Source organism: Hydractinia symbiolongicarpus, chromosome 1 (assembly GCF_029227915.1).
Source record: "Hydractinia symbiolongicarpus strain clone_291-10 chromosome 1, HSymV2.1, whole genome shotgun sequence".
NCBI lineage: Eukaryota > Metazoa > Cnidaria > Hydrozoa > Anthoathecata > Hydractiniidae > Hydractinia > Hydractinia symbiolongicarpus.
In genome coordinates this window covers 26,983,138-27,055,226 of record NC_079875.1, presented here as the reverse complement: position 1 = coordinate 27,055,226, position 72,089 = coordinate 26,983,138, and the positions used below count along the sequence as shown (strand labels likewise).

Genomic DNA, 72,089 nt, shown 5'->3' with positions numbered 1-72,089 from the left:
AGTTTATTAGCTGATAAGAGCGTTTTGAAAAATGACTTGAAAAGGTTAGGTACATTGTGGACGGAAACGCAAATTAATTAATGATAAAAAATGGGATCAGCTTTGTGATGAATATGTAAATCGTTATTTTGAAAAGCCATACAAGCAGCATATCGAACTACCAGTTGATTGTGTTAAGGATACCGAAATTGGTTGCTTTGGAGAAGTACTTACCAATTGGTGTTCTGGTAAAGACAAGTTCGGTTGGGAGCATGGTATTGACAGATTATGATACTTACAAGCATGGCGAATTTTTAGAACACGATTTATCTGACGTTAAAAAGAAACTTTGCTTAAGTGCGGAACGACGGGAATGCGACAGTAGAATTTTGGTTTATGAGCCTTCGCAACATGCATTTTTTAATATCTGTGTTTTGCTACATACAGATACTGCAGGTATTGACGAGGCTTTGCTGGCCTGTACTGATGATATAAAGATGCAAGTTATGAGAAATAGGGTCAATATAGTTGACAGTAACGTTGTTTTTATTGTAATAATTGTAATACCAGATTCAATTTATACGGAATATTCGAGAGGGAAAAATAACATTCTGTACAACTCTTGCTCGGAACTAATACTATCTACAAGCGTTCTAAAAGACTTGGCTTTGTTTAAAGAATGGGAAAAGATGAAACTGCAAGAGATAGTAGGAAACCTAAAGAAGAACAAGCTCTGAAAGAAAAGCCAGAGAATTACGAAGACACAATGAAGTCGTATTTCAGACAAACAATTGGATTCATGGCTACTGCTAAAGTATACGTTCCTTCTTTAAGAACAATGAAAATGCTTTCTCTATTCAGTATTGTTGATGCTCAAGTTAAGTCAGTATTCTTAACACCTGATCAGCTAAAAATAATGGGGTCATTGGCAAACAACTTAATATTGACTGGATCGTCTGGTTCTGGTAAGAGTATAATTGGCCAGTTGAAATTGAAACAGCTGTATGAAAGAGCAGAAGGTGAAGTGAGGATCTGTTATGTATGTTGTCAATCTCAGTGCTTCTTTCAGTCAACCATTAAAGGAATAGCAAACCAATCTGTCAATGATACAAAAAAGAACACTAACATTATAGCAACAGATCTTCTGCAACTAAAGCATGATGTGGATCTTGATGCCAATGTCAATTTGTCCAGTGTTTAGGAAGGTATTGATAAAAACGAACTATGATGCACTTTATATTGGATGAGTACGATGCTGAAAAGTTGGATCGACAGAAAGCAGCTAGTATGAAGCGTTTAATTGAAGATGAAACAATTGCAGGAATCAAAGATTTAACAATTATGATAAGTACACAGAGTATGGAATAACATGAAAAGTATCAGTTTCATTTAACTGGATTAAAAAGAACTATGAGGACAACGAAGGCTATAAACGAATTGATAAAAATATGCATCAGAAAAATAGTAGCTCAGGCAAATATATTTAAGCATCCAAACTTTACACCAAATACAGTTAGTGAAGGTAACAAAAGAAAAGAAGAGTCACTTGCAACATTAAACAAACAATTGCAAGCTCCTCAATCTACAAAAGAAGTAATCACGGAAACCAATAACACTACAGCTAAACCCCTTAATGAGAACAAAGAATTATGTTCAACTGATGTAGAAGTGAAATCTAACTTTACTGTTGATAATGAAGATCATTTAGATTACCTTTTTAAGAGGCTGGGGTTAGAAAATGTCAGCGAGGGAGGAAATACTAGAACAGAATTCAAGTTCAATGGTACTACTAGGATCGGCCACAACATTACTGGAAAATGTCCTGTCTTAGTACAGTTCAGTAGATACAGAGAAAAAACAGTGAAAACTGCACTATATGCTTGTTGGCTGTGCTACAGAAGTTGTGTGGAGGCAGTGACAATATTGTGGCCTTATGCTTCGATCATTATATTGCCAAGGTTCTAAAGAATCTTTGCAAGCTATCAGAAAAAGCTTGCATAGAGTTCACACCAGCTCTTACCAACAGTCACCACAAGATGATAAAAGACGATGTTTTGAAGTTATCTAGATTAGGAAATTCCATTCTTGTGATTGATTCTGTCGGCTTCACGGGGAAGAAAGCTGAAAGAGTGTGGGTTTTTGTTGACAAGTCAGAATACTACTTAAAGACTACTTAAAGCAACATTTAGTAGAATGTTTAGGAAGATGCACAGATCAATTGGTCATTGTTGAATATAAAAATCTGTCTGTTAAAAGTAAACCCGATGATACCTTAAAAACCATTATTCAAGAATGAAAAGATGAGAGGCTGACTAATAACATAACGTTCGTGTAACGGATGGAGATTATCAGGATGATTTATTGGTAGAATTGGAGTGAACAGACGCGCCTAAACTTCGTGCTTTTAATCTTAATTCCCAAAAAATGTTTTAAAATAGCCAAAGTGCTCACCGTAATAGAAGATTCTAATGTTTTAATTGATTTCAATAAAGACATGATGGAATCTATTAAAAGGTATCTTACGTTGTTTGAAAGTTTCTAATTTTCGAGGAGTTGTTTTAAGGTTAAAAAAATTCATCTTAGTAGGTGCAAAATAGTTGGAAATCTTTTATCCAATGCCATACGTGTGTTTAAAGAACTGAGTCTTGAAGCAATGAATTTTTACAATTTCGTTTATCAAAGGTGTGAAAATAATGTACCGCGAATTGATATGAAGATACAAGCTCAGATGTCTGGAATGGAATTACGCTATGTTTTGTTTACCAACCAAGAATTTTCGTCTTTCTTAACTTGTGAAGATATTGTTCAAGATCGCCAATTTTATCAGAAAAAAGTTGGCGCAATATGTAAATAAAATATCGATGTTGTTGATGCACTGAGAAAAGCATACGAACTTAAATAAATGCATATAAAACCACACCAGCATCTCTTCAGCACCTAAATGCCATATTGTATCCTTGACGAACTTTTTGGAAAATTTACCTATCGGTGTGGAGTATTCCGAAATCCCAGAAGGATATATTAGATCTATTATTTGCGTAGGAATGAAAGAAGTTCTTATAAGTTGTCAAAATTAGCTCTCCTGCACACAACCGAAGAATTGATAACAGTTAGAAATGGGCTTAGTATAAAGGAAAGGAAATCAGATTTGTTCTTGTCTTCAGAAAACTGATTGGGATATTTCGACAGCGAAGTCTGGTTTGCAAAAGATGTTCTTGTGTAGCGAACATTTTCTAATATATTAACTAACCCTTCGTCAGTTGGGTTTAGTTAACTTTTCAGAAAAAATCAATTTATAATGATATTCAATACTGGATTCTGAACAGGCAATGTATCAAAAACACTTTATGCTTTTGGCGTTTGTTTTGTCACATAACAGTTTTAAATGGGATATTTCTTAGCTCTGATTATGTTGTTTCATACATTCCATTAAATTTACCAACTGATAGCCTTGGGGTAGCGCGTTCGCTTCCAGTGCGGGAGGTCTTGGGTTCAAACTCCAGCTGAGTCATGCCAGAGACTATAAAAGTGTGAATCTATTCTTTCTGCTTAGCGCTCAGCATGAGAATAGGATTGATATCTTAGGTGGTTGTCTAGTTGAGCGAATGCTGTGCTTACACGACTTTCGTAGCTCAAATGAGCTCAGCCTACAGTTTTGGCCACGTGAATCATGGGTTACTCTGTCTAATATAACGTGACCTTTTCTCGGACATATGGCACCTCAAACAAGGGTCTTTGATCGGAAGGTCATTTTCAAGAAACAAAGCTCATTAGTATAGCCTTACTTACACCTAAAGGTAGCTAGCATAAAACTGCCTACTTAGCTGAAATAATAATGTAACTTAGATAACATATAGCAAGCTAGCTAGCTAGCATAAAAAAACAGTGCCATAATGTCAATGTCCATAGCGGTAGAAGCACAACTATTTGCTAGACAAATGTTCAACTTTATTGACAAAATAAAATGTTGGTATAAACAAGAAATTATTTCACTTGAAACTGTTCTTCTGTCCGACAGGATTATAGCAAAAAGAGGTAGTGGTTATGGCGGCTACATAGCGGATAGTATTAGGAAACATTCAAAATGCACTTTCTGTAAAACGATGATAAAGTTTAATTTTGTTCGGTTTGGTTTTAAGTGACGAAACTTGGCACAAAGAAGCATCAATATGTCGTGACTTAATTAGTGACAAAATATTTAGGTTGACATGTCATCACAGGAAGTGATGACGTCATAATAAGACAACGGTTGACGAAAGTATGTTTTTCTTGGAAATTCTCTTTTTTTATCTTTTTTAAAACTGTTTACAGTACTAGTCATTAAAAAAGTAATATAAGAATGTAAGATATTATTAGAAACATTAACAGGTGGTATAAAGACAAAAGATTTCTCTAAGGAGAAAATGGAAATCGATCAAAACTTTAAGAATTTTTTTTGAAAAACCTATATTTGAGAACCTTACTGTTAGGACCTGTCATGGAATAAAACTTTGTATATCTATTAGCACTTACGTCAGTAGCTACTCAGTAAAGACAATTTGGATTGACTTGGGACAAAATGACCTATGACGTTTTCATATGACAATAGAAATAGAGAAATCGGAAATTACAAACATTCTGGTCTGTAAAGTACCAATATTTCGGTCTGCAAATTACACAGTATGCATGTCAATATTGTATGATGACTTTTTGTCACTATCACATATATAATCCCATATTCATACAACTGGTTAGTTTCATTTATTATTAGCACTACAATAAAAAGTTGATATGGCCACCTGTCAAAAAAGACAAAGTGACATTGACAAGACAATTTTTGGAAATATTTTTTTTATTTTCCGAAAGTCCAATAAAATTCAGGAAAAGTCACAAAATTTCAGGTAATCTCATCCAGTATTTAAAAAGTTATTAGACATTGAAAATGCCGCGGGCACTTTATGCCCCCCCCCCCATACAAAATAGGGTTAATACGCATATGCTTGGGTTTCAGGACTCGGGGGCCGTGCGGAACATTTACTGTGACGTATGTTATATGCCTTCACCGTCGAGATAAAAACTTCAATTTTATGTTTCAGTTCTCCACCATACAGTTAAAAAAAAAAATATCCTCTATATGTTTATATCTCCAGGGATTTCAGTAAAGTATAAAAGCAGCGTGTAATATTCAAGTCAGTAGCCACTTGGTTGATATTGGTCGTCGTAAACATTTAAAGGTAATGCGTTTTTTACAAATTAGTTATATGAAAAGGTTGCCATTAATTATAACATTTACTGCAACATTTACATTCTTTTTACATATTTATAGATGTCACGTCGTACCAAAAGGGCTGTGTCATTTTTTGATCATTTCCCTACATTTACATGAATTGGCAGCAACGCTCGCCCTAAATTGGGAAGTCGCAACATCAAAATTACCATCGTTTATAAAAAACCGATTTCGAAATTTACCTTTGACATGGTCACCAACATTAATGACGCCATTTTACCACTTTATAATAAATTTGATGGTCACAAAGCCACCAGTATGCAATACAAAAAGGCTGCAATTGCGATAACTGGTGTACAAGAGGATGAAAACGACGAAGAGAGATTTGACAAATACATAAATGATATGATGAGTAGAGGTGCGAGCATGTATCTGGCTGCATTGCATTTAAAGGTAGCGAAGTATGTTCATTTTCATCTCGACGATACTGGAAAAGCTGGAGGGGCAGATAAACCCGAGTGGAAAGATTTTAAATCTACTCTATCCTTGAATAATTATATAACAATACTAGCGGTACACCTGATTCCAAGAACACAAGCACAACCGATAAAAGAAGAAGACAGTCATTTTTGTCTATGCTTGATGTAAGTTAAATGTTACATGATATAAAGTGTGTAAAAGGATAGTACTACTTTTACAGTACAGAAAGTTGTAATTTCATCAAACTGAAAAACCATTTTAGCAATTTGAAAAGCAACAACGAACGCGTGAAGTGCAAGTATCTTCCACTTGTGTAAGTGTAATTTTGTAAGAAGTATTGATCGAACAAAAATTATGTGCAGCTGTTATATAATATTTCAATTTAGATTGGACAAACACCAACAGCTCGTAGGACGACCAGGTAGGTTATACTTTGTATATTATACCTAACTAACTTTAGCACTAATAAATATGAACATGTGGTTATTTAGAATGATGACCATGATTACTCATTTACTAGAGACGAAGAAGAAAAAGAAAAAGAAAACAACAGAAATACGTAGTATTTTTATCCAAGACTTGCAAGTGAAGAAAAAATGAACTAATAAATACGGATATACTCTTTTCATAAAATGTTCCGCTTTACTTTTAATAAAATATTTTTTTCTTATTAAGAAAGAATAAGTACTTTTTATTTTGTAATTAATTCTTTATTTCACCCTCAATTTTACTTAAGAGTAAATTTAAGGGCGTGATTACATTTTCCCTAAATAATCATTTTTTATTTTCAAACATACTCAAGAGTAAATTTTAGCGTGCATATTAGTTAAAAAAACTGTATAAAAAAGTTGAAAATTAAGATTATGCGGTATAGTTACGTGGGCTGTGCTACAAGCGTCGTTGTTGGCAAAAAAACATTTGTTTTAATTTTCTTCAAACATGTCTTCAAAAAAGAGCAGAGCGTCAGGGTAAGTGTTTTTATGTACATGATATAATGAATCTATGTAATGGAATCATTGACATTTTAAAACATTATTTTATATTTATTTAGATGATACGCGCCGTCCTTCAAAAACGGTCCAACAAAAAATAAAGAAAATCTCGCCGTGGGGTAAGTTGTGATTGTAATAACGTTATATGTTGCTTTTTATGCATTGGAATGATGTTTAAAATATGATTTTAAAATAAATTTTACTATTATATTTTTTGGATATCATAAACAGTTCCTTAAAGACTTTATTTGTCCGTACGGAAAAGCATATGACGACAATTTCTTATCAGATGACGTTTTCAAAGCTCGTTTGAAAACTCAGTCTTGTGAGTTCTTATGTAGACCAAGCGTCGCATTATCAGAAACAGCGTCATCTCTCCACAACAATATAATTGCTTTTGCCGATCTGCGGGAAAAATTGAAGACGAAATACTTAACAGGTGCGAAAATAGATGTACGTGATGCGATAAAGCAGTTGGGAGAATTTTTCACCACGAAAGATGCCTATGTAGTGGAATATGCAAAGGTGTTGGGGAAGCTGGGTGCTTGTCTTTATAGTCTAAGCAACCATTACAGTGTAGCAAGGTTTGCGTTTACCCACCCTCAATGGGTAAATGCAAACATGCTACAATGTATTCCCGAATTCGGAAGCTTTTATGGGAATCCGACCACAGATAATTACCTTGAGGGACTGTGTTTGCAGTTTGCTTCCTGTTCTTTGAGGGATGTAGCACAGGATACTAATTCTATAGATTTAGATACGTTGTTGGAAAAATCCTTTTACAATGATTCTTCACACTCTAGCGAACGGGAGCTTTCCCCAACTCCTCCAAGTAAAAAATTAAAGAAAAAGAAAACGAAAAAGTAGAATAATATGGTGTAGTTCATTACAATAAACGTTTTTGAACATTGTACTTTGTATTTTTTTTGAACAATGTACTTTGTATTTTTTATTCCCGTACTAATGTTTTCCTAATGATCAAGGTTAATGCTCTGCGCCAATATTATTTTGAATATACATTATTGAAATGCCTTTATTTATTTTCGATATTGCAAATTAAAAGTCTACTTTAAAATTATCAGCAAAATCGTTCATCAACATAACACAGAAACGGAGAAAAACACACGTACATGCTTCTACAGTTACAAGTTGACCTGCAGTCACAGCTGACGCTCAGTGCTTTGCCTATAGTAACACAATACCGTACTGTCACAAACAACAAGACTCAAAATAATGTTACAGCTGACGCACCGTGCGTAGACGCCAGTTGCAAGGTAACCGTCGGTGTCCATGCGTTGTATTTATTTATGTATTTAGCACTGTGCTTTAGAAGCACATTCACACTTTCTCTGAGCTGGATAAGGTATTTGGTCCTAAACCTGGGACACATTTTATCTGTTTGAATTATTTTTAATCCTGAGAATCACTTAGAATGTATTCTGTACACATGCTTGTCAACATTGATATGCTGTCATAAAAAGTTTATCTGCGTCTCCAAAAATGGTCAAAATTAAGAACTCAGAAACTAGGATAGTAGTAAAAAATTTTTTTTGGGTTCATTCCATTAAACTGGTCTAAAAACATGTAATACTAAGTTTCAAGTCATTGTTTCAATTTTTCATACCATTGACACTAAAATGACTGCGGGGACTAATCGGTTTGAAATTAATCTATATAATAATACGCCAGTTCTGTCTGTCTGTGACTTTTGCTAAGTGGGTAAAATTTCTTTGATAAAGACTATACAACATCGCCTATAAATTTTTTTCTGTAAATTAGCAAACTTCAACGTTAAAGCAATATTGACGTCAAAGGAAAGTATATAAAGATTAGTGAAGCCATTGGATTGCACTTTTAAATTTAAGGCTAAATAACTTGGAAACGGATGGAATTAATTGACGTCATGGGTAACTAGGGACTACCTGAGACCAATTTGGGTTTTCAGGCCATAGTCATGTTAAGAAAATATTGAGAAAAATGAGGATAGCATTTATCAAAGAAGTTCAGAACATCAAGGCTGAAACTAAACACACCATTTTTATAAAAACAGCGTGTATATCCTAGAGAAGAATTTACATAAACTGTAAAAAGTAATATTTTCGTTGTTACTGTTTTTAACACTACAGACTGTGTGATTCAGTATTGATGTCCTTATCAAAAACCAAAAACCTTGATTATAAGTTTGGGTCTGTTCTTTTAATATTTTGGATTGAAATATTTCGGTAGATATATAATATACCAAATGATTCAAATGTTTATATTTCTCTTCTATGTGTTTCAGCTACTAATTATAATTTGTTATATTTTAATTATAACTTTGGAGTTGCAGCCGTATGCAATAGATTGAATAGCTGGTTGTGTATGAATTAACGAAAAATGTTTGCTGTTTTCCTTTTTTCCCTGGCGTACTTCTGGAATGATTAACCAATTATATAGTTTTAGCGTATTCAGCTTTATACGTAACGGTTGTTTTACGTCTTTGATTTTTTTGGACATTTTACATTTTTATTTCATAATTTTTTTATTATTTTGTTTCTTGCACATACTTATATTTTTAGATTTTTTGTTTCAGCGTTTATAAACATAGAATAATGCAGATTGTGAGCAACCTCGATCCCAGGGCTTTTTTTCTTTATCCCATCCCGTTATAAAGGAGACAAAAAGCCCTGGGTCGAGGTTGAAATGTGAGTTTTAAAAATTCAAATAACTGTGTTGTATGTTTTTGTTTGGTATCCCTTACATCGGTTTAATGAGAGATTCAATGGATTCTTCCACGGGAATTCAGATAACTGTTAATTTATTATATTTTGTGTAAAACTTTGAAAGAGTTGCTGTATGCAATAGACTGATTATCTGATTTTGTTATGACGTCTTACAAACTGTACAGTGTGGAAATTTTGTAATAACTTTATTTGTATAATTGTTTTTTATAATTACTTTTTTCCCTGTTGTACTTCTGGCATGGCAAAGCAAGTATAAATTTTAGCAGATTTCGCTTTTTAAGTAACGGTTGTTAGACGCCTTTTGATTTTGTTGGCCATATTGCATTTTGCTTTTTTGGTTGTTGTTGTTGTTGCACCTGGTTATATTTCAACGTTTTGGTTTCAACGGGTATAAATATAAAGTTACCAAATTACTATGCTGTATATATGTCTTTGTTTGGTACATTCAGTGGATTCTTCCACGGGAATTCGGCTAGTTGGATAATAATTTGGGTAGAGTAGAGTGACGTGTGGTGAGATATTACAGTTTCAAATACAAAGTTAGAATAGTAACCAATTACGCTCTCAAAGTTTTTATAGACAGTTTAACGTTCTAAATTTATGAACTATGAGGCTTTAAGCAACTTTAATAACAGTCGACGGTCAAAATCGCGTTGACACTACGCTTAAAACTAGCATTTAAAAAACTATTAGTTTTAAAGTACGTGTTACACACTAAATCTCCAAAAATGTCGAACGAGATAAAACTGTGAGAAAATATTAATGTTAAAATTTCGCTAACGTTTTCTTATGCTGGGCTACAAAAATTCAATTGATGAGAATTTGACCGTAAGATTTTCTCGGAAACAAGGCCATCCAGGAACTAAGTTCTCTGGTAGCAATGTGATTTTTTAAATGTAACAGATGATGTGACATGTCATTGCATGCTACAAGAAACTGGTAGTGACAAGTAATAGGTGACTCGTGACGCAGAGGTCCAGCAATTATTATTAACACGTTTATAATGAATTTATTTAATATCACCGACATGTTCAAATAATTGTGTTTTTCCGACACTTAACAAGTCGTTAATGTTTAAATATGAATTTCGCCGAAAAATACATGTCTCAAATGCAATGAAAATTAAACGTCCCGCCGTCAATTACATTAATGTAATGTTAAAGGGGCTAAGCCAATATGCACTTATCAGAGGTCTGATCGGGGTGAAGCATTCTCTGTTGAGAATGAAATACGTATGTGCTATGATAAATATTCACCTATATATGCACTTATCACTTTAAGGCCAAATGACATGGAAATAATTATTTAATCTACAGGGCTTACAAACATCTACGTGCTCTACAGAATGATTTAGACGAGAACGTGCTGTTTGAATGTTGTTGTTTGATTGACGTAAATGAGTTTATGATGGGTGTACATGAGGTTCTGATGAATGTTTTTGAAAGCTGTGTAGGCTGTGCAGTGATTTCCCTGAAAAATCTAGTAATATGGTTATTTTCTTTTTATAATCTTTCTATGTTGTGTTTTAATTTTGTGGTTGGTGTAAATTGGTCAATATTTTGGTACTATGTAAAGCCAACTTGAAGCAAATAATAAATAAATAAATAATTTTTTCTACGTCAGAAGAAGTTTAAACCCGTATATCTCCTTAACCGTTCGTCAGAGCTACATGTTTCTATACATCATTTTGATCAGCGTTCTAGCCATACAACAACAGGCGCAGCGGGTAGACAAACATCTGAAAACATGTGTTAATTCTATTTATCATTGAGTTAGAAAGGTCAGACGGTCCAAAGCGATGTCCTATTTGCAGCTCCTAAAGAATTGTCAATGCATTATTTTGTAGAAGTAGTTTTTCTTTAATTCGCTATTTTATGACAGTGGCGTAATATTTTTACACTGTAAACGGCTGCCTAGAATCAAGACCCTGTTATATTCGACGGTGAATGGAGAAAATAATTATAATGCGATTAAAGGGAGGCTGTTTACAGTGGTCACATTTTTAAACAATAATCAACACGCAAAATAGAAAAATATAATTAAAATTTGCTTATTTTTTGCTTGCTACATTGCATGTTTGTGAATTGCAGTCTGCGCGTCAAGCGTTGTTTATTTTATGTTCGCTGCAATTTTTAGTGCAAAATGACGCTCTTATCAGATTGTCAATTATTCCAGTTCACGGATGCTGTTCTCGAAATTTAAGCATATCTATGAAATACATTTCCTAATATGTAATAAATTACTAGTTGTATGTCACGTGGACAAATTTGCTTATGACTTATAACATATAATAATTAGTTAGTTAATGCTCAAACAAGATTTACTAATTGTGTAAACAAAGAAGTCTTTTAAAAAATCCTTTTGCAAAATAAGTTTGAAGAGCATAGTAAAAAAACACGAAGTGCTCTCCTAATAAAGAATTATTATACTAATTTTAAGTCGGTTTGGGACAAAAACTTCGTTTCGAAAAAATAAACACATTCACTTTTTTGTCCCAGACAGACACTTATTTTTAACTTGTGGAGAACAATTGCGTTACTTGCTGATGTTTATTACAAAGCATGACCAAACCATTTGTCATAGTAAAATGTTTCAGTGTCATCAGAATAACCGAGAACTGTTTATCTAACACCAAAACACTACTTAAATATCGTCGTGACAGATATGGTGTAAGCGAAGCAATAATGACTTGAATCTGAATTATTTCGCACAATTATCATTTGGCAAGCAGGACTTGAAATCGCTTTGCTTTTAATAAACGTGTGTGCATCAAGCAACACAGAGCACTTCCATAAAATCAGGTTATAATCGTAACGTAAAGACTCTGAAACAGCTTAACAAATTGGTCGCCTTTTAATGTGCCATTAATTGATCTTGCATTCAAAAACTGCGTCGTAATGTAACGCTTGCACAAATTTCCTTACTGGTTGACATCTAGTTTCTTGTACCCATAATTCTTGATATAAAATTGCAATCGTAACATGTTATACTTGCAGATACACGTATTGACCACATGATCGGATCTTTGATGTCACAATATTTCGTTTGTTTCATATTTTTATCTAAATAAATACAAGATAAATACAGTTTAAAGATTAAGAATTGCACAAATGTTACACAGAAAAAAATATTTTTGTTCAGACGAAATAACACATTTTCACATTTTAAAAACAAACATTAATTTCTTCTCACCTTAAAATGCTTTAAAAAAGTAAAGCATCCATGAACTGAAAACCAATCCGTTTAATGTTGAGAAAATTTGTGTGTTTAGAACAAACACCAGACGCACGGACTGCGTTTCAAAAACTTTCTTCGTATATGTGGTAAACTAGTTTTCTTTTGTAAAAACAAAACTACGGCTCGGTTACACAAGCAAAGGCCTGGATTCAATACTATAGGTTTTCTAGTAACTAAAAAAATTAATTTATCAGCCATTTGTTATGTTTAATTTTTCAAAAAATTACCCGATTCCATTTTTGAAACGCTAATCAAAATATGTATAGGATCACACGTTTTAAACATGCGGTTGCAGAGAAAGTTCAATAGTATCTTTGATAACAGAACACATGTCTTTTTAAAACGAATGTATTAACCCGGTTAACCCGGTTTTAAAATATTAATTTAAGTCGTTGTTATTTTCATTCGTTCCTTGATATTTAGTCTGAAATGTAAATGTGCAATGTAATGATTTTATTTTTAGCAATAGGCGTCAACAATTATGTGCTCGCCTAAATTTTTAGACCCTACTAAATTGGCGTCAAACCAAGCTGGAAAATTCTTTTTAACGGGAAAATTTTTTTAGAATTACAAACCAACAACAAATTGCACCCGTCTCTTAGTAGAACATAAAATTATCATTTCTTTCGCGTAGATTAATCAATCGAAATGCGAGAAGAACTCAACCATAAGATGAGTACATGATATTATACGTAGCTAAGATTTTATCTGTATAAATATTTTGTTTTAAATAAATCGTTTTGAACAATTGGGTGCCATAGAATCTGATAGACCAGACGCTATCTATTATTTCTTCAACGGAATGACAAAAAAAACAAATGTAAGTGATTATGTTCTTATGTAACGTTTGATATCATGTTATAGCATTAGAAATGCTTTTTATAGAATTGCCCAGTACGTCAGTTTGTATAAAGTCAAGTCACGTTGTAAGAAAACATTGTCCATGTCCTCTCGCAAGTCGCTACAGGAATATTGTCTGGAATCAATGATTAAGTGACGAAAGTAAGTTTGTGGTCTTTTTCATGCAGGCCGAACAAATGTTAGTTTGATAATTTACTGATTCGAGCTCCAGAAACAGGCGACTTCACATATTCACATGTTGATTTGGGTAAAAGATTTTGAAATGTTAACATCAAACGTTTTCACGTCAGATCAATTCCGCTGCAAAACGGATGTGCAATTATGCAATGACGGAAATATGTTGCTGCCATATCTCACCAGTTACGTTACGAAAACGAAAGAGCATATTCTCTCAAAGGATAAGCATATATTAAGTTGCGTATCTTTCTGCGTTTTATGAAACCTTACGAAAAATGACTTGGACATGAAGACATAACCTTACTTTATTTGTGTTCCAGATTTCTACTAACTGCAAGCTTTAATAGTGCACTCAGTGACAAAACGGGTTCCATAAAAAAGCACTAACAATATACAAAAACAGTAAACTGGTTCAAAATCAAACTGACTTTTTTAAAATAATTACTGCTTCGTTTGAGTTCGGGCATTTCTTTATTTTCTTAGCGCATTTCCTTACCAAACAATAAAATGTTTTTAATAAATCCTAAATCCTAAAAACAGATTTAGTACAAATTAGCCGAGAATTAAAATCGAACTGGCTTGTTTTAAAAAAAGTAAAGGTTGATGTACGAGTAGTAGCAATTATTATACCTGCTAACAAAATATTTCATGAAACGGCACTGAAAGATAGAAATTCGTTTTATGTGTCTGTTTTAAGATAAATACAGCTTGGTTTGTGACTAGCTGCTACATTTCCTATTGTACGGTTTATCAAGCATTGTTTGTCGTAACAAGATCTCTGCCCCCGCAAGGTTGAAAATAGTAAAAAATTCATTAGAGGAGTTCTACCAGTGTGTCGATATTGTTAAGAAAAGCATCCCTTTCGTTAATTAAAATTTTTGTGCGCGGAATATTATTTTTCATAAATAAATCAGCAAATATACAAAGTGACTTTTTTATTTTTGTAGGACCAACTATATGCACAATTGCTCTGGAGTTGAAATGCAGGTTGGCATTTAATAAAGGGGGTTAAGTATTTGACAGCCATACAAAACGGTACATAATGATTCTATTCTACATAAACTGCAAGGACCGCGCAATACTTAAATATGTCCTAAAGGCTTGTTACAAGAAAATAAATACGCGAGTAATTATATGTTTGAGTGTATTGCAGTTTGCTGTTTAGCGGGTAGCGGGCGTGCACGGTTTTATAGCACACGATATGTATTATATTAAAAAGTAAAAAAAATCACATACAGCAATCCAGGTCGTCGATTCCAAGCTCTTCTGGGCTCCCACAATTGCTTTTTCCACCTTTCCATAAAATGCTGGTAAACCAAACTAAAAAAGTGATATAGCAAGTTATAACTTACAAAGATTGTAAAATTGTTCGAATTGTAAAAATTCGACTTACCATCCTTCAGTGTGACATAATTTCTTTTCTTGCTTCTGAAGTTTCTTTTGTCATTCTATAAATAAATTAAAAACAGATGCACCGTTCTTTTGATGAGGTAAACGAAAAAATAGATAACGAATCAGTAAAAACGCAACTTACCATCGGCTACTATAAACTTTTACTCAGTCATGTTACTTTTTCTTATCGTCAGAAATTCTTTCCTCTCGCTCGACATGGCTTATCTCGACTAGGCGTGGAATAAAATCATTCTGGTTAATTAATTTCTTTTCTTAAAAAGTCATGGGACATCAGTAACTGTGGTATGAATTCCCTACATGAGCAAGATACAATGTCATTATTAATTCCTTAATGGGTAGTTATAATAAACGCAAACAATCATTAATGGGTAGTTATAATTGAAGTGAAAAACCACTAAACTTACGCTTGGGAAATATGTTTTTATAAGATATAGAAACATGAATTTTATAATTACGGAAAGCATGCAATGTTAATATTGTAATACTGTTCATCATCATCAAAGTCCCAAAAATTTTTAATGTCAAAAGCTGTCATCACACTTCGTTATAAAGTAATGAAAAATTCTACAAACATTCCAATCGTGTTTGATATTAAATATTGCTAGATTTTGTCTATGTGCATCTCCTATACATAGCTATGATGTGCCGACGATAAGATGAATGTTGTTCGCAAAAAACGTCTATCAAAGCATGTGCAAAACTTAGGTAATCGTTAATTTAAGAATAACATCACTGCTCCGAATGTAATGTGATATAGCGACAAGTTGGGTCAATGTTTTTTATGAGAACGACTGGATGTGCTCATTGTTTTAATATTTTTTAGCTTTACATATATTCGTATTTGTGTTCTTCCTAAAAAAGAGAAGTATATTATCAAACTTACGGCAGAAACAGTTTGATTTTGTAGAAAATCCAGTCTTTTTTCAGAAAAACGATCTATAGTGGGCAGTAGTCACAAGATTTTGATTTATTTTCTTGAATTGCCGTGGGACATCCGTGTAACCGTATTGTGAATTCTATACATGAAAAGATACAATGGAATTATCAATTCATTACTGGGTAGTTATAACAGAAGCGAAAAGTCATTATACTAAAAACGTACGCTTGGGATGAAAGCATGTGAGGTAATATAATGTTTGAAAAGCACGCTTGAGAATAATCCTTTTATTATCATAGCACTTTGTCAAGAAAATAATGTGAAAATTCTACTTACAGTGCAGAGAATTATTCTTGTCTTTCTATGCGTATGATGTTCAACAAAATAATGCGACAAAAACTTATTGTACGTCTTAGTTTCAATGTCAATTTTTTTCTCGCAAGAACATATTTAGATGGTCACTCATTGTTGAGGCGGAAAAAATAGTTGTTTTACGTAACATCAGTAACGGTAGCAAAATCATACAAGGAAAGTCAACACTGTTGTAAATCCAGGGGACTTAACGTATGCAGCACTGTAACACTCTTTATTCCGAGCTTGTTCGCCTATATATAAAAGCTTGTTCGCCTATATATAAACGTGGTTGATAAAGAAAGAAGTAACAGAAAATTCAAACTCTGATAGAAGACAAAAAATAAAAAACCCACATCTATTCAACAATTGACTCACCTTAGATTCTTCAATTTTGAATACTCAGTCCTTTGAAAATAAATTTTAGAATTGAGTACGGTTTTTTTTAAATTCGTTTTTTTTTTTTTTTAATTGTGGTTTAAATTTTATCTTTTAATTCTGAATTTGATAACAAAATTTCTTTCTTGTGTTCTTTCTTGTATTCTTTCTGGTGTTCTTTAGTTCAAATTTTCTCTCATCCATTTTTCCTGTGTCTGCAATTTTCACCAAACACTGTCCAAACGTATTTTATTAAACAACTGACCATAGTACAGCAAACAATGCTCCTCCAGTGTCATTGTTTTCAGAAATCCACTTGAAATTCCCCATTAAAAGGCTCATGGCACATTTCAACACAAAAAGTCGTTGTGGAGATTACATTTATTAATTTATTTGACGAATGATTTACAAGTTAATCAAGACGAAAAACAAAAAACAAACAAAAAGCCATAAAAAAGACAAAATGCGCAGATAATATCCTCTTAGTTGCGACTTAAAAATATTGTATGATTCACATTTTCTAATGTCCAACGGGATTGTATTGTAATATATGCTCCAATGTAACATAAAGCTCCACGAGCATATTCCAAACGAAGAATAGGTAATTTTAAGCTATTTCTGTTGTTACGTGTGTTTCTTGTGTGGTTTGTTTTCGTGAAGTAATTTTTAAAATTTTCACACACATCGTTGTCCAAGCAACAGGGAATGAAATTTCAAGCTCGCATTTGTATCGTATTGACAGTATCAGGTGGTGTCAAGAATTAATTTCCAATAATTGAAGTTGCTCGTCTATGTAAAGATTGTAGTTTGAGTAGTTGTGTCCGAGAATTCTTAAGGTGAACAAATCTGCAATATGTTAATACTGGTTGAATCATTGTTTGAAAAATTGCCAATGCAGCTTTTTGTGTAATCAGCGGTCGAATGCGATATAGTAAACGTAATCTACCGGAAGCCTTTTTGATACGTTAAATCAAAGTTGCTGCTTAAAATCAATGAAGGTTTGATAAGTGCACTAAGATATTTATACGTGGATGTTACCCTCACAGTTTGGTAGCCGTAATTTACGTTTAATGAGCGGTTTTGTTTAGAGAGGCTATTTTTCGAACCGAATAACATTGTTTCAGTTTTTCCTGCTCCAAGATTTAAAATTAATTCATTTTCCAAACACCATGTAAGTACACAATTCCTGTCGGATGAAAGACGGGTTTCTATGATCTCAAAGTCCTTACCAGCAACAAATAAAACAGTATCGTCTGCATATTTGACTACTTCAGAGTGTTTCACTACGGTACAAAGATCATTGACAAGCATAATAAATAGTAGTGGGCCCGAAATTGACCCTTGTGGTACTCCAATATTGACTGGATGTTCATCAGACAAAGAATTTTTGTGTTGAACTTGCTGAAATCTACAAAACGAATAATCTGTAAATAACTCGTGTTCGTCTCCAACAATTTCAAAACTGGTTAATTTTGACAGTAGTTCTCAATGACTTAACATGTTGAATGCTTTTGTGAGGTCTACGAATACGGCACCGATCCTTTTGCCATCGTTAACCTTCAATTTGACAGTGTCAATAAAGATTGTTGCAGCCAGTTCAGCTGAACGACGAGGCCTGAAACCGAAATGGTTGTTGTTTATTATATTGCTACAAGCAACAGAAAGACGGCAAGATGTATTAAATTCGAATTTACTCGTAAAACACAAAATAGAAGGAGAAAATACTTAAAACAATCAACAAACATCGCACATAGATGATCCGTCACCGCATTTAGGGATCTTTAGAACTTAAGGGAGAAGAAGCACACCTGGGTAAATTTATTATCCTATAATAAAAACTGTAATACTTCTTCTACTATGACAACTTCGACAATAAGAAAATGAAGTAGCACTTTAATGGAACACAAAGACAAAAAATCAGTTTAATGCAAACAGTAGTAAAAAAGTATATTGCTTTAAGATGAGAATGATCATGTGAGAATGGTGTGTGCTCCAACCAACAAAGACAACGCCAGTGTCTAAAGCATTACTTGCGCCGCAAATAACATGTGACAATCAAATCTAATGTATGAAGATTCACCCGTCACAAGAGGTATAATATTTTGTTTATTGATTTGTGTTGCTTCTTATTTTAACGTATATATCGTTTTGGACTCTTTCGCAGCGGCTCAAAAAATAATTTCGAAAATCCAACGCCAAATTAAGGCAAAAGGTTATGAGGAACACCTTTGGGACTTTTATTACCTCTGACATATTGGAATTATAATGTTGTGTTGTAAGGTTCTTATCGAAGCAAGTCATATCATCTTCGTAGTGTTAACAAGGATTACCTCCGGTACTTTTACTTTTGCTTTTTTGACTGAGAAAACATATAAAGCCAAGGTGGTTTTGTCAAAAAAACAATACACAACTCATTACAGAAACTGCTTTTTATAGTGCAGAAAGAAGATCTTTGTTTTTACTTTTGTTGTTGTCATGTGGAGATATCGAGTTGAAGCCTGGACCTAATGAAGCAATTACAGGTATGAGAATTCATCAACAGAAAGTATGCAGATTACTGCAACACTTTGTGAGTTTAGAAAACGTTTTGCACGGAAACACCAACATTGATGTTAACAACGCACAACGACATTATTCAATTTCTGGTTTTAAGATTTTAGGTATGACCAAAGTGGTGGAGTTGAATATATATCGAGAATAAAATTTCGTTGTCGAGACTAATAAAGAATAAGTCAAAATAGTCTCGAACTTTAATAATTTCCAGGCTGAAATTATTCTTTCAAGCACCTGCTTATACATGTGGTACCATGCTCTTTTTTCTTGCACCTTCTTGTGGTGTAAAAACAATAGCCCATTGCATTCAACAGTTTTAAAAAAGTTGAATATGTTATGGGATTTGTCATATTTTTCATACATTTCAGATTTTAAAGCCAAACACGTGGCTAAGAAAAGATACACAATTACAATACACTTTTTTCCCTAAAAATATTTTGTGTTTTGAGATAAAGGAAACATAAAACTCAGTCCCAGTTATTTTTTTATTGTCTAACTTGTACAGCCTAAACGTATATCACTAAGTTAATAATAACTTATCACTGTGGGAAACCACTTTGTGAATCAGTTTATGACTATCTCGCCTGCGAGGATAAAAGCGCTGCCTTTATTTATTTTGGTTATAAACTTTTACACATTTTAAAGATTTTTATTTGTTTGCTGGTATTTCAAGTTAAAAGAAATAGGCCAAAAAACATATTTTTAAAAAGTTATTTATTTTTTTAGCTGCCTTAAATTTACGCAAACTTAGTGGCTACATCTAGCCTGCTTAACGCGTCCTAAAAGTTCTTTTAACAACTAACGGGAGTCATTCCATAAGGTTTAAAACCTCGTGGTCAGTACGCCAAGTAGCATACACTACTTTGGATTGTAAATGAACTTTTCCAAATTCTGACTTAAAGAAACGATTCCGCATTAAGCAGACATTCTTTGGTTTGATAGACATTCTGGTTCAATTTCTTTTATATTAACGATAATGGCCCCTGACCAGTGTTGCGTTTGTTGTGTATGCTAGACACAGTCCCTTCAGATTCTCCGTGGTTGGATTGTCATAAAACTTCTCATATTTAGGAATACACTGGAGCATGTTTAACTTTATCCATTGAGGACGAGTAGAAGAAAATCTACTCACAGTGTAATGACTGGTCAAACTATACAAACAAGCACCTAGCTTTCCCAATACGCATACTCTACAACATATTGATCTTTACGCTCTTTTGTGTTTGGAATTTAAATGGAGTTTTGAGTGCTTCTTCCACGCTCCATATATATCTGACGAAAGGACAAAGATATTTCAATTTTAGCTTTTATTTTAACACAACGAACTCTGTCATATCATTGTGTAAGGAGGATGCTGGTTCGCTCAGTGCAACATTGGGTCTTCAAGCATACTTGCAAGACCGTGTCTTCATTCTCGTATTTATCACGTCAATCGATAAAAAATCTTCATCATCAAGTCCTATAAGAATTGTTTGAGATACCTAAATAAATAATTACGTTTTAATTATTTTTTCTCAAATCATAGTTACGAATAAGAACAGTAACACACAACCTTGTCATCATTAAAACTTACCCTCGGCTATCGTTCTTCGACATCGCCTTGTCATTCGAAAGCAACATCTTTAAACACGATGCGTGCATACACAGAGCGGTTGATTTCTCTCCTAGTCGAGTTAAACGACTTAGTTGAGATGATTCCATAGGCGCTTTTCACCAAACTCCTTGGCAGTCGGCGGCAGTTCATTCTTACCATGCTGAACAAATTATTTTCAGTAACATACGACCATGCCAGGGCCTGTCCAATGTACTATGAAAACGCCCTATTTCATCTGGTTTCGACCAGAAAATATGTGCTCTTTGTCGGGAAAAATGGACGAATGTGTGTTTTCTTTATTACATTCTGTTTTGTTCTGTTTTTGCAGTTCCTACGTTTTAGTAGGAGCACATTCAATCGGCTATCATCTTGAGTACAAAAACGAGGTCAACAACAAATCTCGTTTTGATTTTTTTGCTTTAACAGCAAAAGAGGCGCAGGGAACAAGATTAAACCAGTCAAATTTTTCAAATTTCGCAACACGAACAGTTACAAGATGCAAGTAAAGTAAGCTGGTCTTGAGTTATTAAATAACCGCAAGAAGAAAATAAAAAAATAACATTGGGAACTGTTCACACATGTAGTCAATTCTATGAACGTCTTGTTCGTTCCGTAAAAACATCTCTTAAGAAAATACTAAAAAAATAGTTTCTAACGTTTAAAGAGTTACAAACTGTTTTATGTGAAGTCGAGAGTGTAATCAATTCAAGACCGCTCTGTTATACGAGTGATGAAGACATTGGACATAACCTCTTATCATCTTATCTTTGGGAGATCATTGAACCATGCCGCAACTACTAATCAACCGATTACTGTATTAGATGCGACTGAATGCACTCGAAGAGTCCTTCGTTTAAGAACAGTCTTAGGACATATTTGGAAACACTTTAGTATAACTTATTTGAACGAACTCAGGCAACGACACCCATACGAAAGGAAGAAGACAGCAGACGAAGAGTTGAGGCTGAATGATATTGTACTCATCAAGGACGACACACCCACATCATGCTCGCAATGGAAAATCGGAAAGATAGAAAAATTAATTGTTGGAAAGGACGGTCGAACTCGAAGTCCAGAATTGAAATGCTGTTACTTCAGGGTCAACAACCTCGTTTCAGGTTCTTATATTTTAGCCGTAAAATTGATAAACGAGGCATTTAAAAGAAACAAGTCTCTCATGTATTTGCGGTTGTTTGTATTAATGCAGGATAATTGTACTTTACGGTAAACAACGTCCCAGGTTCTATATATTTTAGCCGTAAAATTGATAAACGAGGCATTAAAAAGAGACAAATGTCTCATATATTTGCGATTTTTCGTATTGATGCAAGATTATTGTCATTTAGAGACGACAATCTCGTCTCAGGCTCTATATATTTTAGTCGTAAAATTGATAAATGAAGCATTTAAAAGAGACAAATGTCTCATATATTGGCGACTTTTCGTATTGATACAGGATAATTGTCATTTAGGGTCAACAACCTCGTCTCAAGTTCTATATATTATAACCGTAAAATTGATAAACGAGGCATTTAAAAGAGACAAATATCTCATATATTTGCGATTTTTCGTAATGATGCAAGATTATTGTCATTTAGGGACGACAATCTCGTCTCAGGTTCTATATATTTTAGTCGTAAAATTGATAAATGAAGCATTTAAAAGAGACAAATGTCTCATATATTTGCGACTTTTCGTATTGACACACGATAATTGTCATTTAGGGTCGACAACCCCCTCTCAGGTTCTATATAATTTAATCGTAAAATTGATAAACGAGGCATTTAAAAGAGACAAGTGTCATGTATTTGAGAGTTGTCGAGTTGATACAAGATGATTGTCATTCAGGGACGACGACCTCGTCTCAGTCTCCATATATTTAAGCCGTAAAATTGATAAACGAGGCATTTAAAAGTGACGAGTATCATATATTTGCGATTTTTCGTATTGATACAAGATAATTGTCATTTAGGGACGACAACTTCCTCTCAGGTTCGATATATTTTAACCGTAAAATTGATAAACGAGTCATTTAAAAGTGACGAGTGTCTCATACATTTGCGATTTTTCGTATTGATGCAGGATAATTGTCATTTAGGGTCAACAACCTCCTTTCAGGTTCGATATATTATAACCGTAAAATTGTTAAACAAGGCATTTAAAAGAGACAAATGTCTCATGTACTTGCAATTTTTCGTATTGATACAGGATAATTGTCCTTTAGGGTCAACAATCTCGTCGCAGGTTCTATATATTTTAACTGTAAAATTGATAAACGAGGCATTTAAAAGTGACGAGTGTCATGTATTTGCGATTTTTCGAATTGATACAAGAAAATTGTCATTTAGGTTCGACAACGTCGTCTCTGGTTCTATATATTTGAGCCGTGGTTTTGATAAACGAGGCATTTAAAAGAGACGAGTATCATATGTTTAAGATTTTTCGAGTTGATACAAGATAATTGTCATTTAGAGACGACAACCTCGTCTCAGTTTCCATATATTTTAGCCGTAAAATTGATAAACGAGGCATTTCATAGTCACGAGTGTCATGTACTTGCGATTTTTCGCATTGATACTAGATAATTGTCATTTAGGGTCGACAACCTCGTCTCAGGTTCGATATATTTTAACCGTAAAATTGATAAACAAGACATTTCAAAGTGACGAGTGTCATGTATTTGCGATTTTTCGCATTGATACAAGATAATTGTCATTTAGGGTCGACAACCTCGTCTCAGGTTCTATATATTTTTGCTGTGGAATTGGTAAACGAGGTACTTCAAAGTGACTAGTCTCATATAGCTATTTGCGATATTTTGTATTGATAAAGGATAATTGTACTTTAGGGTCGACAGCATCTCAGTTTCCATATATTTTAGCCGTGAAATTGTTAAACAAGGCATTTGAAAGAGCCAAATGTCTCATGTATTTGCGATTTTTCGTATTGATACAGGATAATTGTCCTTTAGGGTCAACAACCTCGTCTCAAGTTCTATATGTTTTAACCGTAAAATTGACAAAAGAGGCATTTAGAAGTGACAAATGTCTCATATATTTGCGATTTTTCGTATTGATAAAGGATAATTGTACTTTAGGGTCGAAAACATCTCAGTTTCCAGATTTTTAAGCCGTAAAATTGATAAAAGAGGCATTTAAAAGTGACGAGTGTCTCATATGTTTTCGATTTTTCGTATTGATGCACGATAATTGTCATTTAAGGTCAACAACTTCTTCTCAGGTTCTACATATTTTAGCCATATAATTGATAAACGAGGCATTTAAAAGAGACAAATGTCTCATATATTTGCGATTATTTGTATTGATTCAGGATAATTGTCATTTATTTATTTATTTATTTATTTAAAAATATTTATACAGGATGAGGACTTCAGTAATTTGCAAATATATACATAAATACAAAAAAACTGCTATCAATGTCCGTCCTGTCTGAGAATAAAAATGGAAAAAAGCAGTAAAAACAGTAAAAACAGTAAAAACGATAAAAACAAACAAAAAATTGATCAACTAGAAATGCAACAGTATGCATACAAGGTGTGAAGTGACTTCATGTGGGAGCTAAATAAGACATAGGCATAGTTCAAAACATTAATCCCACTTAGCTAAACTTGAAGCAGACTGGACGGCACAGTGACTAAGATAGCCGCTGAGAGTGCACATCGCCCAATAGCTGGTATCGTCTATTAAGAGAAGTAAACTCTGACCGCCTTCATAAAAAGAGACATTTTATCGATTTTTCGAATTTCAAGTGGCAGTGAATTATACAGTTTACCCCCTGCAAAATAGAAACTCTGCCGGGCGATTTCTAGTTTGACCCGAGGTAACCTGACAATTCAGCCGTTATTTCGTGTGTTATTGTCATGTTGTTGGCTGACAAAATAATTGTCAAAATGTTCAGATGCTAGATCATTTAGTAGACACTTTTTAACGAGTACACATATATTACGGTTGACGAGTCCTGTGATGGATGGAATATTATCACTCCGGACAATCGATCTAGCACGGTTCTCAAGCGATTTTAATTTGTTGAGCTGTGTATTTGTGATAGGTATTCTCAATGCACTAGTATAAGTAATTAAAGGTACAATCATCATCGAGAAAACATTGTGTGCGGCTTCAGCGGTAAGGCACGGTCGTAATCTTTGTAGTAGGCGTAAACGGCTGCTGGCGCTTTTATATGATCGGTCGAAGTTGTCATTAAGCATTAACTTGCTGTCGATTACTGTTCCCAGATACTTATACTGAGAAACGAAATTTATTGGATTTTCTTGATATACAACTTGTAAGTTGTTCAATTCTAGTAACATCTTTATGAGCAACGTATATGACGGTGTCATCTGCGTACATTATAACTTTAGAATTTGAGATATGGTCTACAAAGTCATCATAAAAAATTATAAAAAGCAGTGGTCCCAAAATGGAAAACCGCAGTAAATTGGCTTGTAGCTAGATCGAATATTGTTAATGTCTACTAACTGACTTCGATTAAATAAGTAGTCGGTAAACCATGCTAGCTCCTTGCCTTTAATTTCGTACGCGCGTAGCTTGTTTAATAATAATGTAGTTTCCATATATTTAAGCCGTAAAATTGATAAAAGAGGCATTTAAAAGTGAAGAGTGTCTCATATATTTTCGATTTTTCGTATTGATACACGATAATTGTCATTTAGGGTCAACAAACTCGTCTCAAATTCTATATATTTTAACCGTAAAATTGATAAAAGAGGCATTTAAAGAGACGAGTGTCTCATATATTTGCGATTTTTCTTATTGATACAAGGTAATTGTCATTTAGGGACGACAATCTCGTCTCAGGTTCTATATATTTTAGCCGTAAAATGGATAAACGAGGCATTTAAAAGTGACGAGTGTCTCATATATTTGCGATTTTTCGTATTGATACAAGAATATAGTCATTTAGGGACGACAACCTTGTCTCGGGTTCTATATATTTTAGCCGTGGAATTGATAAACGAGGCATTTCAAAGTGACTAGTCTCATATAGCTATTTGCGATTTTTTGTATTGATACAAGATAAGTGTCATTTAGGGACGACAATCTCATCTCACGTTCTATACATTATAGCCGTGGAATTGGTAAGCGAGGCATTTAAATGAGACAAATGTATCCTATATTTGCGATTTTTTGTATTGATACAGGATAATTGTCATTTAGGGTCAACAACCGTGACAGACAGACGGACCGACGGACGTATACTGGTATTATAGTATAGGTAAATGTTATTTTGGGTCGACAATCTCGTCTCAGGTTCTATATATTTTAGCCGTGGATTTGATAAACGAGGCATTTAAAAGAAACGAGTGTTATATATTTGCGATTTTTGATAATGATACAAGATAATTGTCACTTAGGGACGAAAACCTCGCCTCACGTTCTATATATTTTGGTCTTAGAATTGATAAACGAGTTATTTCAAAGTGACGAGTATCATATATTTGTGATTTTTCGTATTGGTAAAGGATAATTGTAATTTAGGGTCAACAATCTCGTCTCAGTTTCCATATATTTTAACCGTAAAATTGTTAAAGAGGCATTTAAATGAGACAAATGTCTCCTATATTTGCGATTTTTCGTATTGATGCAGGATAATTGTCATTTAGGGTCGACAACATCGTTTCAGGTTCTATATATTTCAGCCGTAAAATGGATAAACGAGGCATTCAAAGGAGACGAGTGCGATATATTTGCGATTTTTCGCATTTATGCAAGATAATTGTCATTTAGGAGCGACAACCTCGTTTCAGGTTCTATATATTTTAGTCGTCAAATTGATAAACGAGGCATTTAATAGAGACTAGTGTTTCACATATTTGCAATTTTTGTATTGATACAGGATAATTGTAATTTAGGGTCACCAATCTCGTCTCAGGTTGTATATATTTCGGCCGTAGAATTGATAAACGAGGCATTTCAAAGTGACAAGTGTCATGTATTTGCGATTTTTCGCATTGATACAAGATAATTGTCATTTAGGGTCGACAACCTCGTCTCAGGTTCTATATATTTTCGCTGTGGATTTGGTAAACGAGGTATTTCAAAGTGACTAGTCTCATATAGCTATTTGCAATATTTCGTATTGATAAAGGATAATTGTACTTTAGGGTCGACAACATCCCAGTTTCCATATATTTTAGATGTAAAATTGTTAAACAAGGCATTTAAAAGAGACAAATGTCTCATGTATTTGCGATTTTTCGTATTGATACAGGATAATTGTCCTTTAGGGTCAAGAACCTCGTCTGAATTCTATATATTATAACCGTAAAATTGATAAACGAGTCATTTAAAATTGACGAGTGTCTCATATATTTGCGATTTTTCGTATCGATATAAGATTATTGTCATTTAGGGACGACAATCTCGTCTCAGGTTCTATATATTTTAGTCGTAATATTCATAAACGAGGCATTCAAAAGAGTCGAGTATCATATATTTGAGATTTTTCGAGTTGATACAAGATAATTGTCATTTAGGTTCGACAACCTCGTCTCAGGTTCTATATATTGTAGCCGTGGAATTGGTAAACGAGGTATTTCAAAGTGACTAGTCTCATATAGCTATTTTCGTATTGATAAAGGATAATTGTACTTTAGGGTCGACAACGTCTCAGTTTCCATATATTTTAGCCGTAAAATTGATAAACGAGGCATTTTATAGTCACGAGTGTCATGTACTTGCGATTTTTCGCATTGATACAAGATAATTGTCATTTAGGTTCGACAACCTCGTCTCAGGTTCTCTATATTCGAGCCGTAAATTTGATAAACGAGGCATTTAAAAGAGACGAGTGTCATATATTTGAGAGTTGTGGAGTTGATACAAGATGATTGTTATTTAGGGACGACAGCCTCGTCGTAGTTTCCATATATTTAAGCCGTAAAATTGATAAAAGAGGCATTTAAAAGTGAAGAGTGTCTCATATATTTTCGATTTTTCGTATTGATACACGATAATTGTCATTTAGGGTCAACAACCTTTTCTCAGGTTCTATATATTTTAACCGTAAAATTGATAAACAAGACATTTCAAAGTGACGAGTGTCATGTATTTGCGATTTTTCGCATTGATACAAGATAATTGTCATTTAGGGTCGACAACCTCGTCTCAGGTTCTATATATTTTTGCTGTGGAATTGGTAAACGAGGTACTTCAAAGTGACTAGTCTCATATAGCTATTTGCGATATTTTGTATTGATAAAGGATAATTGTACTTTAGGGTCGACAGCATCTCAGTTTCCATATATTTTAGCCGTGAAATTGTTAAACAAGGCATTTGAAAGAGCCAAATGTCTCATGTATTTGCGATTTTTCGTATTGATACAGGATAATTGTCCTTTAGGGTCAACAACCTCGTCTCAAGTTCTATATGTTTTAACCGTAAAATTGACAAAAGAGGCATTTAGAAGTGACAAATGTCTCATATATTTGCGATTTTTCGTATTGATAAAGGATAATTGTACTTTAGGGTCGAAAACATCTCAGTTTCCAGATTTTTAAGCCGTAAAATTGATAAAAGAGGCATTTAAAAGTGACGAGTGTCTCATATGTTTTCGATTTTTCGTATTGATGCACGATAATTGTCATTTAAGGTCAACAACTTCTTCTCAGGTTCTACATATTTTAGCCATATAATTGATAAACGAGGCATTTAAAAGAGACAAATGTCTCATATATTTGCGATTATTTGTATTGATTCAGGATAATTGTCATTTATTTATTTATTTATTTATTTAAAAATATTTATACAGGATGAGGACTTCAGTAATTTGCAAATATATACATAAATACAAAAAAACTGCTATCAATGTCCGTCCTGTCTGAGAATAAAAATGGAAAAAAGCAGTAAAAACAGTAAAAACAGTAAAAACGATAAAAACAAACAAAAAATTGATCAACTAGAAATGCAACAGTATGCATACAAGGTGTGAAGTGACTTCATGTGGGAGCTAAATAAGACATAGGCATAGTTCAAAACATTAATCCCACTTAGCTAAACTTGAAGCAGACTGGACGGCACAGTGACTAAGATAGCCGCTGAGAGTGCACATCGCCCAATAGCTGGTATCGTCTATTAAGAGAAGTAAACTCTGACCGCCTTCATAAAAAGAGACATTTTATCGATTTTTCGAATTTCAAGTGGCAGTGAATTATACAGTTTACCCCCTGCAAAATAGAAACTCTGCCGGGCGATTTCTAGTTTGACCCGAGGTAACCTGACAATTCAGCCGTTATTTCGTGTGTTATTGTCATGTTGTTGGCTGACAAAATAATTGTCAAAATGTTCAGATGCTAGATCATTTAGTAGACACTTTTTAACGAGTACACATATATTACGGTTGACGAGTCCTGTGATGGATGGAATATTATCACTCCGGACAATCGATCTAGCACGGTTCTCAAGCGATTTTAATTTGTTGAGCTGTGTATTTGTGATAGGTATTCTCAATGCACTACTATAAGTAATTAAAGGTACAATCATCATCGAGAAAACATTGTGTGCGGCTTCAGCGGTAAGGCACGGTCGTAATCTTTGTAGTAGGCGTAAACGGCTGCTGGCGCTTTTATATGATCGGTCGAAGTTGTCATTAAGCATTAACTTGCTGTCGATTACTGTTCCCAGATACTTATACTGAGAAACGAAATTTATTGGATTTTCTTGATATACAACTTGTAAGTTGTTCAATTCTAGTAACATCTTTATGAGCAACGTATATGACGGTGTCATCTGCGTACATTATAACTTTAGAATTTGAGATATGGTCTACAAAGTCATCATAAAAAATTATAAAAAGCAGTGGTCCCAAAATGGAAAACCGCAGTAAATTGGCTTGTAGCTAGATCGAATATTGTTAATGTCTACTAACTGACTTCGATTAAATAAGTAGTCGGTAAACCATGCTAGCTCCTTGCCTTTAATTTCGTACGCGCGTAGCTTGTTTAATAATAATGTAGTTTCCATATATTTAAGCCGTAAAATTGATAAAAGAGGCATTTAAAAGTGAAGAGTGTCTCATATATTTTCGATTTTTCGTATTGATACACGATAATTGTCATTTAGGGTCAACAAACTCGTCTCAAATTCTATATATTTTAACCGTAAAATTGATAAAAGAGGCATTTAAAGAGACGAGTGTCTCATATATTTGCAATTTTTCTTATTGATACAAGGTAATTGTCATTTAGGGACGACAATCTCGTCTCAGGTTCTATATATTTTAGCCGTAAAATGGATAAACGAGGCATTTAAAAGTGACGAGTGTCTCATATATTTGCGATTTTTCGTATTGATACAAGATTATAGTCATTTAGGGACGACAACCTTGTCTCGGGTTCTATATATTTTAGCCGTGGAATTGATAAACGAGGCATTTCAAAGTGACTAGTCTCATATAGCTATTTGCGATTTTTTGTATTGATACAAGATAAGTGTCATTTAGGGACGACAATCTCATCTCACGTTCTATACATTATAGCCGTGGAATTGGTAAGCGACGCATTTAAATGAGACAAATGTATCCTATATTTGCGATTTTTTGTATTGATACAGGATAATTGTCATTTAGGGTCAACAACCGTGACAGACAGACGGACCGACGGACGTATACTGGTATTATAGTATAGGTAAATGTTATTTTGGGTCGACAATCTCGTCTCAGGTTCTATATATTTTAGCCGTGGATTTGATAAACGAGGCATTTAAAAGAAACGAGTGTTATATATTTGCGATTTTTGATAATGATACAAGATAATTGTCACTTAGGGACGAAAACCTCGCCTCACGTTCTATATATTTTGGTCTTAGAATTGATAAACGAGTTATTTCAAAGTGACGAGTATCATATATTTGTGATTTTTCGTATTGGTAAAGGATAATTGTAATTTAGGGTCAACAATCTCGTCTCAGTTTCCATATATTTTAACCGTAAAATTGTTAAAGAGGCATTTAAATGAGACAAATGTCTCCTATATTTGCGATTTTTCGTATTGATGCAGGATAATTGTCATTTAGGGTCGACAACATCGTTTCAGGTTCTATATATTTCAGCCGTAAAATGGATAAACGAGGCATTCAAAGGAGACGAGTGCGATATATTTGCGATTTTTCGCATTTATGCAAGATAATTGTCATTTAGGAGCGACAACCTCGTTTCAGGTTCTATATATTTTAGTCGTCAAATTGATAAACGAGGCATTTAATAGAGACTAGTGTTTCGCATATTTGCAATTTTTGTATTGATACAGGATAATTGTAATTTAGGGTCACCAATCTCGTCTCAGGTTGTATATATTTCGGCCGTAGAATTGATAAACGAGGCATTTCAAAGTGACAAGTGTCATGTATTTGCGATTTTTCGCATTGATACAAGATAATTGTCATTTAGGGTCGACAACCTCGTCTCAGGTTCTATATATTTTCGCTGTGGATTTGGTAAACGAGGTATTTCAAAGTGACTAGTCTCATATAGCTATTTGCAATATTTCGTATTGATAAAGGATAATTGTACTTTAGGGTCGACAACATCCCAGTTTCCATATATTTTAGATGTAAAATTGTTAAACAAGGCATTTAAAAGAGACAAATGTCTCATGTATTTGCGATTTTTCGTATTGATACAGGATAATTGTCCTTTAGGGTCAAGAACCTCGTCTGAATTCTATATATTATAACCGTAAAATTGATAAACGAGTCATTTAAAATTGACGAGTGTCTCATATATTTGCGATTTTTCGTATCGATATAAGATTATTGTCATTTAGGGACGACAATCTCGTCTCAGGTTCTATATATTTTAGTCGTAATATTCATAAACGAGGCATTCAAAAGAGTCGAGTATCATATATTTGAGATTTTTCGAGTTGATACAAGATAATTGTCATTTAGGTTCGACAACCTCGTCTCAGGTTCTATATATTGTAGCCGTGGAATTGCTAAACGAGGTATTTCAAAGTGACTAGTCTCATATAGCTATTTTCGTATTGATAAAGGATAATTGTACTTTAGGGTCGACAACGTCTCAGTTTCCATATATTTTAGCCGTAAAATTGATAAACGAGGCATTTTATAGTCACGAGTGTCATGTACTTGCGATTTTTCGCATTGATACAAGATAATTGTCATTTAGGTTCGACAACCTCGTCTCAGGTTCTCTATATTCGAGCCGTAAATTTGATAAACGAGGCATTTAAAAGAGACGAGTGTCATATATTTGAGAGTTGTGGAGTTGATACAAGATGATTGTTATTTAGGGACGACAGCCTCGTCGTAGTTTCCATATATTTAAGCCGTAAAATTGATAAAAGAGGCATTTAAAAGTGAAGAGTGTCTCATATATTTTCGATTTTTCGTATTGATACACGATAATTGTCATTTAGGGTCAACAACCTTTTCTCAGGTTCTATATATTTTAGCCGTAAAATTGATAAAGGAGGCATTTAAAAGAGACAAATGTCTCATATATTTGCGATTATTCGTATTGATACAGGATAATTGTCATTTATTTATTTATTTATTTAAAAATATTTATTTTGCAAATATATACATAAATACAAAAAAACTGCTATCAATGTCCGTCCTGTCTGAGAATAAAAATGGAAAAAAGCAATAAAAAGCAGTGAAAACAGTAAAAACGATAAAAACAAACAAAAAATTGATCAACTAGAAATACAACAGTAAGCAGACAAGGTGTGAAGTGACTTCATGTGGGAGCTAAATAAGACATACGCATAGTTCAAAACATTAATCCCACTTAGCTAAACTTGAAGCAGACTGCACGGCACAGTGACTAAGATAGCCGCTGAGAGTGCACATCGCCCAACAGCTGGTATCGTCTATTTAGAGAAGTAAACTCTGAGCGCCTTCATAAAAAGAGACATTTTATCGTTTTTTCGAATTTCAAGTGGCAGTGAATTATACAGTTTACCCCCTGCAAAATAGAAACTCTGCCGGGCGATTTCTAGTTTGACCCGAGGTAACCTGACAATTCAGCCGTTATTTCGTGTGTTATTGTCATGTTGTTGGCTGACAAAATAATTGTCAAAATGTTCAGATGTTAGATCATTTAGTAGACACTTTTTAACAAGTACACAAATATTACGGTTGACGAGTCCTGTGATGGATTGAATATTATCACTCCGGACAATCGATCTAGCACGGTTCTCAAGCGATTTTAATTTGTTGAGCTGTGTATTTGTGATAGGTATTCTCAATGCACTACCAAAAGTAAATAAAGGTACAATCATCATCGAGAAAACATTGTGTGCGGCTTCAGCGGTAAAGCACGGTCGTAATCTTTGTAGTAGGCGTAAACGGCTGCTGGCGCTTTTATATGATCGGTCGAAGTTGTCATTTAGCATTAACTTGCTGTCGATTACTGTTCCCAGATACTTATACTGAGAAACGAAATTTATTGGATTTTCTTGATATACAACTTGTAAGTTGTTCAATTCTAGTAACATCTTTATGAGCAACGTATATGACGGTGTCATCTGCGTACATTATAACTTTAGAATTTGAGATATGGTCTACAAAGTCATCATAAAAAATTATAAAAAGCAGTGGTCCCAAAATGGAAAACCGCAGTAAATTGGCTCGTAGCTAGATCGAATATTGTTAATGTCTACTAACTGACTTCGATTAAATAAGTAGTCGGTAAACCATGCTAGCTCCTTGCCTTTAATTTCGTACGCGCGTAGCTTGTTTAATAATAATGTAGTTTCCATATATTTAAGCCGTAAAATTGATAAAAAAGGCATTTAAAAGTGAAGAGTGTCTCATATATTTTCGATTTTTCGTATTGATACACGATAATTGTCATTTAGGGTCAACAAACTCGTCTCAAATTCTATATATTTTAACCGTAAAATTGATAAAAGAGGCATTTAAAGAGACGAGTGTCTCATATATTTGCGATTTTTCTTATTGATACAAGGTAATTGTCATTTAGGGACGACAATCTCGTCTCAGGTTCTATATATTTTAGCCGTGGATTTGATAAACGAGGCATTTAAAAGAAACGAGTGTTATATATTTGCGATTTTTGATATTGATACAAGATAATTGTCACTTAGGGACGAAAACCTCGCCTCACGTTCTATATATTTTGGTCTTAGAATTGATAAACGAGTTATTTCAAAGTGACGAGTATCATATATTTGTGATTTTTCGTATTGATGAAGGATAATTGTAATTTGGGGTCAACAATCTCGTCTCAGTTTCCATATATTTTAACCGTAAAATTGTTAAAGAGGCATTTAAATGAGACAAATGTCTCCTATATTTGCGATTTTTCGTATTGATGCAGGATAATTGTCATTTAGGGTCGACAACATCGTTTCAGGTTCTATATATTTCAGCCGTAAAATGGATAAACGAGGCATTCAAAGGAGACGAGTGCGATATATTTGCGATTTTTCGCATTTATGCAAGATAATTGTCATTTAGGAGCGACAACCTCGTTTCAGGTTCTATATATTTTAGTCGTCAAATTGATAAACGAGGCATTCAATAGAGACTAGTGTTTCACATATTTGCAATTTTTGTATTGATACAGGATAATTGTAATTTAGGGTCACCAATCTCGTCTCAGGTTGTATATATTTCGGCCGTAGAATTGATAAACGAGGCATTTCAAAGTGACGAGTGTCATGTATTTGCGATTTTTCGCATTGATACAAGATAATTGTCATTTAGGGTCGACAACCTCGTCTCAGGTTCTATATATTTTCGCTGTGGATTTGGTAAACGAGGTATTTCAAAGTGACTAGTCTCATATAGCTATTTGCAATATTTCGTATTGATAAAGGATAATTGTACTTTAGGGTCGACAACATCCCAGTTTCCATATATTTTAGATGTAAAATTGTTAAACAAGGCATTTAAAATTGACGAGTGTCTCATATATTTGCGATTTTTCGTATCGATATAAGATTATTGTCATTTAGGGACGACAATCTCGTCTCAGGTTCTACATATTTTAGTCGTAATATTCATAAACGAGGCATTCAAAAGAGTCGAGTATCATATATTTGAGATTTTTCGAGTTGATACAAGATAATTGTCATTTAGGTTCGACAACCTCGTCTCAGGTTCTATATATTGTAGCCGTGGAATTGGTAAACGAGGTATTTCAAAGTGACTAGTCTCATATAGCTATTTTCGTATTGATAAAGGATAATTGTACTTTAGGGTCGACAACGTCTCAGTTTCCATATATTTTAGCCGTAAAATTGATAAACGAGGCATTTCATAGTCACGAGTGTCATGTACTTGCGATTTTTCGCATTGATACAAGATAATTGTCATTTAGGTTCGACAGCCTCGTCTCAGGTTCTCTATATTCGAGCCGTAAATTTGATAAACGAGGCATTTAAAAGAGACGAGTGTCTCATATATTTTCGATTTTTCGTATTGATACACGATAATTGTCATTTAGGGTCAACAACCTTTTCTCAGGTTCTATATATTTTAGCCGTAAAATTGAAAAAGGAGGCATTTAAAAGAGACAAATGTCTCATATATTTGCGATTATTCGTATTGATACAGGATAGTTGTCATTTATTCATTTATTTAAAAATATTTATACAGGATGAGGACTTCAGTAATTTGCAAATATATACATAAATACAAAAAAACTGGTATCAATGTCCGTCCTGTCTGAGAATAAAAATGGAAAAAAGCAATAAAAAGCAGTAAAAACAGTAAAAACGATAAAAACAAACAAAAAATTGATCAACTAGAAATACAACAGTATGCAGACAAGGTGTGAAGTGACTTCATGTGGGAGCTAAATCAGACATACGCATAGTTCAAAACATTAATCCCACTTAGCTAAACTTGAAGCAGACTGGACGGCACAGTGACTAAGATAGCCGCTGAGAGTGCACATCGCCCAACAGCTGGTATCGTCTATTAAGAGAAGTAAACTCTGAGCGCCTTCATAAAAAGAGACATTTTATCGATTTTTCGAATTTCAAGTGGCAGTGAATTATACAGTTTACCCCCTGCAAAATAGAAACTCTGCCGGGCGATTTCTAGTTTGACCCGAGGTAACCTGACAATTCAGCCGTTATTTCGTGTGTTATTGTCATGTTGTTGGCTGACAAAATAATTGTCAAAATGTTCAGATGTTAGATCATTCAGTAGACACTTTTTAACAAGTACACAAATATTACGGTGGACGAGTCCTGTGATGGATGGAATATTATCACTCCGGACAATCGATCTAGCACGGTTCTCAAGCGATTTTAATTTGTTGAGCTGTGTATTTGTGATAGGTATTCTCAATGCACTACTATAAGTAATTAAAGGTACAATCATCATCGAGAAAACATTGTGTGCGGCTTCAGCGGTAAGGAACGCTCGTAATCTTTGTAGTAGGCGTAAACGGCTGCTGGCGCTTTTATATGATCGGTCGAAGTTGTCATTAAGCATTAACTTGCTGTCGATTACTGTTCCCAGATACTTATACTGAGAAACGAAATTTATCGGATTTTCTTGATATACAACTTGTAAGTTGTTCAATTCTAGTAACATCTTTATGAGCAACGTATATGACGGTGTCATCTGCGTACATTATAACTTTAGAATTTGAGATATGGTCTACAAAATCATCATAAAAAATTATAAAAAGCAGTGGTCCCAAAATGGAAAACCGCAGTAAATTGGCTTGTAGCTAGATCGAATATTGTTAATGTCTACTAACTGACTTCGATTAAATAAGTAGTCGGTAAACCATGCTAGCTCCTTGCCTTTAATTTCGTACGCGCGTAGCTTGTTTAATAATAATGAGTGTCCGATCGTATCAAAGGCTTTCAATAAATCTATATAAACTGCTCCAACTAACTTACCGCCATCTATTTCACGACGAATACTGTCGCAAAATAAAGTAGAAGCAAGTTTCGTGGAGCGTTTACTTCGAAAACCATATTGACAGTCGTTCAGTAATTTCTCTTTTTCGAGATAGTTCATGAGTTCGTTATGAATAGCCTTCTCAAGAATTTTAGATAGCACCGGTAAAATTGAAATCGGGCGATAGTTTTCGGGAAGAGAAGAATCCCCAGATTTAAATATAGGTGCAACCTTCGCAACTTTCCAGGCTGATGGTACAGTTGAGGTGTTTATCGAAAGGTTTATATGTGACTAAGAGGTTTTGAGAGCACAGTCTTTTAACATTCCGGGTGGTAACTCGTCTATACCAGTTGCTTTATTTCGTTTGAGTGATCGGAGTTCTTTCTCTACAAAAATCTTAGAAATATAACCTGTCATGAAAATTTTATTTGTTCGTAAAGAAAAAGGTGGTACGTATCTCGATGTATAATTCATAAGTTGAATTGACTTGGATTTAAGGGAGTGAACAGCTGTACCAAAAAACTTGCTGAAGTTGCTTACTTTACTTCTGCTTTCACTATCTTTTGACAATTGACACACTTTTTTCGGTTTGCTTGGGAATACTGATTTTATTGCATTCCAAAACTTTCTTGGATTTGACAGATTTTCGTTAATAAGATCACGCTGGTGGTTAGCCTTTGCTTTCACTATGTTATTATTGCAACTATTTCTAATCTTTTTATATTTCTCTGCATCTTCTCTTTTACCTGATTTGCGAGCCTTGCGATGAAGTTTGTCACGGTTGTTCATTTGAGATTTTATTTTTGAAGTTAGCCATTTACAAGTTCGTGATTTAACTCTTTTTTCGATTAACGGGGCGTGTTTATCAAAAGAATCTCTTAGCTTGGAGTTAAAATACGTAACTGCAGAATTTACATCACTGGCGTCGTATACAGGGCGCCAGTCAATTTCGGAGACGTCATTAAAAAGATTTTCAGGAACGTAGTTAGTGTAATTACGGCACTTCAGAGTTCGCATAGGATGCTTGATGTTGTGTATCCTACGTATTCCACCAACCATATCGTGATCGCTCGGCGAAGTAGGGAATACGTCAGTGCAGTGAACATTGTCGGGACAATTAGTGAAAAATAAATCAATTGTCGTTGATGACGTAGCAGACGTTCTCGTGGGTTTATTGATAAGTTGTTTAAAACCATGCACATTAATTGTAGATTTAAAATCTTTATTGACGTTTGTAACATTATAGTCCACATTGAAATCTCCCATGAGTATAGTTTCCTTATTTTCTTGATTGATACAATTTAAATGATCGTCAAATGTTTCGTTATATTTAGATGCTAAGTACTTTGAACCCTCTGGAGGGCAATAGAAACACCCTACTAAAATTGATTTCGATTTTTTAATAAAAAATTCAAGCCTGTTTTTGACATGAACAGCCACGCCTCCTCCTTTTCCAGATGTTCTGTTCCTTTTAACCAAAGTGTAACCAGACAGTTCAGAAAGAGCATCTTTGTCACTAAAATCGTCGTTCAAAATATGTGTTTCAGACGGTTATAATGTCAATTTTTGAATCATGCTTGTGTACTAACGCTTCCAAGTGGGCAAAGTTTGAAAGTAACCCACGAATATTTTGATGAACACATTTCAGACCTCTCTTACCACAAAATTCACCAAGGCTTTCCAGTCCAGGACATGCTTCTATGTCACCACACAAGAGTAGTAAAACTATAAACAAACTTGTAGACGTTTCTTTAATCTCGTCGTAGTAGTCTTGAACATTAAGTGTTAAACTTATTCCATCTGGTTTCACAAATCTTGGTTTGAATACACAAAAACAACCATAAATTCCAACAATCAAACCAGCTAGAAAAAACGCGTGCGATCTCTTCGCCGTCATTATTATATCATCGCCAACAAAGTATCGAAATGCACAGTTTGTTTGTCGATAAGGCCCGTGGAAAAATCCACTGAGGCAGTATAAAAATGAAAAAAAGCCTTATTTGAATTTTGATGACGTCATCAACCCATCCACAAATAATTCAGAAGCTTGTTTTCACGTTGCCTCTATTGTGTAGAGCTTAAAGCGCTAATCAACAAAACGTATATGATCATGTGCTTTTGATGAGCAGTTAATGAGATGGCCCGTCAAAACCTAAAATTTTTTTTTTGGACATTTTTATACCAGTTGCCTTCATGGCATAGATCGTGAAACTCTGATCAAGAAAATGTATAGGATCATGTACTTTTGATAAACGGTTGCAGAAATATTAGGGTTTGAAGGTTTTTTGATGACGTCATTAACCCGTCCATTCCGAAACGGATTCGGGGACCCAGGTTTGGGAAACTTACCCAAATTGGTCCCAGGTGGTCCCTAGTTACCCACGCAGGAGATGACGTCAGTTATTTCCACCTGTTTCCAAGTTATTTAGCCTTAGATTTAAAAGTGCAATGCAATGGCTTCACTAATCTTATATACTTTCCTTTGACGTCAATATTGCTTTAACGTTTGCTAATTTACGGAACAAATTTATAGGCGATGTTTTATAGACTTTATTAAAGAAATTTTATCCACTTTGCAAAAGTGACAGACAGACAGAACTGGCGTATTATTATATAGACTAGCCGGGTAATCCCGGCATCGAAACGCCAGGGTAAGCCACAAGTCAAGGTGTGAGCCGGCGATGAACACTCTGTGGAGCGCTTAATAACAGCCGTAAACTGCGCCACACAATTAGGTGGAGTGCTTTAGTACAGGTATACAGTATGTTAAAAATCAAGTAAAGCGCACACACCATGTGTGTTTAGTGTTGCGACGGTAACATATTTTTTTAAAGAATAACTATCCCTCAACAATAGCTGAAATAAAAATAGAGTTTACAAACCGTTGTTACCCGGTCATGGCAAAAACAGTCGGTCCATAATATTTTATTTTGCGGAATAAGTTTTAAAAATTTAATCGTGGCAATGGGCTGACCGCTTAGTAGAGTTAAACAATGTTGCACAGGCGTGTAGGGATAATACACTTTTGAAAAAAACTTTCCTGCAGACTATGTTTAAATAAAAACATACAGTCCATTGTTAACACAGAGCTGAACAGTCAGTCCAGGTAAACCGTGGTACACATTCGTACAGGCGTAATACACGTTTCAAAAAAAATATAACAGCTTCGGTGTAAATAGAAACACAGAAAACAGTCTGTTGGGGAATCCGGCATTGAAATGCCCAGTAAGCCCCAACTAACTGTGTTACACAGCATTGAACGCCCGATGGAGCGATTAATAAGAGCCAAAAACAGTGCCACACATTCAGCTAAAGTGATTTAGTACAACTATATAGTATGTAGTGTATTAAGTGTAGTGCACACAACTTTATGGTGTTTCTGGTGTCATATTTTTCAAAAAATAAGTTAGTTAACAAAAATACTCAGCAATTTTATTTGGCAGCATAACTTTTCATTACAGTATTAAAAGTGGCAGCTGCCTAACTGCATTTATATAGCATAAGAATTGGATTGCAGCCAACTGCATTTGGCTACTTTCACTTTTTATCCAGAGGTAGCTAAAAAGAACTAGCTAGGTAGACCCAACTTCAATATAAAAATAAATAACAGTATAGCAAACAGAATAAAAACTTTAACAGAATATGAATAAATAAAGATAACTATAGCTAGCTGCCTTAAAAGCAGGATGCTTCCTCAAAATCTACGTTTATAGCTAGCTAGCAAAAAACTTAACATTGGTTTGTTTAAGATTTATACATGGCTAGAAAGCGTGATAAAATATTCACCTTTACAGGTGAAAACATACAGAAACCAAATAATCCAATAGGTTAGAAAGAACTCAGAAGAAAAAAGGATTGAAAGCAGATCTACAAAACTTCACACCAACACTTCCAAACCAAAATGGCGTTCGTAAGGGTAGCATGTTCCCTCCGTCGGTATGTTGAGGCCGCGAAGCACTTGAATTAGTCATTAGTGAAAATCCGGCCCCGTGATTGGTCTATTGTGCGTGAGCGGTCCAAGGCTGGTAAAAAGAAAGGGGTCTGCCGGGATGCAAAATAAAGCTGCAGGGCTGTGGGGATTTTCCGCAGTCCTCGCTACTTAGGACGCCATGTTCCGCGTAGAGACAGACCGACGGAATACGGCTATTATTATAGAGATGTGCACGCTACATTTGTTTTTCAAACAATCACTTAAACCTCTTACGGGAAATCAGTTACCCAAAGTGCTGTTTAGAAACCACGAACTTTTTTTACTAATGGAAACTAATCCAGCAAAACATATTAAACGAATGCAGTCGAAGTAAGCGACGGTGATCAAATTTGCACATGCGCAACAAATTTAACCTTTCCTTGTTCGATTGCTTCTTTAAAACTTCATAGCGGGTATTTCAATAAAAATATAACGAGATTACAGCTACTGCTGTAAATTATAGTTTTCTGGTACAAAATGGCACGAAAAACGAAAAACATTTCGAATATACGATAGCCTTTTGCACGAAAAATGTGAAAACGTTTTAAATGGTATTTTTGACCATCTAATCCTTGCTTTTTACTTTCCACAAATTGTTTGCTACAATATAAAATTGTCTGAACAGTTTTTTTTTGTTGACCATATTTTTTTTGTTCCCTTTTGTTCGTCTAGTGACATAGTTTTTGGAGAAAAGAAGCTGTCCGCGCATTTTCCGTAATAAAATAAAGCGCTTTGTTGGCTTGAAAGCAACAACGTTTTTGCAGAAGCCAACCGGTTTGAAAACAATCCTTATTGGGCGATCTTTTATGATACACGACGCGACTTGCGGAAATCGAAAGGAAGTAATCAACGCATGTATTACCGCCTTTAGACATTCAGTTGAGTCCCAGTAGCCTCTTAATAATTTATAATATTTATTGACTTTCCCGATAATCTGTCTATGCAAATTTTGGTGGATGTTTTTATTCAGAGATTTTTTTATTCTTATTCAGAGATCTGCATGTGAAAACCAGGCACATCATTATGAGCGTAAACGCACAATTCCCTAGGCGTTGTACTATGGTATAAAAACAACTAACTGCATAAAACCTTGTTCCTCAGTCATTATAAAATTTTAAAATATTTTATTCGAAGAACTCGTCCAATTAGAAGTTCGTTTTGCAATCACGCTTTAAGTTTTTTTTCCTCAACAAAAGCTACAAAAAGTTCGGTTTGAATTCAAGTCTTTACCTTGTGCGTAATTATTCCTAGCATATTATCAGTTTTTCTTGAACACATACATTTCTGTTTAATTTTTAATGCAACTGTTTGTCTAAAGAAATTAATTTAAGCAATGGTTCACATGTAAATTAGGTACACTAGTGGACTTCCCAAATAACTTGTGACACGTTTGTTGAAAGAATCAATTTAAAGTAACTTTGATTGACGTCTACAAAATTATGTTACCATTTTTTATTGTACTGGTCGATAAGGCCTTTGGAGAAATCCACCTGGCAGGGAATGAAAAAGAAAACCATCACTTTAATTTTAATAACATCAGCAAGGACGCGTCAATACACAAAAAGTTTTTTTTTTGAGTTTTATGTACCCATTCACTCCATTGTGTAGAGCTTAAAACACTGATCAAAATATTGTTTAGATTTATGTGCTTATGACGAACTGTAAAGGAATTAAAAGGTTTTGCTGACGTCAGGAAGGACCTGCCAAAATACAAAACTTATATTCTATAATATTTTTATGCAATCTTTCTAAAAATGAAAGATATAGTGTTTTTGACGTCGTGCTATTACGTCAAAAAATTCAACATTTGAGACATATCTTTTTCGACGACATTAAAGGAAAATGCTAATAAATATTTCCATCTTATTAAGTAATTACGTGTCAAAAAAAGGCTAGCAACAGTAAGCACAAATGACTTAAGATAGGTTCTTTATGCATTCAGTTGCATACCATCCTTTCCCCCATAAATATACACAATCAAATAATAAAAATTAACCGGATCCGTACTGCCCTATGCCAACATTTTTTAAATCTAAATATCACAAAACAATGAGCAAGGAGAAAATGTGGAATCACCAAAATCATAATTTTAGAAACATACGGTCCGTCGTTATAAAAATTGCCAGAAATGTAAAATAGACCTGTTTTTGAGGAGCACATCCAAATCAACAAAAATCAGTTCATTTAGCCTATTGTATATTACCACTACCCATAAATCTTCCACAAAAGGGTTATGAAACACAAGTCATTTAGTGCACACAGTCTTCACCCATTAGATTACAAATATAAGAAACAAAAACAGTTTATTATACAAAAGAACATAAGATTTACAATAAAATACACGAAGCTTTTCGTAAATAAACCTTACATCTTCAGGTACAAAAACAATATAAACAGACAACCATACCGTCCTCTTATAAATTTTTTAACCCAAAGCCACAAACCCACGTAAATTTCCAATCAAATGTCAAAAACCCCTGTAAGAATAACTAAAAAATTTACATGTAGACTGACAGAGACAAAGAAATTGTCGCATTACATGTGGTCCTCTTGTAAAGTTCACAGGAAATGTTAAAAAAATTATACTCTAAGGGCATCCTGACATGGCATATTCTTACTAATGCAACATTAAAAAGTGAAAAAAAACTGTAAATATCTAACTATTTCATGTCACGGTACATTTCAATGGATACCTTTTTTAGACTTGCAGTATATATGATCACGTTGTAAATCATGCTATATGTTGAAATACATTTACTGTATAGTTAAATATACTTAAACTGGAAATAATATGGCTAGCTATACATGCTTTGTAAAACACATATAAAGAGTTAATAACATCACAGTAACTACAACAAATCAATGTTCCGTTTGGCCAGCAAATTTGTTTGTTAGCCAGCTAACAGCTTTATGTAGCGTTTTGAATTTTGGTACAAATAAATTAGTTACGCACCAGGGAACACATTATTTATGCAAAAAAATATGCTAGCTTTTTTATAAAAAGCGCCTGCGAAATCCGAGTCAGCCTGACAACTTTAAAGTGTGCTACATAAGAAATTAACAATGATTAGCTGTAAAGAAAAACCAAACGTCTTAAAATATCAAAGTACTTACTATTTGTGAATTCAAATCTGTTTTGAATTCTTCACTTAATTTTTTTTTTTTGTTTTCAAAAATCACTTTTATTATTTTTTGCACTTTTTTCAAGATGGAGGGATCGTTTTTTTGTTGTTCTTTTGTGTCGAAGTAACCATTTTCCAAAAGTAAGCCGTTAAATTTACTTCAGCAAATCAAATTAAGTCGTTTACATCACGTAACGTAAACAAAATAAATCCGCTAACAAAATAGACATACTTTTTTCGGCGACTTCAAAAAAAATTTCGGGTACATCAAAGGAAAATGAACTCATCGCTTTGCTACGATAGAGATGTTTTGTTGTCTTATAAAACATACGTTTTTGTAGAATAACGAACAACAAGATCAACAAGATCGATATCTATAACAACAACCACAACCGCAAGTAACATAAAATTACTTTCTCCTTACAGTTTTTTACCATCAAGTTAATATCGACATTTTATCAATTTAGAATCCGAGAAGAGCCGTCAAGAGAGTGGCGTAAGTATTTTTCTTGCTATATATTTTTTTATGTCAGCCACTCATCCTCCAGTCCATGCTTTATGTAAAGTATCCAACTTTCTTACCTCAGAAATCGTTTTGTACTAGTATTTGAAAAAACCAGCCACATTAAATAAAGGTCGTGCTTCAGCAAGCAGTCCCTTACCAATATTCAAAAGAAGTATAATAGGATAGTACAATCTTTTTCAGGAACAACTTTCTTGAAACAATTGTACAAAATTAAGCTGTTCCTAAGTTTGTGGTGATTTTTTGTGATCGTTTGTTGAACAAGGCTGTATTTTGGCTTTTGTATGAAAAGTGTTATTGTAGCATTTAGAATCAGAAATACTATTCAGTTTGTTAAGCATCTTTGTAATGGCTTTGTAATAGAAAAAAACTTGACTAATAGTTCATTTTTTTGAGCACCTTAGTTTAGCATTTTTTTAACGGCGTTACGGACGAAAATCAATTTCAATCTCTTAGCAAATCGGTAGAAACTTACGCGCTTCTTAATATTGCGAATTATTTAAGATTCCTTTAACAGTGGAGATTTTTGTCGCTTTGACGAGTGACCGCGCAGGAAGTGGACTTTCGCATTTACTGACGAAAAGAAGACAAAAAAACATTGCGTCTTGATTCACCAAAAATCGCAGCCATAGTCCCTACTTTTTTTCGGAATTATTTAAGCTCCGGTGAAGATACTTTTCCGAATTGCCAGCTTTAATGTAATTTCACGGAATTTAATTTATTTTGACTTATTTTCGCGAAAATATCTCTCTTGTGCGAATAATTCCAAAAAAATTTGCCAGTCATACATATTTCCTTCATCACTATTTCTTGCAACCTTGCCCATTACTTTGCATGATGTAATAAAACTCACTTTACGAGGGCTATTAATTTGATTAAAAGCGTATGATGACGCAATAGCTACAAATAACAGTCCCTATGCACGCCAGTTAAAAGTTACTTGAATGTCAATTACATGCTCCAGTATGTAAAAACGCTTCTTGAAACACGGATAGGAAAAAAGAAGTATCCACAAATGGTTACTAGAGACACCAATATATCTTTTGAAGTCATTAAAACATGCTATATATTTAATGACATGTCTTTTGCTGAAGAAAAAATTGCTTTAAACTGATATTGTAAATACTGATATTGCTTTACGCTGAAAAAGGTTTCGGCACGATTCGATGTTTCCGTCTAAATGAATTCCTTTTCCTTACTTAGGCAATAGAGCAAGATTTTCAATGGAGGGATCAAACCAGGGCACGCCTACAATCTCTTTCTAATTTATGTTCTGCCTCCTCATCTTCTACCTCCTCGTCTTCTTCGCCTTCAACCTCTTTGTCTTCCTCTGCACCTTCCTTATCGTCCTCTTTTTTTACCTCATCTTTACATTCTTCTTTGCATTTCTCACTTCTTCAAACACCTCCATCCACTTCTTCATCCACTTCTTCATCCTTCTTGTCTTCCTCTTCCTCTTCTTTATCATCTTTTGTGTCGTCAACTTGTGCTGTGGCATTGTTGTCTCCACGGTCTGTGTCGTTGTCGTCCTTGTCCTTGTCTACGTTGCGTCAGTCATCTCACCGTCCACAATTGCATCCATACTTACGACACCATCCATATTAGCCTCCATATTCACCCTTACGGCCACCCACAATTCCTCCTCAACATTCAACCCCATCCTGCACTGCGTCCACTTCGAACACTTCCACACCGCCATCCTCTACACGTTCTTTATCGTCTGTTATTGTTCCTCGCCGTTCTATACGCACACACATTGTACTCCGTCCACTCCCATACCACCGTCCCAATATTATTCCTCAAAATCCATTGCCTCCTCCACGTCGGGTTCCCCATGATAATGCTTGGTCAGTTAGTCAAGCATTAAGGGACCTGCGTGAATGGGTCAATGGATTTTGGAGGCGGTAAATCTTTATAAATTAGGATAGTAAGATGTGGTGGTTTATATTTTTTTCTTGTTTTGCTTTGAGTGCTATTGGACGTTTTACAAATACCTTGCAATTTGTTCTTATGTTTGAGAAAGTACGCATCCTTACATAAAGTTTTATATTGTAGTACAAATGCTTTGCTTTGTTCAAGAGTTTGCAGTAAGAAATTCATGCACATCCGCTATGCAGGTTTATGCAAGCAGATGTCTAACATGTCTACTTTACGCAACACTGATTTGCTTATCACTTTAATCTTGCTGTTCTGTTAAAACCGACTGCTGACTTACCTATTTCCGTCAGAGCTTCATGACATGAAAAAGATCATGCATTGCATTTACAGTATATCTAATTACCGTTTATGACAGATGGTAACACACATACAGAGGAATGCTTTAAATATTGTTTTTGTTGTATTAACATACTGAAGATTTTTTTGCTTACTTCTGATTACCAGCTAGAATCAGATGAGAATCATATTTTTATTGTGACAAATGATTTCAGTCAAAAAGTAATTAATGTATTCTGTTCGAATCATGTTTAAATATTGTTTACTTGCCTTAGATGTTACTATTTCTAAGAAGGGAGAGAAGGTAAAGGGGAAGGGGACAATTTTTTCTCGTTCTATTATCTTCTGTTTTTGTTTTTTTAAAAAGTAATTCAATATTGGGCGATCCAACGCATGTGCTGAATTAATAATACTGATATTTTTAAGTATTTATAGAATCAGTAAATTTATTAACTAAAAATGGTGAAAATTTTCTGTTGAATACTATATATATGTTAATGTTCAATTTTTTAGGACGAGAAATCGGTCGAGAAAATGAGCTTTGATTCATTATCTTAAACAATAAATACGAAAGTAATCCGGGTTTTTTTTCCTTCTCAGTGCTTCTTTTCCGACTGGTACAGACGACGTTTATAAATTTACCAATAACGCAACGCATCATTTGCTTACTTCCTGCAATTCTAGACATAGTATTACAAAAGATCATTTATGTGCTACTTCTCAAAATTGTTAAACGTTTACTTACTTCGGATCGAGTAATCAACGTTAAAATGCGTCGCACTCTCTGCAAAGCCTGCAAGAAAGGCACAAAATATCTTAATTTTGGCACGGATATGCTACTGTTAAAAATTTTACGAAACTGGAGCTATCTGCGAAATTGCGTCATAAAAAGGACGCGTCAAAATTGATTACAAATAATTTTAAAAAAAGGAATGTAAAAAAAATCAAAAAAAAATATATGACTCAAGTCGGAGGTAGAAAAACATTTTTTAAGGGGGCTCGCCCTAACCTGCATATGGCCCAGTCTGTGTTTCGTAAGCTTATCGCATTTCTCGATATCTGGATTTCCCAATAAATTGGACGATAAAACGAAAAAAATTAAGTGGAAGAAAATTGAATTGATATAACTTGTTATTAAAAGTTTAACGAGCAGCAAGCACGATATAATGTCTGTATACTGGATTACTTAGAAATCTTTATTAATCAAATCAATGAAATATCGGATAAATCTTATATCGAGAATTAGCAAACATAAAATATCTTCCACAAAAGTATAAATGCGTGAATTGTTAAAAAATATGTAATATAAGCCTTAATGTTACAATAATTTGTAAATATACGTTGTTTTAAAAAAGCCGTCAACGGCCATATTTTCCACACAATTTTTCGACGCAGAATACAGCTATTTGACGTAACGATAAAATTTTTTGAACTAGTCCATTTCACTGTGTGTTATGTTTTGAAAAAGCTAAAAGATTGACAGATAATAATTACGAAAACATTTTAAATCTATAAAAAAAGTTTATTATATTAAAATTGTCGATTGGCAAAAATATCAGGTAGTGTTATTCACATTCTTACCTATGAAAATGAAAAGTCCATTCACTAGTGAAAAAAAGACATTTACGTCAACTAATACCAAACCACATCTTTTTGCAGAAAACTTCAATTTATTTAAATGACCTTCCGAAAAAGCGTACAGGAACAGACGTTTTTACTGAAACCATTTTCTTTAACTTTAAATTTATTCTTAACCAAACTTTGCTGCAGTTGTTTTTATAACACCACGCGTGTCATAATTATAATTTTTGCACACCACCATAATTCGTTAAGAAACCCGCTTTTTAGTATTTAGAACAGGAAGAATTATTGGTAAACAGGTGATAATTGTTTTCAGCATTTGCACTTTAGTCAACGAGAGCAATAGCTTAATATGCGTATAAAAGACATGTTACAGGACACTGTACAGGAGTAAATGCAAGATTAATAAGTCAAAGCATTGTTGCACTAACTACACAGACGTGACATCTGTGTGCATCCACCTCTTTGGCGAGGTGTATCATTTTCTTGTTACATAACTTACTGGGCAAATCATCACATTTGTGTCTCAATACAAAATTCTATGCAGGGATGCAATGCTTTTCTCCTGCATGAGAATAATAGCAATAGTAGGCAGCATGTTATGAAAGAAACGAAATACTTTACTTATTTCAGCATTTTTTGTGACATCGCAAGATCGAAATTTGTTCAAAATACCTGCTTAAAATTCACTTACTTGAGTTGCAGAACGAATATGATTCTATTTATAGTTTCTGGAGTCTAAATAAAAGTTATTTAAGTGATCTTCCTATTTTTACATAACTCGTTTCCAACCAATAGTTTCCAGAATTATTTGAGGATAGTCCTATCGTAGTATTACATTGACTATGTATGTTATTCATAATGTCAACCAATAAATTAATAATACCATGAGTCACAAATAGATATTGTGTTTACAGAAATCTTTATTTCATTTCAGAAACTGTTACACTATGTAATTCCTGCAAAAAAATGTCGAACAGCCATAGTTTCATTTAACATATCGGGGTGTAGTGTTTGCTTGAAGTTGTTTTGAGCTCTATATTGGTCCATAAAAATGTTATTTGTAACAAATGTCATATAGACGTAGAGCTAATTTGTGCATTGCTACTACAATAATTTCCTGGCAACGAGTGAGATTCAATTTGTAGTCCGCAGAACTGGCTATTTAAACGTAATCTTGTACAACCAGTAATCTATCTTACATCAGAAGTTAAGAGACATCTTTATAATTACTAAACCAGGGTTTTATCACCAGCTATAATGCAGTGGTGGATTTAGGAATAGCGAAATTACAGCAAGATACATATCTAGCTAATTGAATAATCACTCTCGACATCAACGTGACTAGCAAAATCAACATTACTTTCTCCAGTACTAAAGTTTTTCTATAAAATCCTGGATCCAACACTGCACTTTTCATCTTTCTCACAATCTTTTCTTTCGTGCCTGGACTGATCCAGTTGAAAGAAGCTATTAACTCCGCTAGAAGTTTCAAACGTTTCAGTGATCCTTTCAATGTGCATCCAGAAAATCTGGTAAGACATAAATAGCATTTTTTGTCTATAGGTTTAGGCAAACGATAATATTTATAAAAAGTGCTAGGAATCTTTGTTCCTTTAAACATGTTTTTAAGCATATAATTTTTTCTGAGTATGTTAAATAATCTGTTTTTTCATTTTAGTGAACCGGTGCGTGTTTTTGCTAGTCCTGGCTGTCAACATGGACTGCTGATGCTGCTGCTGGCTAGTATGATTAAGAATACAGTTGCCGCTCGATATGTGGAACTCGTCATAACTGAAACCTTATATAAGTGGAACCATTTTCGCAAGTTCCTTGCTTTGGCCTTTTTCAAGCTTTTATAATTTCCTTAGATAAATGAAAACTAAATAAATAGAAATTTTGTTCAGTGGATTTGGTTCACGGATTTTTTAGAACTAACAGTTTTTTTCTTTGTTGACTTTTGTGATTTTTCTGTATTGAAGGTGATATAATGATGCCTGAATTATAATTAACCCGATATTTCTTTAATGGTAGTCCCCTTTTCAGAACTTAATTGAGAGAAATGACCAAGCCTGCTAATTGTCACTTCTCTACTTCAATTGCTCTTTCATGGCCTAGAATATTTTTCAATGTGAGGTGTTATTTACGTTCACAGTTCAAAAATTCATAAACCAAAGATTCATTCTAACTGCTCATAAATTATAATATTATATATATATATATACCTATGAAATTTAAAAATAGTTTAAGAAAATAATAATTAAAAAAAAACGCAATTCTTACCACTACACTGCAGCGATATACTTCGGATGTCTGGCTTGTTAAGATTTCTTGGTTTGCTCAAATCCTAGGCGATTACTTTATACAGTTTATATAAATTATCTATAGGATATACACGTTGTTTTTATAAGACCAGTGTGTTTTAGTTTCAGCCTCGATGTTTTTAACTTTTTTGCCAAATACTATTCTAATTATTTTCAATATGTTTTTAGAATGACTATAGCTTGAAAATATATAATGCTTACAAAACATACTAAATTTGCCTATATTACAGAAAGATGTAATATGCTACGCATTAAAATATTATTGGAAATAATATATTGGCTACTTTAAGATTTAACTTCGTCAAAACCATCAATGTTACCCGATATATTACATAACATTGTCTCTGCTATAACATGTAACTTTAACCAATTTATTGAATATTTAATGTATTAATGTATGTACTATTTAAAAATTATTACTATTACTATTGTTTCGAATTTTCTTGACTTGCTAATTTTAGTTGTCTCGCATTGAATATCTGTAACTAAAAAGTGCAAAAATTTGGTCATAATCACATAGTTACAAATTTAAAGACTTTTTTCTCTATTTGTTCTTACAAGACAAGCTTAACTACTAACAAGCAGTAATTCACGGAATGCTTATGACAAACTTAATTTAAGCAACTTTTAAATTAGCTACACACGAAAACGTTAATGAATTGGTAGTAGTGTTGGCACTTTCAGCAACATGTTATTAATACTATAAATACTTTTAAGACCAAATTTGAAATCACATGTCTTCGTCCAAAACTCTTGACTATCATCCAACCTTAACAAAAAGATACAGCAAACGGGGGACAGCGAGGAAACGGTCTTAAGCAATTTCTGATCAACCATCACCCCGTTCCCATATTCCAAATCGTCCGTGCCTACTTATATTACAATTTTAATCTATACCCCAGTCTTTAACCTTTACGTCCATTTTATCTGTAAACCCCGTTATCCTCGCTTATCATTCCATACTCCTACCCCATCCGACCTATAAACACCAACCCAGCCTATCAACACCAACACGTCTACCTACACCACCACGCCCTTCCGTGTCAATCTTCGTCCTGCCCTTTATAGCCGTTCCATTGACATCCCTCCATAGCCAGCTCTTTGATTTTCTTATCTGTTTGATAAGAGAGTGGGTTGTAAGCTTTGGGGGGAAAAATACTATTTCACAATTACTAAAAACTTGGTAAGCTTTAGAGGGAAAAACAATTGCTAAGAACTAGTGGTTTATACTTTGTTGCCTTCAACTTTATTTGTGAAAGGGAGAATACAGAGATTTATTTCTGAGAATGTTTTTGCTTTGACGGGTTTACTTTTCGGCAAAAAATTCAAAAAAAAATTATTTTTCAAAAAGATATTACACCCGAAACACTATTATGTGTCTGCTTTAGAACATACTGTACTATAGCGCTCCAGCAGAATTTCTAATTATTATTTTGCGTCATATTTTAATCTTGACGTCAGCAATTTGTTATGTGACCAAAATTAATTTTTGTTTGCCATATTAATTGTGCCAAATATTTTTTCAAAATGACATCTGTCCACCAAAGTAGATAGGTTACACCATCATAATGACCTAAAATCACAGGCTAGGAAAGACAGACTGGTGGCTTGAAATCCTACCATCATGATATGGTGCTGCCTTATTCCAAACCGACTTTATTCTTTTCGGCAAAGTTGAGCTGTCAACTAACGACTCAGAATTAGAACTAAAACAAGACGTATGATATACGCAAACAACCTCGCGAATAAAGTTTACAAAATGTTGTCTATCAAATTGGGATTTTTGTTACGAAGTTAGACACGACATATTTTCCTATTCAGATACGCAATAATATTTGTTACACACTACGCAGTTATTTTTTAAAATTGATTTGTGAGATCTTCCTGAAAGGAAAATTCCTCGAAATTTTAATTTTCGATGGGTCCGTCTTGGGTGAACCGACTGACAGGAAGAAGAAAGACCACAAACCCACAAACCCCAAAATTTGCGAAAGTCATTAATTCAGTTAATTCTGCCTACATTCACTTTTAAAAAGTTTGGTGGAAACACCTTTATTTACTAGCTAGTTAAATAAGTGTTTTGAACACTTGTCTTTTTAAAAAAGAAAAAAGAAAAAAAAAGTAAAAATAGTTACCAAGATGAGATTCGAACACACGACGACTCCCGTGTCGGTGCTCAGAGAGGCAAAAATTTCCATTCTTGTAGGCCACATTTGCGTTTTAATACAAGCTCACGAGCTTGTAATAATACTATAATGGCTAATGGTTTTCATTGCCCTTCCAATCTAAAACCATGTATAAGCATTAGTTTTCTCGAATTTATAGTCGTCGTCATAGTCAACGGGGCTATTTTAAAAAAGTTACATAGAGGACATGGAGTTCGTCTCTTTGGTTACTTTTTCCAAATTATCATTGATCCCAATAACGTGCAGCGCAAAAATAGATGGTACAAGTCGGGTGATTTTGGACATTTAATCATCACGGGATTACTTGGCTGAAAATTTTTTCTAGCAAAACTGGATGTCAAACATGCCTTCAAGTTGTGCCCAGTTCACCCAAATGACTGGCATCTATTTGGCTACAAACGGCATGGAAGATATTCCGACTTACTCGACTGGATTCTTTACCCACTAGCTGCCATTCGGCAGCTGCTGCATTATCTAGATAACTGTATAAAAGGTAATTCCTCCAAAAGTCGCATGTTAGAATATCATTATTTTAATTTAAAAGGTCTTTAAATGCTTAGAGTACCTTTAGACGCAGAAAACATAAACGGTCCATCCTGCACCCGGAATTATTTATGCATCGAAATTGATAGCAATCAATTCACTATCCGTTTACCTAAGGAAAAATTTGATGCTGTTTTTCCCCAGTTGGGCGTGCACAAAAAAAGCTACTCTCACTGACAGCATTTTTGTCTTTCGCATGCAAAGTCGTTAAGGTCGCCTTTTTTGGTACATATGATACATAGGGCATTATTTATACAGGCAACAAGCTATCGCTAACTTAGAAACGAGGTGGTGTCGTCAATGTTTTTTCACCACGTGGGTAACTAGGGAGCACCTGGGACCAATTTGGGTATTTTCCAAACCTGGGTTCCAAAATCCGTTTGGGAATGGACGGGTATATGACGTCATCAAAAAATCTTAAAATCCTAATATCTCTGCAACCGTTTGTCTAAAGTACATGATCCTATACATTTTCTTGATCATCGTTTTAAGATCTATACGATGTAGGCAACAGGTACTCAAATTTATAAAAAAAGTTTTGACGGGCCATTGCAGCCGTCAGCAAGCATTTTATGATCATATACGCTTTCTTGATCAGCAGTTCAAGCTCTACACAATAGAGGCAACGTAAAAACCAATTTCCAAGAAAATTTTTTGTCTCTTGACAGATCATTGCTTACTTTAAAATTAAAAGAACGGTTCTTTTTTACTGTTATCATGTGTGAGTGGGTTTTTCCACGGGTTTTATCGACTATTTTCTATATATTTCTGTTTTTTTTAATAAATTTAGAAAACGTTGAAGCAATTGAATTCACATTCATGGTCGAACACACGCTGTCACTTGCTACTTCACGATGAAAAAGTATATTCTTTTTCTGTATTAAGTATTATTACATTATACGATAAATGACTGAAGTAAGAAAGATTCAAACAGAAACGATTGGTTGGAATTTCGTAGAAGGCAATTTTTCGTCAATCGCGTTTACTCACCTACGATAAACCCTGTTCCCTTACAAACATGAACGCAAATTCGACAAATACGAACTTGTGTGAAAGCACAATCGGGGTGCCTCAAGCAGGCTAAGTGAAAAAAAATCATTTATTGTAAAATGTTGTAGTGAAATTGTTGATTATTCCGTTAATTTTGAACTCCTCCAATATCAGTACGATCGTTGGATGTAAAAAAAAAAAGTTTCTGGTATGTTTTAAGTACTTATTACATTGCCACAAGTAATATATATTTTCATATAAGAAATGCACCTTTCAATTTTTATATAAATGCTATTGAAAGTGGCAAAAAGTTTGGCTCTACTCCAGTGGCATCATTAGATCGCAAAATTTTTAGCAGTGGTTACTGGAAATGGTAATTTCACTTTAATTTTAAAAGTTGTTACACTTTAAAGTTACTATCTAAAAACATACTTTTAGCCAACGTGGTTAGAAGAAATAATACAGTTCACTCAACGTACCCCAACAAAGTGTACATGTGTACTGTCTGTTTTAGTAAAATTAAACTGATCAAAAATTGATTCATTAGCACTCTCACTTATATGTGTATCTTCCAAGGTTAAAATAAAATCTTCATAACGGTGTTGACGCACAAATATTGATGCTGCAACTCGTAAGTCTTCATGGGTTCCAGCAATTTGGTTCAATTTTTTTATAAATTGTTTCCAAAACTGCATGCTAAAATCAGTTTCCATCTCCAGCAGTTATATATATAATAACTAAGGAAATGTCCTAATAAATCGATTTCAAAATTAGGGATAAGACCAGAAACCATATTAACCAGAAGTGAAGTTTATGAACACTACCTATACTACTCTCTGGTGCCTAATATACACTTCCCCAGACCCTGGACATATAGTATTCTAAGTTTCTACTTTTAATTATTTCACCGGCAGTAGTAGATTAGCTAGCTAGGTACATTAAAACCAAGACATGTGAAAATAAAAATTGAATCATCCAGACCTTCACAACTCACTCTTCTTCTGCTGCATGAAAAGGATAACACGTAAATATACCAATGTAAGCTGATAATTTAATATTTTAAAATCTTCTTATTAATGAAGCGATAAATACAACACGTTTTTGCGCGTTAAAAACGTTCAAATTAATAAAATGCACTTTCAAAGAAAAGGTACAAGCTTTCCAAAACTATAAAAAATGAAGAAAAATTTTTTACAATCATTTTGTATGCAAATACAATCCCACATAATGATACGAACATAAATACACAAAAACTAACCAAATATGTGTTTTTAATCACTTAAAATATGTATTTGTGTTAGGTCTGTAAAATACACGATAATTCAAATTAGCCGATAGCCGTTTTTTTCGTGAGAAAATATCAGTCAGATAATTCTCTTGGTATACCTCGCGTGTATCAAATGTGCTCCACAATTTCGCTTCGCAAAAATATTAATCGCATTAAAACTGGCCATTTACAGGAAGCCAACATTCGGCGCTGGTGAAATCTTAAGGCTTCGCTTTGGAGTCAAACAGTGGAAATTTTTTAACTATACTAATTTATTATTTTGTTAAGGTGCTATAGTCAGTGAGATGGTTGGAAAATGGTTCTCACCACAGTACTGGCGACATGCATTTCTTATTAATGTTGTCAATCAATTTGAGTATCCTGATATATTTATTACCATATTTCCATCGGAATGGTACTCTCCCTAGGTAAATATGATAAAGGTAAATACATGTCATACACAGTGTCATTTGCATACGTCATAGTGTACAAAAAATCCAAAGTTGACATAGAAAACAACACTGCGAACTGCTTTTGAAATGACATGTGAAATACCAACAAAACTACCTTGTCAAGAAATATTTTACTTTTGAGACGTATTAAAGCAAATTGTGCGTGGCTATTTATGTATAATAATAATAGATGAAAGAAACACAAAACATATTTTTTCAGATTTGAGTTCAGTCTCCGAAAATGATATTCATTGTGCTTATTATGTATGTACTAACTCCTAATTTTAAGTTTGATGAAAATTAGGAATTAAATTTCTAACAGCACCAACACCTGATCTTTCATTCCAAAAGAAATAGTAACAGCATTGTTCGTAACTGGATATTCTTTTTACGGTTATGTTTTATAATGTCATAAAATTATTCACAACCGGGTAAAAAATGTTTACAGTTGTGTTATTTTAACATTAAAAAAACATTTACTATAAAGTAATGTCTGTTGAATACCACCCAGTTTTCGTTGTTAATTACAAATATGATTTGTCAAGTGCATTTTGTCTACAAAATAAAGGTGAAAATTGTCATCCAATAGCAACCGTATGATTACGAAAAGTAACATAAACAACCAGAGTTGGAAATTGTTGCTCAGGATGCCATGGAAGAGGACGAAAGGAGACATTGGTGTAATGAAAATAACGAAAACAGCGAAAGTTAGAAAAGGATGGTAATTCTAAATTATTCTTGTGCTTAATTAATTTCTTTAAGTAATTAAACAGAGAGTACAGAAAATGGCACCCGGGACCATTCCTGTGTGGTGCCACAATGGTGGCAAGGATAGAGAGGATTTTAAGTGGATGAGGAAAAATAAAAGAAGACCATCTGAAATAAAGATTCTGCGTCCTAAAGCTGTCCCATGATATATATTTCCAAAATGTACAAATGTGCAGTTTATCCAGCATGTAGAAAACTGGAATTTTAAAAATTAAATACAAAATCAATCATTTTTTCTTTTCTTGCTTTACGCATAAAAAAACGCATCTTGATACTTACCCCGCTCATGTGTCCAAAAGTGAATTAGCATGCTATATATTAACACAGTTCTGGTTTGTGTCGCCGGTACCAAGACAATACCACTTAGGTTAAAAAATTACTTTTCCACGGTCCACATTAACACAGCGGCAGTAAATGTTTACGGTCCCTGCCTTGGTGTCGGAAACTGGAGAAATGCGCTCTATAATAAGGGAGAGCGGGTTGATGTTTGTGGTATAAACTTTCTGCGTAGCGATTAGCGATTATGAGAATATCATTGATGTCTTACTAGCTGTCCAATCAAGCGCTGTCTGTGCTTTCACGGTTTCTCAACTGAAAAGGCTATATTAGGTAAAGCGAGAATAGAAGTAACTACATCGCAATGCAGATAAAGCAAGTGTTATAAGACGGAAAGTTATGTGACATTATTCACATAGCTGTCATGTTATGTACCTGCAAGGACAATAATGTTCTGTTTGGTGAAGTTTTGACCAGTTAGTCTTATGGTTAGACATTAACTTCGAATTGTAGAGAATATTAAAGTGTAAATCGATACCTTGGTGCACTATTCCACATGAAATTGACATTTATTAGGTTTTATTGTCAAGCTGTAGCTATGCTTTTATGTTTTGTAGCTTGCAGGACAGCATCAAAGTACTTGTAGTATCTATACTTATACCAGTATCCGTGGCAACTCAAGAGATCTTGACAAATTTTAAAATGTTTTAATACATAGATTACTTCATTTGTGCCTGTATACTCCAAGGATAAACTTCTTGGGCAACATTTAATGGAGTGATAAATAAATGCTTTGCCCTAACAGACGAAACCGCAGGTACAATACAGGACAGCTAAATAATTGCTTCGCCCTAACAGACGAAACCGCAGGTACAATACAGGACAGCTATGTTGCGTACGTCATTATTGAAATTATTTACCCAGGTTAGCCTCTTCAGTTCCTATTGGTACTGCCATCAAACGAGGTTCCTGCGAAGGGGGTCTTAGCGCATTTAAAGTTCTCATTTGAGCTACAAAAGTCGTGCAAGCACAGCAATCGCTCAACTAGAGAACCGTCTATAATATCAATCCTATTCTCGTCCTGAACGCTAAGAAGAAAGGATAGATTCACACTTTCATAGTCTCTGGCATGACTCGGCCAGGGTTTGAACCCAAAACCTGCCGCTCTGGAAGCCAACGCTGTACCACAAGGCTATCAGTCACATGTTTTATTCAACCAATTGTCTTCAAAAGAGGTAAGTTTCTGTCATTTAAATAATCTGTTACGCTAAAGAATACTGCATGTTTTGTTGTTATTGTGTTGCAATAATATTTGTATTCGAACAGTACGTCTTATTTTATAGCTTTTTCAAGACCAGTTTTATGACTAATTGATTTTTACACATTCAAATTAGGTAAGAATGCAAAATGTTGCCTGTTGCTGTTGAAATGTGTAACAGTAAACTTCCGAGTTTGTTAAGGAAATGCGACTTTACTTTTAGCAAAGTATAAGTATGGTATAGATTGACTATACATTCTGTAATTGAGATATAAAAACGCCGTCCATATAACCAAATGTTCCCCTTGATATTTCAATGTTTTTTGTATCAATTACGCGTCCTTTTATTCTCTCTGTTATTTTTCAGAAATGTTATTTTAAAATTCTTTTTAACTGTTTTTTTTTAATAATAGAAATGAAAGCATTATGTTATCGTTTTCTATAATTTCTGGAATTGTGACATCGTCAATTCTAACTGTCTGCATACATGCATCTTTATCTGATAACACGATACCTCCAGTAATTAGAAATGTTTAAAATCAACATTGAATACGTGGGAACGTCTTGGAAACGTTTCTAGGACATCACATACGGTGTGATTTAAAGACGTATATCTCCACTAAATGACATCGTCGCTCAATTATAACTAATACATTAATCTTAATAAGTTAGGACGTTTTTATGTCAGCTGGGCAGTTTCACCTTGGAGGAAAGAATACGGAAGGAGAAACAACTTCATTTCTGTACGCTTTCAATGTATTGAATTTTCTATTGTTTTTAATTTCAAAAGAATCAGTGCGTGAGGTTCTCGACCGAGTCTTTTTCGCAAAAAATTGATCAAATTCCATATTCTCCTTTAATAGGGGCTAACTTTTTTCTATTGAAATCTGACTGTAACACGCTGCATGCACGCGATATTTGTATGGAAAGTGTGCCTAATATAAGTCGGTAAACATTGATGTTAAAAACGTCAACAATACGTTTGGAAATAAGCGTTTAACCATGATATTAGCCTATTTTTGCAGGCTTGAGTATACCACTTTGATCATGAAAAACAATATAGATAGATATGCGCCGGACGTGTGCCGACAAAATGTGTGCTGGAATAATGTTTATTCTAACTAAAGAAATAACTTTTTATAACAGAACGTCGTTTTAAAACGAGATATAAACTTTTTCTTTTTGTTTACAAAAGTGTCGAACATGTGCTTCTTCGCTAATTATGTTAACATAAGAACAAAAGAAATTTTACCAATTTCAATGTGGCTTCTTGTTTTGGTATTATCATCAAATTCATCATCAAATTATCTAATTGTTTTTATAACCAATCATAGTTGCGAATTGTTATTCACGAATAATTTAATCACACAACCGCCAAAATTTCAAATTAAGTTTCTATACAGACACCTGCTAGAACCTCACGCAGTGTTTCAATAGAATTAAAAGAGTTGTTTCTCCTTCCGTATTCTTTCCTCCAAGGTTTCACTAAGTAAAAAGTTAAAAGGCGTCTTGAAATATCGTTTACAGGGGAAGATTACAGGCCACGATCGTTATTATTTAAAAGGTAAGAGCATTAACACATATGCCTACGATTTAAGAACAGTAATAAGATAATTTTAAAAAATCGATGAAATGGATGCCACACGAAAGACTTTCAGGCGGAAGAAATTTCTGAAAAAACGCTCCAAGGTTGGATATATTCTTCACAGGCTACATTCTAGGTTTCGATTTTCAAAGGCTACTTTAAAAAATCGCACGCCGTTTATTGCACTTCTGCGAGCATGCAAAGTTGTTAACAATGATTTTTATATTATAATATTTGTAGTTGTGGAGGTTTGTGGAGGGTAAACAAAAAATGCAAGCAGTTTCGTTAAATGTGACAAAAAGAGCGCTTGTAATGGAGTTGAGCCACAAGTTACTTTACACTTGTTAGAGCATAATGCTGCTAAGCAGAATTCAAGAAAATGTGCTTTAAGAGGGTCCTAGACATGGACTAAAAAAATGTCAAAAAGGCTATTTTTAAAGCCACAAATCAAAACCACATGTTTTGACTTTAACCTATATGATTTATTTTTATGTGTCCGAAGTATTTTTTTACATTTTACTATTTTTAGATTTGCAAAAGTTTTTTGAGTATTTTTTCACATTGTTTATTTACACTTTATTATTGTTAACATAATTCTTGCCATTCTCAGCGAACAATTCGAAACCTATAAATCCCAAATCTCAAGATTTTTTATAAATATTTTACAATTTTTAGATTTGCGAAAGTTTTTCCAGGCGAACAAAGTCGCAAAATAAAGTTCTCGCAATTATAAAAGAATAGCCAGTTTGACAGTTTGAATCCAGGCCCGGGATGTAATGTGTATTTGATGAATCTTTATCTCAGCAAATGTTATGGTGACAAGGCGTGTTTTGATGACATCGTCGTTTGTTGTAATCATAACTAATACATTAATCTTAACTAGCTTAACTAGATCCTAATCTTAACTAGATCCCGTTGAAGAATCCACTGATTTCTCATTTAATTCATGTAACAGATATACGTCCATTAAAAAAACAAACAATACAGCAGTGCGAACATTACAATCTGCATTATTATATAAATGACCAAAAAATTGAAGGTATCCACCAACTGCAGTATAATGTGACATTTAAAATCTAAATCTACTAATATTACTTGCTCTGATCCTCTGACAATGCCAAAATCATTCGGAAAGAAGTTTACCAAAGCATTTCAAACTACATCTCACCCATAATATATATCACTCAAAATGTCACATACAAAAAAAGTTGATAAAGGTCAAAAACAAATCTTTGTTAGCGTATATGTTAATTAAATATGTTAATTCCCCGTTCCCTCTATACGGCTAATTCGCAATGCATTATGGTAGTTGTATTCCGCGAAAACGTAAACAAACCATTCGTAGTAACAAAAATGGCCGAACAAGTACACTTCATCCTTAATTCTACTCAAAACCAAAGCGATATACAAAATTCTAATCAAGACAACAGTTTTTTTCAAAACTTGGGCTCTCCTGCAAGCATTGGCTCAAACTTTTCATCAAGTTCAAGCTTTTTATTGCAAGCTAAAAGTAAAGGAGGAGGGATAACTTGCTGTGTACCTCTCTGTCAAAACAACTCAAAGAAGAATCCAGACTTATCTTTTTATGTCATTCCTAAAGACTCAGAGCTTCGAAAGAAATGGCTTTTTATGATCAGTAGAAAGGATTTTGTACCTTCTACATCGCATAGAGTTTGCTCTGTTCATTTCACTGGTGGAAAGAAGACATATATGAACAATGTTCCCACAATAGTCCCAAAAACTATCAAACCAACAGCTAGCAAACCAAGAAAAACTCTCAACAGTACAAACTGTAAATTGCAACTATTTTCTCCTGTGAGGGCTACGACAAATGACATTGCTGCAGAATTATCTGTGGAGGAAGAGTTAAAACAAGAGTTGGAAAAATTGAGAGCCGAAATTAGTTGTATGAGAATTCATGAAAAGGAACTTGATCAAACTATTGAAAAACAACAAGCCACTATAAGTGACATAGCATTTTCAATTGACCGGTTTAAACACAATGAAGCACACTTTAAGTTTTATACCGGATTCGAATCTTATAAATTATTCAAAGCAGTTTTAGAATATTTACAACCAGCTGCAAATAAACTAATATATTGGGGTTCAAATACTAACACTGAAAATACAAAAAATATAAACTCTACAAAACGAGGCCGATCACGATCATTGAGCGCAGAAGAAGAATTCTTTATGATACTGGTTCGAATTCGATGTGGACTTTTGTTAGAAGATATGGCTGTTCGATTTAATATGTCGACAAGTCACATAAGCAGAATATTGATTACATGGACAGATTTTTTACATTCACAATTCCGTATGCTTCCAATATGGGCTTCAAAAGAAACAGTACAAAATAGAATGCCGAAATGTTTTCAAAAAAGTTACCCAAATACCCGTGTCATATTAGATTGTACAGAAGTATTTGTGGAAATGCCTACGTCATATCGCACACAGTCCAGTACCTTTTCAAATTACAAACACCATAATTCAGCAAAAGGATTAGTCGGAATAGCTCCTGATGGATCAGTGACATTTGTCTCTGATTTGTATGGTGGACGCTTTTCGGATAAACGAATAACAAAAGATAGTGGTATATACGATTTGCTAGAGCCTGGGGATTCTGTGATGGCTGATAGAGGATTTGAGCTCGAGGAAGATTTACCTGATGGAGTAACATTAAATATTCCACCATTTTTAGATGGAAAACCTCAGCTAAGTTTATTAGAGGAAAACGAAACTAGAAGAATAGCATCTGTACGTGTACATGTCGAACGAGCAATCGAACGTATAAAAAATTACCGAATTTTACAAACAGTTTTCAAACTATCAATGGCTGCTGAACTCAATAAGATATGGGTTATTTGTTGTTATTTAGTTAATTTTTTACCACAGTTGGTACCAGATGTAAATACGAATGACTAAAAATTATAAACTTTCGTACACTATATATATATATATACTAGATCATGAAATATAAAGACAAAACAATATTGTGAGGAAACAATTTTATTTACTCACACTGTTGTTCTGTAATGTTGCTGTGCATGAAAGTGAAATAAAAGTGTGTTAGCTCAGGCAAAGTAATTCTGTTCCATTTTTCCTTTTGAAAAACTATTGTTTCCACATGTCGGTCAACTTTTGTATAAACAATAAAATCAATTTCATTGACTTGTGTTACTGCCATCACACCTTGACATTGGTGAAAATAATTATGTCTTTCTTTGAGTTTTGGCTTGCCATTCGATATTTGTAAAAAAAAATTTTTATCTTTGCATGCGTCAGAAATAGAGCAATCCTTTTTTGAATATGGGCACTTCACCTCAATCAATCGAGCATTCCCATTCAAAGTTGTTGCGCCATCAGGACTTGCACCTAACCACGGCCATTTTGGATTAATAACGAAACCACATTTTTCGACTTCAATATTTTTCTCGGTTTGATACCAGTTTAGAGCATTAACTTCATTTTCTAAGCCCCATTTGCAGGCCTCTGATGTAAAGTTTTTATTTTTATTTAGACATTTTTGTAATATGCTTTTTGGATGTATATTTTTTCTTCTATTTATAATAGATCCAAAATTGGATGATGTTATGCGTTTCTTTCTTTCTGTGTACCACATATCACATTTATACTGAGTACATGTGGATTTTTCTATGTCTCGAACTTGTTCGGCATTGACATGAATGAAATTGTTTACAAATGACTTTTGCTCATCTGATAACTCTGCTATTTCTGGTTCAAAGTCAAGAGCCTGCAAAAATAAATTAACTGTCGGACGTAATTCAACTGTTTCACTGTTTGTCTGTTCAAAATTAAATTCTTTTATAGATGTGTCATAAAATGATGATGGTTTATAGTCATTTCCTTGTAATAAATATGCCATTGAAGTTCCTTGCCCTATTTCAAATAAGTCTGTCGCTAATTTTTTGACTTTTTCGGTTGAGGGCTCATGTGCAAACAGTGGTGTAGAACAAAATTTTCTATTTCCTGTGACCAACGGTCTTTTGCGACTTTCATTTGTGTCTTTCGTAAGGTCTGCTTTCTCGAATGCCATTGCAGAAAATTTTATTGGTGCAGAATTTGCACTTTCTCCAGGTACATGCCATTTTTGTAACAAATCTGTGCATGTCTTGTCATCAGGGACAATTTTTAAGTCCAACTGTTTGTATTCAACCAATTGAAATAGAACTGCTGCGACATGCTTACAGCATCCTCCTGCTCCAGCTTTACATAAACATTTCGCATACAAAATATCACCACTTCTTTGACACAGGTGGACATAAACAGAATATTTTTCTCTTTTCATGGAAGCAGCTACAAAACATTTCACAAGAAAAGTTAATTTTTCAGCCATAACATTACTTTTAACTCTCACTTTCTTCACGTAGCTCTCCTTGAATAGTTGGTATCCAAGAATTTTATGCTTTGTAGCACCCTTCGGCTTGCTATCACAGCTATTTCCAAGAACTAAATATTGGTGAATTTTCTCCTGGGTGATCGAAGGCATAGCTGCAAGATCAGTTGACCATTGACTTATATCTTCGTGTGTTCTTTCCTCCACTTCTTCGTCCCTCTCGGCATTTGTTAATTCTTTAAAAACAGGTCTTGGTACCACACAAGAGCTTTGAGAAAAGCTAGGCCCAAGATCTGTAGAGCTTAAAATTATATCTAAATCTGTATCCTTATTTATTACTTCCATTTCGACTTCTTTCACTCCTAAAACCTCACTAACTAACAATATTTAAATGTTTACATCAATAACACGGGTTTTGGATAAGGGAGATAATGATTTTCTTGAGGAGATTTGAAAATTATCACAAACAATAACGGCTTTTTGTTATTATCGCCACAATAAAAAGAATGCTGTTATTTATTTACAAACTCTCGCTTCTGGGAGGGAAAACTGTAGAATACAACTACCATAATGCATTGCGAATTAGCCGTATAGAGGGAACGGGGAATTATATGTTAACTGGATTGGATAAATTATAATGCAACAAAATATGTTTTTTATATATTGCATTCAGTCCTTTGTCACTAAACTTTAATACGTTAAGACGTTTCGGTTTCAGCTCCGAAATAAAAAGTTTGGTTTTGTTCTTATTGTAAAAATACTTAAAATCGTGTGCAATTATACACTGCGTTTTTTGGAAATTTAGTAGCAAATTAGGCATGAAGATATTCTAGCGTCTTGTTTAGACAAATATTGTGAAAAAAGTAAGAGCAAAAATTATGCCAGCAAGGGGTTTGACTAATTTTTTTCTTATGTTACGCTACAAAAATTTAATTTTTGAAAGTGAACTTTTTGCATGCGCAGCTCGAATATAAGGTCACCCAGGAACAGGTAAATGTCAATCGACAAATTAAACATCACGACGTCAAAAACATTATTTCATGTTGATTGTTTATGCATTACGATCCTATACATTTTCTTATTCAGCCTTTCAAGCTTTACGCGATTGACAAATAATTTGTATACATTGGCGAACTTTTTCTGACGTGAGAAAAACTTCTAAACTCCTGTATCTTCTTAACCGTTCGTTGAAAGCACATGTTTCTATACATTACTTTGTTCAGCGTTCTACACAATAAATGCAGAGTCATTTGAGCACTTATTTTGACTCCTTTAATGTGCTCTTAATGACTCCCTAAAGAAGGTCCCCATAGGCACCGTTTTAAACGTCTACATTCGTTTTGAAAGAGGCATTTATATAAATTCTAACAAGCGGTTCTCGTGGAATAATTAACACCTACTGAAGATCTTTAAATATATATATCTCATTCATTTTTTGGGTTCAATCAGAATAAATTTCAGAAAATTGATCTGGAAATCTCATAATTTCTAAACCAGAAAATAATTCCTGATAAAGAAATTTTTCCCTTTTCTTGTAACTTGACCCGAACTTTCTGATACATCGGGTTCTAAACAAAATATGTTACTGGCTCTTGCAATATTGCGTCCGGAACACACTGCGGTACTGCCAATGCAGAAACCCCAGGAAATGTTTTATCAAGGCGAAAATGAAACCGTTTGATCGACTACCATGGAACACGTGAGAACTTTGTTTTTTATACGATTCATTGTACGATTCAACCGAAAGGGGCATCTAAAATTTTTCGCTTGCGAACCTAGGGGACTCAGTGCCACGCTCCGCAACACTTTCTATATTGATTATTTCTAGGTTTTTGATATAAAACTTTCAGTTCTCCACCATAGAGTTTAATGAAGAAAAACTTCTGCTTTACTTTTATATCTTCAGGGATTTGAGTAAAGTATCAAGCAGCGCGAAATATTCTAAGTCAGTAGTCGCTGGGTTGATATTTGTGGATCAACATTAAGGCTATTCAAAAAATAAGCTATATGAAAATGTGCCATTACATTTTACATTTACTCTAAAACATTTAAATTTTTTTAAATATATTTAGATGTCACGTCGAACAAAAAGCGCAGTGTCCTTTTTTGATCATTTCCTGAAAGATTTCCTCAGACCATACGGTCCAGCAACCATTACCAATACTGCAACGGATGGGGATTGCGAAAAGAAATTAAAACTATTCACCTGCGAGTGGCTTAATAGACCATCTGTCGCCTATTAGGAATTTGCAGCTACACTTGCCCCGAATAGGGATGTTGTTATATCAAAGCTGCCATCTTTCATAAAGAGTCCGATTTCCAATTTTGCGTTCGATAGAGTGACGGCCGTAAATAATGCAATTGGACCCCTTAACAATAAATTGGATAGTGAGAAAGCAAATAGTATGCAGTACAAAAAGGCTGCAATTGCCATAACAGGTGTTCAAGAAGATGAAGAAAAAGAAGAACGATTTGAGCAATACATTAACGACGTGATGTGCATAGGTGCTAGCCTGTATCTAGCAGCCTTACATTTAAAAGTTGCCAAGTACGTCCATTTCCATCTGGACAATATTTCAAAGGCTGGAGGATCAGATAAGCCAGAATGGAAATATTTTAAATGTACTCCATCGTTAAATAATTACATAAGAATTGCTACCGGAACATATGATTTTACATAATTTATTAGTGTGAAATTTAAATGTTGCATGTAATTGTACTGCTGCATATGTTCATAATGTAGGAACTATCTGGAAGTGCATCAGATAATAATAAAGGATCAATTTGTGGACAAAATTTTCCAAAAAAAATAGTACGTCTATCTATCATATTATTTTTGATATAAGTTCAAGTATTCTTACAACATTTTAGCAATTATCGGACAGTGAATCAGCAGAAGAAGTCGTACCAACCACTTTGAACTGCTTAATGCATTCATAACTTTATAACATCTTAAACTTCAAATAGACTACCGAATATAGGTATGTATAATATATATAAAATATAAAAAAAGGATTTATTTGGACGAAAGAAATGTGTTCACATTAAAGTTACCAAAAAGAAGAAAAAGGACAAATAATTTAAAAATATATTGTAAATAAATAAACAAAGACATGTTATGTAAACGAAACAATGAGTTTTTTCCATTAACGTGTACTTAGTATTACATGAAATGTTGCACTTGCAAAAATATTTTAAGAAAATGTCCTTTTACATTCATTTTTTTTAACTAAAGAACTACTCATGTTTTTTTAGTGTATCAACATATGAATATATAAAGTAATATAACTATATATTCTTGATTATACATAATTACGTTACCAGGCAAGTTGAGACAAATTCACCAGTATTTCATTTTTTATCAGTACTACCTTTGCTACTTTTTCTGCTTTTCGTATCATTTCTTTTAGAAAATATGCAAGACTGTAGCTATTTCTGAAAAAATCGGAAAACATATGTTCTTGTGCCACATAAGAATGTAACTACTTTATTAAAATTTTAAATTTATTTGCAATGTCGTGAAATTGTAGTTGTATATTTTCTTATGTTTAGTATGAACAGAAAGATCAGGAAAATATAGAAAAAAAGAAGAATTTCAACGTATATTTAATATCAATGCCACTTCCAAATCTTTAACCAACTGGATAAAATTCAAATCAGAAACATACTGTAGCAAGTGTTCATTGTTGATTAAAATGCACACTAAAAACGTCTACCACGGAATTACTTGGAATGACATATGAACAGCAGAATATATTACGCATTTTTGATATTGACATTGGAAAATATGAAAGAAAGCAGCATGGATACAGAGTAAAAACATGCGGCTTTTCATTAATAAAGACAGACTTAACCGTTGAAGAAAAAATTTCTTCCTTGCAAGATGAAACGGAAAAAAACAATTGCAAGAAGCTTTTACATTTCTAATGAACAATAATGACTCTTACTACCGCTGAATTAATTTATGTACAAATAATGTAAAATAAATATTATCACGACTTGATGTTAAATGGAAAAAAGATACCGTTTTGGGAAGTATTTTCTTTAAGGGGAATAGAAAGTGCAGTATGGCAAATCATGTACTACACAAAGTCACTGTTTGAAAGCTTAATTGATGGTGGTTCATCACACTTGTCAGCAAACAAATTATTTATGATAAAATGTAAAAATGCAATATTGTATTTTTTAATTCATTTTGAGTTACTACAGTATCAATTTGATACGTACATGTACAAGACCATATCAGGTTAGTAATTCGTGTGTTATTTTACACGAAACTACATTCTCTAAATTGACCATACTAATTAATGATTTTCTTGGTGCAATAGCCAGTGGCAGAAATATGGGTACAACGCCAAAAGAACCTCTCAGTACTAAATGGTTCTCACCGCAATACTGGCAATGGCAACATGCATTTCTTATTGATGCTGTCAGTCAATTTGGGTATCCTAATATGTTCATTACAATATCTCTATCAGATCATGGAGTTTATAGTTAGTGGTAGAGCATATATTTGAATATGGTCATTAAATAGTAACTTATTGTCAATAGTAATTCCTAACGAAACCACACTATTAGTCTTTTTGTTGGAAATTTGATTTATCTGTAATGTTATCGGCTGCCTTACTTTTCGGCTTAAGATCATAAATTAAAATTTTTCAGGATTTGCTTTAAGTGAGTAAATTTTAAACCACTCCAGTAAATGTTTTGTATCGTGAAGCAGGCGGTTAGTTACAACGGATCGCAAGAATAAAGGAGTTGCCATCAGCGAAGTTTCATATATCAGTTTTTTCAACGAAAAAAAAAGGTCGTTAATGTAGATATTGGAAACCAATCGCTCAAAGAAGCACCGATTTTTGCTCTCTGTTTGCGAGAGGATAAATAATCCAGTATAAGTTGAAGGCTACTTTTGCTTAGACCTAAGCTTCAAGTTTAGCTATGATTAAGTCATGGGGTAAGCAGTCGTAAGCTTTAGACAAATTTATTAGTATTGTCCCCACAAAGCTTCTATTATCTAATTCACGTTTCCAAGCTTGTAATAATTTAAAGAGAGCGTGTTGTGTCGAATGCGTTTTCCTAAACCACAAAAAGGTTCTTTAGTAGGGGTTCAATATAATTTGATAGTTGTTTGCACAAAAGTTTTTCGTAGACCTTCGACAGAAGAGGTAAAATACTAATTGGCCGATAATTCGATTTTACTGTCTTGTCACCCTTTTTGAATATGGGAATTATATTTTCCTCTTTCAGGCAATTTGGAAAGCGACTATTTTTTATATCCTCGTTTATACAATCACGAAGTTTTTTAAAGCATTGACCAGACTCTTTCAGAATTTTTACACGAATTTCACCATTTGTAGCTTTTTTTTGTAGATGTATTTTTAATAACTTCTATGAATTCGTTTAGTGTTACTGGATTAAATGCAAATTTATGATTTATGGAAAAATTACTTTTTATAGCTACTATACTGGGATGGTTTGCATATTTTCTGGTGATGGTACCTACCTCATCTGAAGGTTCGTTTTCTGGAACTATGGGCCATTTGTAACGGCCCAATGAGTTCACAATATTTTCAAGAAAGGAATTAAAAATAACGGCAATGTCTTTATTTTCCATTATAATTTTATCGTTTTCAATTAATATAATATTAGCATCACCCTTTGCACGCTTATTAGAAAAATATGGTTTAATTGTTTGCTAGAAAGGTTTTGTGTTTTTACGAATATCAAGTTTACTAAAGTAGTCTAATTTAGCGAGTTTGTTAAGTTTTACCACATGGTTACGTTGTTTGTTAAAGCTTCTAATGTGCGACGTGTTTTTTGTTTCATTGACACGATTTTTCAATTGAGACCGTTTCATAATGGTCTGACGTAATGTATTGTTCATGTGTGGTTTTTGATTACCACCATTTTTCTTGTTGAAAAAACTTGAATGTCTGAAAGTAAGTTATATTCTAGTAAGGCTCGTGTAGGTAAAATATCTTTCGTGTAGACAAGTAAGCCACCATTTTTGTTACTAACATTAAAGCGATAAGGTGTGTGAAAACAAGGGATTTTAAACTGAGTGCTTGGGAAAGACATGTGAATTTTCGTCTCTGCAGTTGATAAAATATTTACGTTTTTCACCACGCTGTATGGTATGAGTTAGTGGAGTTTAGACTAGGTACATCTAATTTAGATTCAGTGATTTCTACATATTCATAATAAATCTAAACAATTAATAATATTATTTGCAAACACAAGTATCCATACATGTTCAAATGGAGCTTTTTCATGTTTAAACACGATTCATACCTTTAAAACATACCTTAACTTTTACAATAACTTCTGAAATTTTCATTAATTTCTGCCGCTGCTGCGTTTCTTCCAATTATGCTTGATAATATAATCTCGACATGTTCGGATATGAAATGAATAAGTGTGATGTTGTAACTCCAGAGTGGCTTCTGACTACGTCTGACATGTCCTCCATGTTGAATGAGGGGTCGAAACCATTCTCGTTAAGTATTGCTACAATTCTCCAAAAGCTGCTCTTCTATATTCATGGCATAGTTAAGCCACAATTTTACTGGATCTGATTTCTTTTAAAGGTGCTGTCAAGGTGGGTTAAAAATTTACCTGAATCCAAGAATTTCGCCACCCTTTTTATAACTATAATTCTCTACAGATAGCCATTTCCGGAGGCACTATTTTATAAACAGCAAAAAATCTTGAATGCTTTACGTTTTTTCAATTTTAGATCAAAAAATTAGTCAAATGTGTCGGACTTAGAACAAAAAGCATCCTTGATTGTGGCGCTGTGCATAATATACATATTATGTACATTCTGGAACAAGTAATAAGTGGGTACATGACCGGCAGCAATAGTCAACGTGGAAGAATTTGCTCTCTTCGATATCATTTTACTAGAAAAAGGAATACCAACGATAACCCCTTATTTCTACCGTTTTGAATGCCAGAAAAAAGAAACGATCCACTGACATTTGCTCGTGTGGATTCAAAAAATCAAAGACCTAGCGTTAAATCGAATTAAGGTGGACCATGTAATCAATTAATTCATCCATAGGCTAGCGCGTATGTTTTAAAATTTTTTAGTAAGCGCTTTTATTGCAGGCATTATCAATCTTATTACATTATGCTAATAGAACAGTACACAACGTACTGCGTTGTTGAAACTACCAGTACGTCGTTGAGACTCTTCCCTTTCTCAGCTATATAGTTAATTAAGTTGTTGTGAGACTAACTCTTCCCTTTCTCAGCTATATAGTTAATTAAGTTGTTGTGAGACTAACTCTTCCCTTAAAAAGTATAACAGCTGTTAGACCAGGAGGGCAGGAATGCATAAAAATTTTACAGTTACACATTACACCGGGAAGTTTACAGTAAATTCTAGTTAACAGAGCTTTTTTAAGGATATCAAAATTTGGTTGTCTCTTTACCTAGATTTAAGGAAATATCTCCAGAGGCTTCTGTATTAGCAATGCAGCCGCCTGTTTCGGGCGCAATATCCCATGGGCCAGTGACAGATTTTATCCGTATCAATATACCAACACCATCGCAAAAAGTTGAGAAAAAAGTCCTACCAAGCATGTTTCATGAGCTAAAACAAAACGACCGTTTCGCAGTTTATGACCTAACCCAAGGTATTCAAATGTTCCGTGGCATTCGTCTTTGGACAAAGCATGAAAGGATGTAGGTAAATCATTATTATCAAAAAATCACTACAAGTAAATACATGCTTTATCATGCTTGGACAATAGTCATGGACCCACTAAATCCATGAAAATTTGTGAAAGATGGACATTATGTTTAAAAATTGATAGCTATTGTTTATCAACAGTGGGTTTTAAATTGAATTAAATTTTGTACTTTTCTTTTCGATATTGTTTTTGTATTTTCTTGTTTATTTTTCACGTGTTCGTAGCTTGTTATGATATATCACCGAAATATGCTGTCAGAAAATAATA

At 33.9% G+C, this 72,089-nt stretch overlaps 3 protein-coding genes across 3 annotated transcripts; 1 reads left to right on the top strand and 2 right to left on the bottom strand.

Annotated features, from left to right (window-relative positions):
• Positions 1–41,663: 41,663 nt before the first annotated feature.
• Positions 41,664–46,081, bottom strand: LOC130625236 (uncharacterized). The gene is made up of 10 exons (XM_057440321.1): positions 45,973–46,081; positions 45,730–45,864; positions 45,577–45,675; positions 45,265–45,386; positions 44,496–44,517; positions 44,133–44,175; positions 42,200–42,379; positions 41,960–41,991; positions 41,848–41,875; positions 41,664–41,736 (listed from the first exon to the last, which is right to left on the bottom strand). The coding sequence occupies exons 1-10, from the start codon at positions 46,079–46,081 to the stop codon at positions 41,664–41,666; spliced, it is 843 nt and encodes a 280-aa protein (XP_057296304.1).
• A 15,880-nt stretch (positions 46,082–61,961) lies between these two features.
• Positions 61,962–62,693, top strand: LOC130625137 (uncharacterized). Its single transcript, XM_057440237.1, has one exon. It carries the CDS (start codon positions 61,962–61,964, stop codon positions 62,691–62,693), a length of 732 nt encoding a protein of 243 aa, XP_057296220.1.
• Positions 62,694–69,044: 6,351 nt separating this feature from the next.
• On the bottom strand, positions 69,045–70,009 carry LOC130625045 (uncharacterized). Its single transcript, XM_057440155.1, has 4 exons — positions 69,896–70,009; positions 69,629–69,790; positions 69,260–69,513; positions 69,045–69,201 (listed from the first exon to the last, which is right to left on the bottom strand). The coding sequence occupies exons 1-4, from the start codon at positions 70,007–70,009 to the stop codon at positions 69,045–69,047; spliced, it is 687 nt and encodes a 228-aa protein (XP_057296138.1).
• Between the last annotated feature and the right edge of the window lie 2,080 nt (positions 70,010–72,089).

Bases quoted from the DNA above. Each gene is read 5' to 3' on its own strand.
- LOC130625236 (XM_057440321.1), bottom strand. From the start codon at position 46,081: ATGTGTGTGCGTATAGAACGGCGAGGAACAATAACAGACGATAAAGAA. The intron at 45,676-45,729 runs GTGTTTGAAGAA...AGGTAAAAAAAG, and splicing joins GGATGAAGAAGTGGATGGAG to AGGACGATAAGGAAGGTGCA. The intron at 45,387-45,576 runs GTAGGCGTGCCC...TTAAATATATAG, and splicing joins ACATAAATTAGAAAGAGATT to CATGTTTTAATGACTTCAAA.
- LOC130625137 (XM_057440237.1), top strand. From the start codon at position 61,962: ATGATACTGGTTCGAATTCGATGTGGACTTTTGTTAGAAGATATGGCT.
- LOC130625045 (XM_057440155.1), bottom strand. From the start codon at position 70,009: ATGAACAATACATTACGTCAGACCATTATGAAACGGTCTCAATTGAAA. The intron at 69,514-69,628 runs GTAGGTACCATC...ACGAATTCATAG, and splicing joins AAAACGAACCTTCAGATGAG to AAGTTATTAAAAATACATCT. The intron at 69,202-69,259 runs GTGCAAACAACT...TTTGTGGTTTAG, and splicing joins AAGGTCTACGAAAAACTTTT to GAAAACGCATTCGACACAAC.